This window comes from Ursus maritimus, unplaced genomic scaffold (genome assembly GCF_017311325.1).
Source record: "Ursus maritimus isolate PB19 unplaced genomic scaffold, ASM1731132v1 scaffold_34, whole genome shotgun sequence".
Taxonomy (NCBI): Eukaryota; Metazoa; Chordata; class Mammalia; order Carnivora; family Ursidae; genus Ursus; species Ursus maritimus.
The window spans coordinates 27,264,579-27,336,552 of NW_024426008.1; the positions used below are offsets into that span (position 1 = coordinate 27,264,579).

The window sequence follows — 71,974 nt, forward strand, 5'->3', positions numbered from 1 at the left end:
CCTGGTCTCCGGCAGTCCCCGGCCACACGCCCAAACCACTTTTACTGAGAGACGCTCATTCAAAGACACACTGGTAGACCCCGGTTCTTAAAAGCACCCACCCAGCAGCCGTAGGTCTAAGGGCCTCCGTAGGGCCGGTTATCAAAGGCGGATTTTAAAGGTGATCTCAAACTTACCACAGTCGCTGGGAGCGGGGGACCCGCGCTGCGCAGGACTCTGACGGAACACCGTCCCACATGACTCTGCTCTGCTGACCCGAAGGATCGCCTCCGTAGCTGATTCTCCTCAAAACGCGCTTCCGCAAAACCCCACAGAACCACGAACGCGAACGTACATGAGTCCGGCACTGCTCAAGCCCCTTGCGCGGCCGCCAGCCTCGGGGGCGCGTGTCCCGGCTCCGCCTCGGAGGGACTCGCGGCAGTGGGCGCGGTTGTGAAGGAATGTCAGAGGGGCTCTCCCAGGACGCCTGGAGGTCAGCAACGAGGACGCTCCGGCAGGCCCCTGGGAGGCTCTGCGGCCTGTCCCGGCAGCACCGCGCAGAAGCCCGCTCCCAACACGCAGGCCCAAGATGGCGGTGCCGGGCCAGGAAACCCTGACCAAATTAGGAAGAAGCCGCGAAGCCCAGCTTCCGGCCCCAGGTGCGGAATATCCCACCTCTGTTACCAACTGCTGATAAAACATGGAGACCCAGACCCGGCCGGACTCAGCTCTCGCTCACTCGCCCGAGCCCTCAGTTCTTCTCGCTCTCCTCTGCAGACTTTAACTTTCCCGCTGAGTCACTCGTCGGCTAGACCGGGTGCCCGTCCTTGGGGTCTGGCTGGGTCGAGGCCCCAGGGCCTGGGTCTCCCCAGTTCACCCACCAAAAGATGATGGCATGGAGATACCTCGCGAGAGTCCCAAGGGTTCTGGGCCCAGCTCCCCACTGGTCCCCACTTGTGACCTGTTTAATTCCCACTGAGTAGCGTAAAGCAAAGATTTCAGGTCACAAATTCTGGGGAGTGAAAATAAAGTGCATGAGCGTGTCCTACTCGGCTTCTATTTTTGTTTCCTTGTTATTTTCTGTGATCCAAACTCCCTTTCTGGCTCTACCTTCCTCCCCAGCCCATCCCCCCTTTCAGATGGAGCTCCTTCTGGGCCCCTGCTGGAACCTGTCAGCACTAGAAGGGCCCCAGGCAGAGGCGGTGGGCTCGGCACGGCCGGCGCACCTGCCACAGCCACCAGAGGGGTGTCCCCCAGGGGCCTTCTGCCTCTGTTCCCCACCTGCCCACCCGCACGCGCATGGGGCATCCTCTCCCGTTTCTGCCTCTCCCCCAGCCTTCGGCAGGACCATCCACTCATAAGGACCCCTCGTTACCCCCTCTGGAGTTCCCACCAGTCATCATCCTGAAATGGAAAAACCTTACTTTCCCATGATTTTAGCCCTGACGCGGTTCACCAGCCCTCGTCCTGAGCGCAGACACAGGCCACTCATGGAGGTCACGGCCGCCCACAGCCACCATGCCCCCTGGCCCAGCCCCCCTCCCGCTAGAAAGAAGCTCCATCAGAGTGTGTTACACACGCAGATTCCCAGGCAGCCTTGACTTACTTCAGAATTCCGGTCTTGCTCACGCATCCTGCAAAGGCTTCATGATGTGACGCGCACATCACAGAATAGCCTGTTTTCAGTGAACGTTCATTCAGTAGATTTATCCGTGGTCCACCAACACTACAATCCAAACGGAGATGCCTCCCGTGCCCACTGGCAGGTGGCCTGCCTTCCTAGCTCCGCCCCGCAGCCCGGAGTCCACTCTGCATCTCCTCCTCCCTTGTCAGGACGAGACACGTGAACAGAATGGTATGCTGTGCTGGCTTCTACCTGCTCCCCCCACGCTGTGTCCTGCCTGCCGTCCCTCCTGAGCAGGCCACGCTGTCCACCCCAGGCACACGTCCCACTGGCGCCCACAGACAAGACTCCCACGACCGGCTCACAAGTTTCCTGCAGATGAGGGCTTTCAGTTCTCACGAGTACCCCCAGGAACCCAGTGTCAGATGCAAAGTCTGTGTTAACTTTTCAGGCAACGGCAACACCACCCTCCCCGTCTTCACCAGCATGTCACTGCCCGTCCCACGCGGGACAGCCGCTCCAACAGAGCGAAGCACCAGCTCCACGTTCACCCGCCTTTCCCTAGTGACTCTGGATGTGGAGCAGCTCTCGTGCGTTTACCGGCCCTTGTACATCTCCTCCACAAGAGCATCCACTCAGCTTTCCTTCCATTTGGGTCGTCCTCTTGCTGGCGCTCCTTCTGGATTCTGGATGCCAATCCTTTATCAACATGCCCTGCAAACAGCCCCATCTGTAGCTTCCCTCGCTTTATTAGCAGGTGCTTATGACGCACACATATTAACTCCGATGAAGTCCTACTGAGTCAGCCCTGCCTTTTACGGACTGGGCTTCGGGGATCATACAGGAGTCTCTGCCACCCCAGGGCCTGAAGATTCTCGCCTGGGATTTCCTCTGAGGGTTACAATGTTGGCTCTTACTTTCTGGTTTATCCACGTTCCATTCTTAGTATTTCTATATAGTAAAGGCTCTAAATTCACATTTTTGCATGTGGACATCAAATTCTTCCAGCCTCGTGTGCAGAAAGGACAATCTTCTCCCCAGCGAGCTGCCTTGGTGTGCCTGAGGAAAACCAACGGGCCGCGCGTGCAGTTTTCTGGATTCTCCACGGTCTCTGAGACAGATCACCAGCACCACACTATCTTGGTACCGTCTCATTGCACATTTATAGTAAGCTCTGAAATCAGGAAGCAGAACTTAACCAAATTTTCATTTTTCAACATTCTTTTGGCTATTTGGAGTCCTTTTGTATGTCCATAAAAATTTTAGGAGCAGCATGCTAATTTCTGCCACAAACCGGCCAGGATTCTGGGAGAGATCGCCGTAGTAGTGAGGACTCTTCCAATCCATGAACGTGGAATTTCTCACAGTTGCAGTCTTCAGCGTACAATCTCACTTCTACTGAATTTATTCCCAAGTAGTTTCATCATCCTGATGCTGTTGTGGACGGAATTAATGCAGCTTCAGATAGTTAACTACTATGTTGTATGTAGAGAAGGGGTTGACTTCTGTATCCAGATCTATGGTGCCACCCTGCCGAATTCATTAGTTCTCAGGTTCAACACAGAATCATGTCATGTGCAAATAAAGATGGGTTTATTTCATCCTCTCCTGTCTGGATGCATAGTTTTTTCTCACTTGACCACAGCAGTACAATGCTGAGTAGAAGGGACGAGACCAGATGCCCTCGGTGTTCCTGATCCTACCAGACAGGCATTCTTCCACTGTTACATACAATGTCAGCTCTAGATTTCTTTAAAAAAAAAAAAAAAAGATTTAATTTTTAAGTAACCTATACACCCAACAGGGGACTCAAGCTCACAACCCTGAGATCAAGGGTCAGCTGCTCTCCCAACTGAGCCAGCCAGGTGCCCCGGCTGTCGATTTCTTATGGAGGCCCTTCACCAGGTTGAGAAAATTCCTTCCTATTCCATGTTTCTTGAGATTTTATTATGAATAGGTACCATATTTTGTCAAATGCTTTTTTTCCTTTTGAGCTGACTTGTGCCGTTTGTCCTTCCACCTTTTAATATGGTGGAATACGCACACTGGTTTTCTGATATTAAATCTCACCTGGCCATGTACCTTGACCTTTCTATACAGATACACTTTGTTTTACAGCGCTTCATAATTACTTTTTTTCTTCAATCAAAGGTTTCTGGCAACCCTGCACTGATTAAGTCTATTGGCATTTCCAACAGCATTTAATCATTTCGTATCTATGCATCACATTTTGGTAATTCTTGCAATATTTCCAATTTCTCCATTATCGTCATATCTGTTATGGTGATCTGTGATCAGTGATCAGGACTCCCTCAAAACTCAGATAATGGTCAGCATTTTTTAGCAATAAAGTATTTTTTAATTAAGGAACATACACTTATTTTTAGACACAATGCTACTGCACACCTAACAGACCACAGTACAGCATAAGCGTAACTTCTGTATGTACTGGGAAACCAGGAAATCCATCTGATCCCCATATTGTGATACTGCTTTATCAGGGAAAGAAACCCGCAGAATGTCAGAGGTGTTCCCGTGCCACTGGAGCTGTTGAAGGTTCTGTATCTCTGCTCAGCACTCGTGACGGATTCTGGTCCACAGTACTCTCGCTCCGTCTCTGTCTGGCTCGGGGCCTGCAGCCGGTAGATACTCCCCCCTCTTCTCTTTTCTGAGGCTGTCAAAGATGGGCAGTACCACCTCTGCAAACGTTTGGAGGTATTCATCAGCAAAGCCCTCTGGCCCTGGGCTGCATTTCATTTGTTTCTTTACTGGTTACAGGCCGAGTGCAATTTTCCACTTCTTGACAACTAACATCTTCCCACCTCCCCCGAGCAGTCCAACGTGCTGGCACGAACCTGTGCATATCTCCTTACAACCCTCGTAACTTCTGTTAAGGTTGGTGGTAACGTCCCCTTTCACTCCTGATAACAGCAATTCGTGTCTCTTTGTCCTTGTAGCTAAAAGTGCGCCAGCCTGTGCATCTTTTCAAAGAACCACCTACTTATTGGTTCTGTTGATTTTTCTCTGTTGTCTTTGCTTCCCGTTTCACTGATTTCCATACTAATCTTCATTCTTTCCTTCTGTTTGCTTTGGATTTGTTTTGCTCGTCTTCTTCTAGTGCTTTTAAGGTAGACTCTTCGACTACTGATTTGGAATCTCTTCAGTATTTCCAGCTGTAAATCTCCCGGTGAGCACGGTTTAGCTGCATCTCATCAACTGATATGCTGTGTTGTGACTCTCACTAGGAAGTAATATGCAATTTACAAACCTCCTTAATGACCACTTTACAGTTTCTGCCAAAGTCAAACTCCCTTCCAGGAAGGTACCAAGGAATTCAATACAAGACACGGGTTATTAGTTCACTAATCCGAGTTCTCTACTACGTGTACTGAGAAGTAACAGTAAGCACATTACAAGCTTTCTCTTTCTCTGCACGTAGTCCCGGGTGTCGGCTGTTGTGAACTGCCTGGAGAGTCAACAGGGATGCGCTTGGTACTAAGCCGGGGCACACACACCCGCGTCTTAACTGAGACGGTCTGGGGACTGAGTTCCAGCCTCTGCCGGACAAACGTGAATTCTGTGGAACACGCAGCTGAGGTGGCTACTCAGTGAATCTCCAAGGGTACATGACAAATGCCCTGTGATAAATATTACTTTGTTCCTATAATAAAGTAGTGGTTTCTTGTAATAAATAATACGTATCTTCCAAAGTTATAAAGCAACATCAACCCATTTTCCAACGTTAAGTTAATGCAAGAGAACGCAAGAGCATCTTACAGGTAAATATCATTCTGGTGCAAGGTCTGCCCAGCCTGCAGGTCTTCCTCGTCTGTTGCTCTAAAACTTAGTGGGCATCCTTTCTGGAAGAGAACGGAGGTATCTAGAAGGGAGTCTCGTTTCATTTCAGATGGAGACACCAACCTCGTCAGGATGCTGACGCTGGAGGGCCGAGCTCCACCCAGAAGGCACTCCTGGAGGAGCAGACCAGGGCCACCTGGCTGAGTCACAAGGACAGCCCACGGCCTGACTCGAGGACGGCCAAACACAGGAATGCCACATGCTGATCATTTGAGCAACCACGGAAAGCATTTACAGAACTCCAAACCCAACCTTAACCATTTCCAGAGTTCCAATGTCCTTTAAGGAAAGATTCTTGTATTGATGTAAAATGTAATCTGGAGGTTTAAAACAGAGGAAGAGTCAGGTCACGGTCATTAGAAACCTAACAGCATTTTCTCATCATCCCGGAGATGGAGCTCTGCGAATACTAACAGAAACCCCATGACTTTTATGTAGCCCTGAGCCCCAAGATGGCATCTCCAACGTGAGTGCGCATCACGCTACTCTGGGTGTGGGGAGGAGTTTTCTTAGACTGCAGTTTCCTGGGCCCCAGACTCAGTGCCGGAAGGAACCTGCATGTCCACCGCACACATGCTGGGGCTGGGTCTCACAGTGCCGTCGGGAGCACTAGCCCCAGGGGGGCCCGCATCTCACTCTTACTGACCGGTCTTAACGACCAGCCTCTCCTCATGGATAACAAAATCTGCGTGCAGTAAATGCCTATTTCTCGGCTCAAACCCGTCTGCCCCAGAACCACGTCAGACAGCAAGGAGAAAGCACACAAAAGCCACCTTTTAGAGACAGAGGTAACAACTGAGTTTTCCAGAAGGGCTTATTCGGGCTTCTGAGGATCATTTTCAGTAGCCTTTGCAAAAAGTGTGTTAAGTGCTGACAGCGCAAGGGAGACGAAGGTGTGAAGACCGGGGCCATCTGTGCAAGAAAACAGTCCCATCCGCTGGCACTGCCACCTCGTACGGCGCTGCTCAGCTATCGGCTCCAACGTGCAGCCCGGGCCAGCCAGCCGCGCTCCCTGCAAGCCCTGGTCACCAGTGTGTGTGATGAGGTGCAGAGGCAGGGAGACCCCCACTGGCTCCCCAGGCACCACTCAGAAGCCCCACGACACACGGTGGACATGCTCCCAAGTACCATGGTGAGCTCCACCGGCACACACGAGTGTGCTGCAGCCACAGCCCGAGGCAGTCAGTCCAGCACAGCCACGTGGGGCTGGGATTTGTGCTTCTGTGACGCCCTTTCCTCACGGACCCCACCTCCCACAGCAGGGGCATCATGGACAGAACAGCTACACATCTCTGTGCACAGGAAGCGATTCTGTCATCCTCCTCCCTCAGCCAAGTGGCCTGAGGGGAGGCCGGACGGCAGGGGCCAGGGCAGGTGATCTCCTGCCTTCTGTCTCTGCATCCCCGCTGACCACCAGGGACTACACTCGCACTGGCTTCCAGGCCAGGCTGCACCATGGACTTCACGGAGGCAGTGCCAGGTGACGGCACCAACCCCTGGGTGGCCTGGACACTCGTCACGATCTTATGGGACTGCTGGCCGGCAGCCAGAGCCCCGGGAGGACAGGACGTCTGGGACACTTCCCGACTCTTGGCTGAGCACTCCGTTTTGCAGGAATGCCAACACACTCAAGGCTGGTGGGCAGCCGAAAGGAACAGGGGGCATGGAAGATGGGCTCTCAGGTGACCCCGGGGCGCCCCTGCTCCGAGCATGGCCTCCAGCACTCACAGGCACCCAGCACTGCATGGACGACTGTCCTTCTTCCAGCAAAGTGCTTCCACGTATGTCCCTTTGGGACAATTTTCTTCTCTGGTCACTCGAACCCAGAACCGTTTCAGAAGGATGCTCTACACAGTACTTCCCCGTGATCTAGGGTGTAACCATCTGAAAAGATCCATGACACAAGATTCTTACAATCTTACCTTTAAAGATCACAAAGCACAAATAAACACAAAATTATATTACCGCGATCCTTAAAAATGATCTTTAAAGGCCTAATTTCACTTTATAGACATTCTAGTTTTCACAAAGTGCAAAAGAATTTCAGCAGTACGTTTGGTTTTAAGAGGAACTTCATTTTCTTGGAAAAATTAACAACTAGTCTCACACTAAAGCAGTAATGATAACAGCCTCTCAAATCAATTTTGAAAACTTTCCACTTTACCTTCAGTGCTGAGTGAGCCTGTACGCGATTTAGTAAAACCCCGCCTTCTTTCCACAGGAGAACGTTCAAGTGCCTTGGTTTTCAGAAGTCCTATTTTAAGTGTCTTTCTTCAAAATATTTAAACTTTTCCAAATCCACCCAACTGAGCAATATCCCCATCGGAGAGGGAAGGCTGGTCTTTTTTCTAAAGGTGGTGGAGGTAACAATATACGGAGGGAAATTCGGCAGCTGCCATCAAGACGGGTGTCCGGCTGAAACCACATCCAGCCCTTCACCCCGCGGCCAGCTTGGGACTGCAACTAGAACATGAAAAACACGAGACGCACAATTCTAGGATATTTGAAATAACGAAGACAGAAAAACCAGGAAAAAAATTTCAAGCTTTTCCTCTGGTTAACAAGAAATGCGGTGACTCTCCGGGATCCACGCGGAAGCTGCGGCATGTGCACACGGCCTTGCCCGGCGCCCTGGTGGCCTCCGCAGTCCTGACACTCGGCCGGCTGTGGGCAGCTGGGAACAACGCCAATGGAGGACATGTCGCAACCCGTGTTTTGCTGTGTCCCATGCCGCTCTCTGGTTTCTACGTGGCAGTCGGTGCACGGGAGTGCCTCCAGGGACGACACCGGTCAGGAACACATGCCCCCGGTGGCCCCGTGCTCATCGGCCACCACCCAGGCATAACCGGGGTGAGGCAGCTCGCTGAGAGGTCAGCATGGCCAGCCTGATGCGGGGATGCTCAGGGCAGGCGCCAGCCTGACTGCTGCATACACACCACAGACCGCCACTTACTGAGCCACTGTTGTAAACGCTACTTATCTTTCCTAAGTGCTTTAAAGACACAGGAAATCACGTTATCTGGAAAAACAAATGAGAAGTTTGGAGAGGTTAAAACAAACCCTGCAAGGAGAGACACTGGGGCACAGGGGCGTTTTCAGACAGAGAAGCGGAGACCAGACCCCAAACCCTGCCAGGCTGGTTGGTTTTCTCGCGTCCGGCAACCTTGCCCCACGGAGTCCACCTGCTGCACCACACGGCTCCCGCAGCCCCCAAACCACAGCCACTGTGGAACCACACCGACCAATGACCACAAAGTTGAGGAGGGGTTTTGGTGAAATGCCTCTCGGAGGTCAGCGCTCTGAGGGGGCGCCACACTGCCCGCAGGTGCGTACCTGCAATCTTCCACGGCACTGCTTGGAAATTCACCACTGAAGGATGGAGAACTTGGTTCAAGGACAAAGCAAATACACCCGTTTTGTTCCGTGACAGGTGCGAGGGAGCTTGTGAAATTATTCGTGTACGTCTGCAGTTACAGAACAGGCTAAAGAGTGTGCGTTCTAAAGAGCACCTCCCTGTGCAGCGGCCGTGGGTTCTGACACAAGACCTGCTTTTTGAATAACAGCGGATCTGGCCGCCAGTGGACGCAGAATCCCAGCGCCATGTCTCTCAAAAGTGGTAAGGAGGCAGCGTGGTGCTCAGGGCCCCATGACAACATGAAAACTCACGCAAGACTCATACACGCACCTTTATGGACAAGGGTGGGGTTCACGTTCTCAGTCACGATCCAACCTCGCCAACACCTCCACAGTCTTTATGGGGATGACGTGTGTGGACCCTACTGTTCCAGGATCAGTACCAACGAGAACCTCCCCACTGACGTCCCAGGATACAGGACGTGTGAGCCAAGTCAAGCACAAGGAGCGGGACATGGCAAGGCCCGCAGGACAACACAGGCCTTTGAGTAAGGCAGGCCCTGCAACGTGGTGGCGCGTGGCCTCCGTGTCAGGCTCAGGTCTGCTGGACCCAGGTGTGTCCTCAGGGAGCCAGGCAGGGCTCTCCCCATGCACAGATGAGAGCACGGTAAAGGGAGCTGATCTGCCCGCGAGCACCGGGAGAGGCGGCGGCCACACCTAGAACTCCGTGATTTCATGCTTTTCAGTGCATGAAATTTACCCACCCCTTTTATACTAAAATAGCACCTTAGTTATCACTTTAAAAATAGTCTGTCAAAAATAATGCCTGGCCAGTAAGACTTCTTTCCCAGTGTTAGGTTAACACTAAGAAAGCCCAACTAACTTTCGATACGGGCTGTGGGCTGCACGCACCGCGTCCCCCAAATTCCACCCCCAGGACCTCAGAATGGGACTGCATTCGGAGACAGGGCCTTTAAGGAGATTATTAAGGTTAAATGAGATTATCTGGGAGGGACCTGATCCAATGCGCATTGTCTGTGTCCTTACAGGCAGAGAAGATCAGGACACAACTACACGAAGAGCAATGACCGCGTGAGGACAAGGGGAGCACGGCCATCTGGACGCCCAGGAGAGAGGCCTCAGGGGACGCCAGCCCTGCCCTGCCTGCCAACCGACCTCCAGACTCCAGCCTCCAGCATGAGGAGAGCATCTGCTGTTTAAACGACCTGTCCCGTCCTGTGTTTGCTGCAGCCCCAGAGCAGCCTCCCATGTGTGGCATGGGGAGTGCTCTCACAAGTACCCCTCAGGGGCCCACCACATGCCTATCCATCAGAGCACAGCCCTTGTGAAAAATAGTTACTACGTAACACAAAGAGAAGGCTGGTGAGGACAACTGAGACTCGTCCGTGTTTTTGTGAATGTGTGTGAGTCCAGCAGAGAGACCTCTGGTAACAGGGTCGGACGTGACGGGCAGGAATCCCAGCTGGGGGACGATGCAGACTGCGGGCTCCCTCCCCTCAGATGCGGTTCTCAGCCCCCGACCACACTCTCCCGCAGGGCCGTTCCGGAGAGAACACAACCAAGGCGTGAACACGACTGCACCTTAGCATTACAGGACAAGCCGAAGCAAAATTCCGCTAAAATAAGGTCCCCAGTGCGTAACACACACACACACACACACACACACACACACACACACAGAGTCCCCAGAAAAGAACAACTTCCAGTATCACAGCCCCTCTCGTCTCCCCGCTGGGGGCGCCCACCGCCTGTCACACATTCGCACACACAGCCCCTGGGCAGAAGCTACTAGATTGCTTACACACTCAGCAGGACACAAATTCAAGGCAAAGCTCTAAAGCGACTTCTGCGGTCTGCACAGAATTTCAATCCAGAGTCGCTAGCTCTACGTTAGCGCCAAGGTTTGTGAAAGGCCTGCCTCTGTCCTGTTCACGTCACATCTGACGCAGCTGTTCCAACACCAAGACAGAGTTTTAAAGTTACGTGCACGTGCTGATCCCGTGAAGGGTTCTGGGTAGTTCACGTGGGGCTTCACGCCCTGTGCTCCCCGAACGCCCGAGTCCAGAGCGCGGAGGTGAGAGGCACAGGGATGCGCCCACACAGCAGGCGGCAGCCTACTCACCCAACGGGAACAGCCGAGCCTGGGCCCGCACTTGAGCGTCACCGTCGCGTGGGCTGGGAGGGATCAAAGCGCCACCTGGCCCAGTGTCCTCAGGAAAAAACTAAGCAGAAAGAATGCATTTTTAGGCAAAATGATGTACCAAAACAATAACCCTAAAACCGTCTGCCACGGAGTCACCTAAGCTGAAGGGTTTTGTGGCCAGTACGAGGGCAGACAGAGACTGAGACGTCCGCAGAAATAATCCGAAGACTCCCCCAATTCTCAGACTCGGCGGCCTGAGCGCTTACAAACACAGGACATGAGACAAACCAACAGCTAGACAACAGGTGTGAGACCATGTACTGCGGTGTAAGAAGTCCAGGTTTTACAAGAATATTAACCTAAGGGCATGTTTACAGTTATCTCAATAGTTCCTGCAGTCCTGTGACGGAAATGCGTATTTCTTCAGCATAACTGAAGATAAGACAACACGTTTTGCCATCGACTTGGGAAGGGAGGTCAGAGAAGTGCCCACAGAGACGGCTGGGCTGTGGTCGCTCCAGGCCCCTGTGCCGAGGCCCGCTGGCGTCCTGCACCACACATGCGTCCCCACACCTCCCTCATGGGCGCCATGGACAGAAGGTGTGCGCTCCCTGACCAAGAGTCCCATGCAGCGACAGCTGAGGGCTGCGCAGCGTCTGCCACACTTTCCTCACCACCAGCGCCATGGCTGTGCCGGGGACGGTCCAACGCGCAGCCCCACCCACAATTCTCCAAGCTGAGACCGCTTCCAACAGACCCACTCGCTGGCCTGTGGACGGCGGCTGGCGACCGCCAACCTTCCCACGAAACCTGCTGTCTTTTTAGCGAACACGCTTCCCAAGCTGCGCCTGCAGTGGCACTAGGGCTGGTGCAGGTCAGGAGGAGGACACGCGATCAGGCCTCGCGCCGGCTCCTGTAGCCCCCTCCCCACACCTGCCTGCGCCTCCCCGCAGCGCCAGCCTTAACCACGTGAGCCACAGGCCCAGCTCAACAGGGAAACATCGCAAAGCAAATCTAATTAAAGGCACATCGTGAATCTACTTTTTACCTCACTGGTTAAAATTACCCAGGAAGAGAAAGCACAGAACACATACCGGTCAGCTGTGTCACCCACACTTCCTCGTCCCACCACCAGGAAACGGAGATCTTCCCCTACACTCTCGCTGGTGGGCACTCGAGTATTAGCAGCATTACAGGCAGTATATAAAGCAAAACTAGATGTGAAAGTATAAAACACACATTATTTAATTCTATTTAAAATAATCAAGTTTAAAATTTTATGATAAATTTTCTCCTTCACGGGAATCCACAGACTTGAGTATTTGGACTATGGAATGGTTCTGGACACTGTTCACTGCCCCCGTCCCCTCGGGGACGACCAAGTATTACCAGCGCAGGAGCAGTTCGGCCTCTTCCGTTTCTGCACACATCGGACGGTTTACATGTGGAGAAGGGAAAAGGTTAAAAATCTTAAAATAAAACTTTAACAACTTTTCCAGAAGCAGGTTTAACACATCACATTTTGCTCATGAGCACAAAATTTACAGTCAGAAGTTGCACATAAAGGGTTTATTTTAAATGTTTTAAGGATAGGATAGAGTTACATCATAATTATAAAAATTACTTACAGAATTAACAGATTTATATTGTTTATACTTCTAAATGCAGAGAACAGGAAACTGTCTACACATCGTATAAAATAAAATTAAAATTAAAAATGAATTCAAGCCTGAAAGATGAGGTCATTTACCTAATTGTAAGATGCGAACACGGAGACCTCTGAACTATACACACCCGCTCACACCGCACTAATGGTGGAAACACAAAAAGCGCAGCATTTCCAAGGAACCACAGACATTTCGACCATAATTATTTTGTTATAATAATTGTTCCTGTTTTGTCTTTGGAGAACTTTCTTTCTTTCTTTCTTTTATAAGACAATCAGCTTACACATGTTTTCAGGCACTACAATTTGTGACAATCAGAACACTCTTCTAATGGGTCCACAGCGTTCAGAGATTCGAGCCCAATGCACTTCGGGGTTTGGCACGTAAAACAAGAATAGGAATGAACTCTGGCTTAGAGGTAACTGTGAGCGCATCGAGAATGCACAGTCCCTTCAAATGCTGCACGACAGACAGAGCTGGGAAATCACCTTCTGCTGGCACTGCATGGCGTGGCCAGTGCATTTTCATCCTACGACCACTACAACGGTACAGGAAGCAAATATACAGAAAACTGAAAACAAATAAAAACAAAGATAGAAAACAAAAAACCTAAATATCTTTCACATGCAAGTTCAGTTAGTTACATTGAACATTCTACTTAGAATAGAGCATGCAAAAAAGGATGGTCTGCGTTTAAGGTTCTCCTCGGAAGCTTCACGTGGCAGCCGGACGTCACACGCACACGACACGGGAACACGATAGCAGGTCGGTGAGGAAGGCCGGGACATTTTATACAGGTTCGGGGCTTGTGCAGTCACAAGTCCCATGATAATTTTGGAAACTCATGTTGGGCTCCTAGAACAAGGAACCAACATTCTGATACCAGGAAAAGGCAAGCAATGCATGCAGATCTGAAACATGAGCCTAGAACAAAGCCTGAAGGACCGGGCAAGGGAGTGGAATCAGTCACCGCGGAGGTGTGGGTTAAGCCACCAAAAGAAAAGAGAATGGGGGGGTGAAAAGGAAAACAACAAAATAAACCCCTTCCCCTTCCTTCCACCCTAAAGGCAACAAATGGAACAATGATTAAAATAACGGTGACCATCACGTGTCACATTCGTCTGGAGAGTGGCAGACCACCTGGTATAGAAGGTGCTAAAGGTACTCGCAGGAAAACCACAATGCAAGTCGTTAAGTGATGCTGGAAAGGCTTCCACTGACCCAACCCTCGGGATACTTCCAAAGAACACTGGTTTTCAGTCCAAAGCCACTGTGTCACGTTTGCACAGTGCGCATGCTGGACACCCCTACTCTCGGGGCACACGCGTCCACCTGAACTCAGGGAACCGGGCTCAGCCTGGAGAGTCGCATGCAGGGACTCTGACCAGGGCCACCGGGAAAAGAGGTGACAGACAGATGTGCAGCACAACCCCTGTTCAAGGAGGAGGAGAGGAGCGTGAGACCAGGCACTCACTGCGGGGAGAAGCGCAGAGGCAGACAAGCTCCCCCTGCTGCCCACGGTGAGGCGCTGCACTTCTACAGCACAGGGTCACCGTCCAACAGCACCACAACGCACAGCCTTCCCGAAGGCAGCGGGCACCACGTGGACCACGCGCACCGAGGCCACCAATGACAGAATCTCCAACACTGAGAACAGCCACGACAGAGGCCGCACGGACTGCCGGTAACTGACAACATGTGCCTTCTGCCCAAAACTCAGGCAAGCTTCCCAAGCTCCACAAGAGACTGGATTCCCGTATTGCCTCTCTCCTGGCTTCCAAACCATCAGGGCTCATCCAAAACAAAGTGACAGATGGCCGTGTCACTACCACCCCAACTTCTGCGGTTCCATTTCCGTCAAAACAACCTTGCAAGAGCAAGCCATGAAAGGGCTGCGTGGCCAAGGGCCAGTCACGCCCAGAAGCTAGCGCGATGACAGAGAGTCCATGTCAGCAGCACACCGGGAGCCAGGACCACACAGCACCACAGAGGGCGTCAGGGGATGGAGGCCGTTCTGTGTCTAGATATTCTCTGTGGGGGAAAGCTGGGGGGAAAGCCTTCTGACCACAACCACGTATCAGCAAGAACAGTAATAAAAATACAAGTGTCCCAGAGAACTTGTCAGAAGGCAGCAACACCGTTCTCAAACCTGTATGTCTCACATCAAAGCACTAGGCTCTGCCAGGAACTTACCACATACACACAAACCCATGATGCACTGTAGCCTCTCAAATCCACGACCTAGAATCCAGGCTGCTGAGCATACAAAGCAACGGACCAGCTGTGCCGTCCAAAACACACCGGCATCACACCGTGTGGACCAAGTACCTGGGCTTTGCTTTAAAACAAAAAAAGTATTTATGATAAAAAATGTAAACAAAAATTTACAAAGCTTAGAAATTAAAGGCAGCTTTTTACCCAAATTCCTAACTGTTTTGCTAAATTCTAATGTGGGTCCGGCAACTGTTCACAAATGATTCCTATTTGGACTCATGGTTTAAAGCCTCCAGACTGAAAAAGTGTCTGAACTTCTGAGTTCCAAACACGCTGGGCGTCCCTATGCGTCTCCTGTGCCCACATTTAATTTTAAATTAACAGCAGTAATATATGAAATCAGACTGACTTAGGACAAGCACACTCCTGTTAAACTGGAGAATATTACTGAACCCCCGCCCCAATCCACAAAGAAAGGACTGCCAAGGAAGTGTGTGTTTGTGTGTGTGTGTGTGTGCGCACGTGCGCACGCAGGGCGTGTGGACACACACGGATGTGGACAGGGAGAGACAGGTGCATACGTGTCTCGACAGAGAAGGCAGTACCGACAGTACCAAACTATGCTTGCAGTGTGGCAGCAGACGGGGAGAACTATGGTGCCGGGGAGCTGGGGACAATCCAGGACACTTTACACGACCGCGATGCTAGCTTAGCTTTACCAAACTTGCCTGTAACTCCCCTCCAGACACACAGACTTCTCGTAAGAGGAAGGAGTTCCTTACACAAAATGCTTTGTGTTCACATAAATCTGTACTATTCAGAACAAAACCAGTTCTGCTGGCAGAGATTGTGGGTTCGCAGGGACATGTAAGCTTTCATTAAACTGGAAAGCAATCAAGTCTTTATGTCTACAAATTATACATTTAATAGTTCCACAAATTTGGCCAAGTTCATGATGACATCTAGGATGTTTTCACCAAATCGTAGACATAAATATGGAAATCGTCATCAAACTTGATGAAATAGACAGACGGTTTGGCCTCCACTTGATGAATGACCATGCCAGTCCTTTTAGAGCCGTCCTCTTTGGCATATTCCACCTGTTTGCCCACCAGGCTGTCCACAACTTCTCCTGGCTCCCTTTCTGCTGGAGGAGAATCATCTGCATTAAAGAGGGAGGAAGAAACAATTTAAAGTCAATTTTTACATATGTACCAACTCACATGCCTATTTTAATAACAATTTTTTAAAAGCGTAACATCCGGATTCATCCCGATTATCTAGAGCAAGAGTCGGCCCACATTTTCTTCAAGGGCCAGAGGCTTGAGGGCATACGGTATCTGCGCCAACCGCTCAGCCGTGCCAGTCCACGAGAGCAGCCGTGAGGAGCCGCAAAATGAAAACGTGTGGCTGTCTGCCAATAAAACTTTATGTACAAAAACAGTGTGCCACCCACACCCCCAGGATGTAGGGGCGTCAGGATTTTGAAAATCCTAAGCAGAAATCCCCATGGCTTACGTTAAATTACAGCTGAGACCGTCTGAGGGGGTGAGGCAAGGAAAGGCCACAGAAAAGCCCAGATGCACAGAACTTCTCACAAGTCAACTGCAGTGACTTTGAAACAGGCCTTCAAAACAGGCAATACCTCCTGGGACACTGAGAACACGCCGTTCACTTCAACACATCCCTGGTCTTTTTCCTGTGACTCCTGAAAGCTTCCTTCTCCGTACATTCACTGCAACAACATGGTCTTCTTCACCCAGCTCCCAAATAAGACTTCCTGCGCTCTGAAAACAGGTGCCAAGAGAACCCCTGCCCAGAGGAATCACGATGGGACCTCCAGGATGGAGGAGGCACCCGTGCCTGTCAGAAGGCCCCCAGCAAAGCCTGCGGGCCGGAGAACCCTGCCCTGAGCCAGCGGGAGCCACGAGGTGTTCTCAGAGCACAGAAACCAGAGCAAACTGCCACCTCCAGCAGCAAAGACCCAAGGGGCAGGGGAGTGGGGCTGGGCGGCTATCGCCCTCTCTCAAGAAACCCCTGCAGGTCCTGCGTGGGGTGAGCTCTTTTACAAGGAGCAGCAAAGGGCTTCCAGATGCCCCCCCCCCGCCCCGGGGCACGTTTACAGAGCATTCCGAAGACGCGATGCCCGGGCATTTCACAACGACTGAGCCAAGATGCACGGGTCTCACACAGAGGCCCCTGCAGAGCTCCCAGCACCAGGGCATTGTCACTGGTGGCAGCTGCACTTCCACACTCGCAAAGCCACTTAGCAGGCAGGGGAGAAGGCTGAGAGGGTAAGGAGGGCCTGGGAGACACCCCAGACGGTCCAAACGCCCCTACGCTTTCTGGCAGCAAGGCAACAGTCCTTACTGCAGCTCTTTCTCTACAAAAAAGTTAAAAATCAACTTCACACAGACTTGGAGAAATGCTTTTAAGGAATGCTCTCCTGATAATTAAATTCCTGCCCATAGAAATACTTCCCTTTACAGATTTATGACAGAAGTACACAAAGCCTGTAAGACAAAGAGGGTGAAGAGTCAGGGCCGGATGAGCACCGTGAAAGCAGGTTCACTGACTGGCCTGTTGGCGAAAGAACCCAACGAGACGTGCTGTCGCACCGCTCGGTATCAAGCGTCAGCGCGTCACCCCGTCCAGGCCCAGGGAACCCTGTGCTGCAGGAAAGGCTATGGAATAGTTTAAAAAAGAACAGGCCTACCCGAAATGAAACCAAGAAAATAATTCCATTCATGATAGCATCAAAAAGAGCAACATAGTTAGGAATAAACTTAACAAAAGAAATACAAAACTAATACTCTAAAGACTCCAAGACACTGTTGATGGAAATATTTAACTCTCAATAAATGCGAAAGTATCCCGTGCTCCTGGGTCAGCAGGGTTCACAGGGTCAAGATGATCAGAGATTCAACAAATGGATTCTAAAATTCATGAAATTGCAAGGGACCCAGAAGAGTCAAAAGAATTCTAAGAACAAAATAGGACTCAGTACCTCCCAACGTCAAAACTTACTTCAGAGCCGTGTGACCGAGTGCGGCACGTGCCCCACCAGACAGGAGCACAGCCGTCATCGCAGCCAGCTCCCTTGTACCATGGGCGCCAAAACCACCCGGCAGGGAAAGAACGATCTGTCCACAACATGGCGCTCAGACAATGTGCACAAGAATGAAGCAGGGCCCTTCCACCACATCACAAAAATTAACTCCACGCGTATCAAAGATGTAAACGTAAGAGCAATGCCTACAAGACACGCAGAAGAAAACAAAGAGGTAAATCGTCAGGACTTGGTCACAACACCAACAGCATGAGCTACAAAAGAAAAAGCAAACAGGACTTCATCACAATTAAAAACTCCTGTGCTTCAAAGAGCACCACCAAGAAAGTGAAGAGAAACCCACAGAATACGAGAAAGTGTCTTCAAGTCCCACACAGGTCAGGAGACCCGCATCAGGACCCGGACTCCGATGACGCAGCAACAGAACACTGTCCTGACTGGGAAACAGGCGGGCAACACGCACAGACTTCTCTCCAAAGAAGACATGGCAACGGGGGCACCCGGATGGCTCAGTGGGTTAAGCATCTGCCTTCAGCTCAAGTCATGATCTCAGGGTCCTGGGATCAAGTCCTGCATCCAGCTCCCTGCTCAGCAGGGAGCCTGCATCTCCCTCTGCTTCTGTGTACTCTCTCTCAAATAGATAAAATCTTAAAAAAAAAAAAAAAAAAAAGGAAGAAAAGAAAGAGAAAAGAAGACACAGAAATGGCCAATAACACACGAAAGGATGCCTGACGTCTTTAGTGATCAGGGAAATGCAAACCAAGCCCAGGATGAGGTCACATTTCACCACCATAAGGACGGCTGGGGTGAAAATGCCGGTTATTTTCTGACACGTTTGTGTCAGAACCCTCACACACAGCTGACGTGCGTGGAGAAGGGTGCAGCAGTGACCACAGCACCCTTCATCAGCATGGACACCCACGCGCCCATCGGTGGACAGATGAGCACACGTGCTCAGGAGCCGCTGTATCTGGTATGAAGACAGGTGAGGCACTAACACACATGCCAACACCAGGGGACGTGAAAACACCGAGCTGAGTGAGGAAGCCGGCCCTACATACTCCACCACGCGCGGGTCCACGACCCAGAACGGCACATCTACACGGCAAGCACATCACCCTCGGCAACAGGTGCAAACTTCACAACCTACGCTTGGTGCAGGACTCGAAGAATGATCACTTGACCCGAGTAGTCAAAATAAACAAGATACAGCCTCAGAACAGCTCGTCACACACATCGTCTGAACTCCAGGTTCCTCTGGAGTTAACAGAAACAGAGGCCGTCAAGGCGCACTTACTAGAATCGGGCATAATGCGAAGGTCGCCTTCTTTGTAATCATCTAAGAGCTGGTACATGTACAAGACGGGGTCCTTCTCGTAGGTGATGTAGAACCACGTGTTCATGATGGGGGCGCGTGCCAGGACCATCCCCCTCCACTCGTCCTTGGAGCCGTCCTCCGTCTCAAACATGTGCTCTACTGCCTTGCCGATCATCGTGTCGGCCAGGTGTGCATCGCTGATTCGAGAGGTCGCTGGGGACAAGAAGCAAACAACGGTTCACACGGGGTTTTACTAGATACGTACCGTGAAGACTGAGCTCATGCAAGGGGGCGGCCTGAAGGGCTGTCTGCGCAGCACACCAGTGGCCCGAGGGTCAGCCGGCGGACCTCAGGGGCCGGTGCCGCAGCCCTGTGGGGCCCAGACCATGGGATCCCACGGGCACTGTTCTGTCCCACGTCAGCTCCTGACAGCACCTGCTGCTCTGTGTGTTTTCCTGAACTCCTCTGCCCTTGGTATTGTGTGTGAACTGCAGCTTCAATGGTTTGTTCGGGGTACAAAGTGTGTTTCTGTGTGAACAGTTACTTACTGTATGTTGAGATAAGAACAGCTTTGTTGCGGAATTGCAGAACAGGAGCGTTCCCACGTACTCTCACTCACCTTCCCTCCACTAACACCCACGTAACCTCAGGCCAGGGATGAAAGGCTACTCTCACGTCCAGTGTTTTGCACAGCGGCCAGACCGCGCCCTGGCACGAAACGCCCCCGCGCTCCCACTTGGTCACGTGAAAAACAAACTGCTTCCTGTCAGGCTCCCCTCCTGGTCTGTCCCCTGCCCCCACGGACCTCTCTCTTCCCCCCACCAGGCTCCCCTGTCTGCGGGACTACCACCCACCTGTCGCTACTGTATTCCCTAATGACATCTGCCACCACATGCAGTGATCCTGCTCCCGGCCCAGACACTGACGAAAGCAGGGCCCTTCCCGTCTGTTTCCCAATACTGAGATCACAGGGCGTCTACACCTGCCCAACAAACTCATCCTCAGCCCTGCTCTGTGTTCCTGAAGAGGCAGGCGGAAAATCACCACCTTCCTTTTATTAATACTGGGAAAATTACAGAGGATCCTAGTGATTTTAAAGTTTCTCTGGTCCTCACACTGTAGATAACTGTCTTTAAAAATAATTAGCACTTCTATCTTACTCATTCACAAGTGCTTCTATTTCTGTTAAAATAAAATTCAAAGGAACACAGACTACAGTTTCTTGCTAAAGACACTGCTACCCAGTAGGTAGAGGACACACTAAACACATATGGTGCCTCTCTTTACTTACACATGCAGTAATTCCCCAAAATTACATAAATTCCCCACTGCATACTAAAGCAAAGGCTAGCTTCAGGAGTTCTCAAACTTTTTGATCTCCAGACTCCTGTACGGTATTCTTAAACATTTCTGAGGATCTGAAAGGGGCCTTCTTTAGATGAAGGACTATCAGAACCTGCTATGTGAGAAATCACAAATGACAAACTACGTGATGCAGAAATGTGGTAGGAAGTACAGCGCGGTGTGTTACATTTCGCTAAGCCTCTCGATGTCCAGCTGTACAGGAGGACAGCCGGACTCTGTCTGCTTCCGCATCCAACCTGTCACGTGCTCTTCCGGTTGGCGTACAAGATCCAGCCTCACCAACACCTGCGGCCACGAGGGGAGTCTGCTGCTGCGTGTTCGGGGAAACTGCAGACACTCCCGTGTGACGCTACAGGAAAGACCCTCAATGCTTAACTGCGGTGCAGAACCTGAAATCCTTACCAGCACACCTGTCACACTGTCACGTTAAAACTCACTCTCTCCAAAACACATAAAGAACTCCTACAACTCGGCAGCAAAAAAAATTAAATAACCCGACTAAAAAATGGGCAAAGGACTCGAATAGGTATTTCTGCAAAGATGACAGACAAGTGGCTGAAAAGCACGTGCACAGATGCCTGACTTCTCACTAATCGTCCGGGAAACGCAAATCAAAACCAACAGCGAAGGACAAGGGCTGGTGAGGACAGGAGCCCGGTGCACTGCGGCTGGGAACGCAAAATGCTATCAACACTGTGGAAAACAGCACGTACTCTCCTCAGAAAATCAAACACAGAATTACTGTGTGACCCAGCGAATCCACTTCTGGGACTACCCTCCAGGGAAAGGAAAGCAGAAGTGCCTGACCACCACGTTCACAGCAGCACCGCCCGTGACAGCCCAACAGTGGGGACGGCCCAGGCGTCCATCCACGGAGGGAGGGGCGCACAGAAGGGGTCACACACGTGCAACGCAGGGTCACGCGGCCTTGAAAGGGAAGGAGATGCTGCCAGCAGCTAGACTCGGCAAACTCCGAGCACATATGCTGAGGAAGAAGCCGGTCACAGAAAGACAAATACTCTACAATCCCGCCTAAGAGGTATTGAACGTGACCAACTTCACGGAAACAGAGAGAAGACGTGTGGGAGGCAGGGGCTGGGGAGGGGAGCTGCTGTTTAATGGGGACAGAACTATAGACTGGCAAGATGAAGAGATCTGGAGATCTGCTCCACAGCGGCGTGAACGCACTTAACACCAGGCTGAACTACAGACACTTAAAATTGGTCAAGGTAGTAAATTTCAAGTCCCACGTTTTTTTTTCACCAAAATAGAACAATCTATCAGTCTCCGAATGGATCCTTTACCAACACACGATCTGGTCCCACACAGAAGATACTGCGTTTGCTGAGCTGTGCAGATCATGAACAGTGCTGTCTTCCTACGGGAATGTGAGGGCCACAGAACTTTCCAGACTGCGCTACTGCAGGGAATATACAATTAACTATTGATTAAAGTCGGCACAGGATGTACCGCTGGTCTGCAGAGAAGCCTTCGGATTTCCGGTTTGAAATACTCTGCTGTTTACAAAAGCAAGTCCTGTCTCCTGCTGGGAACTACAAAGAAAAACATTAGGCAACCCTGAAGTCCATCACCAGAGCTACTTACAGATCTGGGGGTATTTTGGTTTGGTCAAACCATGTTTTTACCAAGATAAAAGGACTTTTTCTGTCCTACAATGGCAGAAGAACTCAAGAGAACGGGCACAGGCCACGCAGCAAAATGCAGTGAATCTCACGTGGGCTGACAGTCTCGCCCCAGAGGAGATGGAGACTAAACTTCTGGGTCAGAAGAGTACATGATAATTACTTCCTACAAACAATGGAGATGAAGGTTTGGGCACTTTTTAAGACCTGCAGGTAAGACTGTTCAATATGGGTTTCTCACGTTGGACAAGGGCAGACATCAAGATCAAGAGGAAACCGAGGATGTGCCTCGCGAGGAAGAGAGAGGGTCCAGGGGCCCAGAGAAGAGGTAAGATGTGACGGATGCCGGAGAGGCAACGCTGACCAAAGAGGCACCTCTCATAAATGGATAAAAAAGACGGAAAGCAAGATTGCTGTGAGAACCGGCTGTACTTACACAGGATGAACACAGACATAGCCCTGCTTTCCAAAGGGACACCAACAAAGGACTTCCCGCTCTGGCAAAGGGTTACGGTGCTGCGGAACTGGGTCCCACGAGCACAGTGGCAAAAACGAAGGGGACGGAGGGACGGAGAAGCCCCCTCTCCTGACAACCGGACCCCACGCTCCCACCCTCCGAGTGAGTCCACCTCTGCCGGGACTGGTCTGTTAACACCGAGGCTTCCGAAGACCGTCCCAAAAGCAGCGCTGGCGCCCGTGCACGAGCAGCACTAAGAAAACACTCCCGAGGGAACACGCTGAAGAGAGTAAGGTTAATGTGGAGGCGTCCTACTCATCTTAACAGTAACAGTAACATTTTACTTTAAAGATAAAATCAGTCATTCTTATTATTAACTGACACCTTGTGCCTTAAGGAACTAGGTTATGAACATGAAGCATGTATGACACTTAAAGAAAGGGCCGCTCGCTTCCCCAGTCACTAAAAACAACCCTAAAGAATGTGTGATGAAGCCCACCGGCTCTGGCGGCCTGAATTACAGGTGAAAGTGCAATGATCACTTTTGTCATAACACACTCTGTGAGATATACTTCACATAAGGATTCTAAAATAAAGGCATAAGCTACTATAATTGGATGAAATAAGTACACAGCGTATTTGAGCTAATAAGAAAATATTCTTACCCATCAGAGTCCACATGAACAGTGAGCAAAATGTGGGAAATAACCATGTTAGAAATGATCAGATTGTCACTTCCTTCAGCAGTAACTTCATACATCTTTAAATCCCTCACAGTTCCTTGAACTGTGGTTCTAGTGACTTAATTGTCTATCAGGAGTGCTGGCACTCCAGTAAAAATGAAAATACCAATAATGCAAAACAGTAATCAAAAAGCATCCATTTCAATAATCATTTTTAAAGCATACAACGCACAAATAGTAAAGAGAACTTACCAACTCTATCAGGGAGGACTTCGAGCGCAGAAACTCTTTCATCTTTATTAAGTTCTAGTCCATAAACACAGTCAAATCCATCGTATTTTATAAGATACAAAGAAGGATTTACAGGCACCTGGTCCAGCACGGTTCCTTTCCACTGGGTGACAGGGCCGTTCCCCTCCTTCCACCCATGCTGAATCCTGCAGCCTACGATGCTCCGCCGGGGCTGGGACACAGGTTTGCTCGGCCCCACACTGCTCCGATGTTTTCTGCATTCACACATATACACACGTAAGGGATCATCTCAGAAGAACGCACCCCTCAGTCCAACCGCCAGCTAGCACGCTCTCCTACGGGTTACCCCAGGCCTGAGCTAGCTCGTGCTGCCACACGCCCAGTCCAGGTGCCCCTCAGGGTCACCACGTGTGCACACGGCCTGCTGGCCACAAGGCCCCCGTGTACCCACTGTGGATGGGCAGGAGAGCACCACTGCCTGTGGCAACCTCAGCCCTCACACGGAGCACAGCATCACGTTCTCAGCATCTGAGTTCCCTCTAATGAGTCAACTCACAATGATCCCAGTTAATCACAGAAAAAGAAGGGCTGGGCGCGTGAAATATGTACATATGCACATGAACCCGTTCCTCGTCCAACGGAAATGTGCAAACGTTCAATCTCACCCACTCCGGGACCCATCCCACGAGCCCCCACCACCTTAATCAGTGAGACATTTAGCCTCCCCCCCGCCCCCCGCAGCCAGAGTCCAGGCCGGCTGGCATCCCCACATCATCCCCACGTTGTACCGTCAGCAATCTCTAGAAAACACAGAATCTTACACACTTGCATTTGTGACAAATACTTAATGTAATGTAAAAATTACTGCGGCAACACCAAACTACATTCTTCCCAGATTATTAACTGAGAAATCTACACACGATGTTTACAAGCAATACGTGTGGGTCTCGGGATCAGGGAAGGAATCCTGGTTCCACCTAGGAGTCTGCACACAAGGGACTGGGCTGGGCACGAGCACAAGCTGAGGGCCAGGTCTTGCCCACGCTGCCGCGGGAACCTCCAGCGGGCGGGCAGAAAGCTCTCAGCTGCCGCGCTGCGAGCACAAGTGCTGAGCGACTGGCGTGCACACAGACTTTGAAAAGAAAAACAATTTATTGCAGGCTATGACGTTTAAAGCTATAGAGGTCTGTATTTCAAGCAGTTGAGTCTGGTAAACCCAGGGGTTCTGTGAGACAGAGACACAAGTTCCAGGAACCACGGCCACTTGACCAGGCCGGATCAGCTGGTGCAGGCCTTCACCTTAGCAAGAGGGGCACGGCCCAGGAGGAAAACGTCTCACGTCGGGCTGGAGAAGGGGTCCCGAGGTTTCATGCAGGGCTGTGAGGACAGGAGAAATCACGGGTCTGCACCCCCGCCGCCCCGCCAGGCTCAGCAGGACCCAGCAAACCCTCCTCCCCGCAAGACAGGGCACGCAATCCTCTCCAGCAGGATGGCGCCACAAGAGACAAAGGAGGTGGGCCTCGGAAGGGACTACGGGGCCACCCCACAGAGGCCTCACAGATACGGAGGGGCTCAGAGCTCATCAGGGAGGACAGCCGTCAGGGCAGCCCCAGCCCTCCTCACACACAGGGGCCTCACACCCAAAGACAATCTGCCCACTGTCAGGCACACAACATAGGCCAGGGCAGCGAAGGAGAGACAGAAGAGCCCAAAAATGAGGACCAAACCGGGGGAACCCAGCCAACAGACACCGTGGGGCACAGCTGGGAGAGAGGATAAGGGGACAGCAGGGGCAAAACAGTCACAGAGAGATGGGAACAGACATGAATTCCAGCTTCCACACAAAAGAAGGACACCAACACGACTCAAGAAAAATTCCCCAAACCAGAAGACGGACATGTGCACAGGCCGCTCTGGGAAGGTGGACCCCCAACCACGGACACTAACATTCTAGTGAAACAATGGACTCCAGGGAACACAGCATCTCGTGAGCATCCTGCCGAAAGGACCACACCACGCGTAAGGAAAACTGGGACCGTAACAGTGATGCCGGGGCCACCAGACAACAGAGTGACGGGGTTGAGGGAAATGTGAGCCGAGGGTCCTCGCCAGTGTCTCCTGAGGAAGTCACGGGAGTTCCCCAGGGGCCGACCGCAGGCCGGGAGCACCTCCAACTGCACACAAACGCGGGGAAAGGTGGAGAGGTGCGTGCAGCTGGGGTCTGCGGGGGTGGGAGTCGGCACCACCCTGCGGGGAGGAAAGACAAAGCAAGGCAGAGCCGCCCGCTGGACAGAAGAGCATTGAGACCGGCGGCCCTTAACTCGATGGGAAGAAGGGAGAGCCGACAGCTGGACTCAGAGTTGCTCGGACTGCAGCGTGCGGCTCAGTGCAGAGGAAAAGGCCAGTACTGCGCACCACCGAGTCCCTGTCCCGCAGCTACGAACAACGCTCAACCCCGACGACTGCGAACCTCTTCACAGTCCCTGGGAGCGTGCCGTGTGGGCAAACGGCTGGAATCTTGCTAGTATGGCGTTCCTCCTCCATCAATCCGTCACCTACTTCTTGTGACATTCAGGCTGAAGTCCTAGCGATGTGCGCTGTGTACGGGGTCAGGCTTTCTACACAGTGAGGGCAGAGGTTGGCTCCCAAACCCCAGTGAGGAAGGAACGCAGTCCCGTGCAGCATCTCACTGACTCACACACACTCCACCATCACTACCAAAATTACAGGCCAACACAGCATCTGCGCCAGCGTCCACGTGGCTGGGCCATAGGACCCGGCTGTGTGGTCAATCCTTACTGCAGGTGTTTTCTGTGAAGGCACTCTCCTAGAAAGACATGGAATCAGCAGATGGCCCCCACGCAATGTGAGTGGGCCTCGTCCAATCAGCTGAAGGTCTTGAGGAAGGTCTCACAGAAGATGCACTTTTCCCTCAGACTGGAGCTACACCACCAGATCTTCCCCGGGCTCCAATCTCTGTCCATGCGTGCACATGCACACCTACACACACACGCACACAATCACCACTGGTCCTGTCTCCTTGGAGAACACAGACCACAGCCAGAGACGGTTCTAAGATCCAGAGGCAGGACATCTTCTGTTACCGTGATTCTCAACAAAACCAACCTCAACTTGGCCAGTGACGGCACAAAGGGGCAGCTGGAGACTCAGAACAGCAGCGTTCCAGCTCGGCCACGCGTCCCTTGTACACTCGCAAGTGGCGCTCTGCTGTGGCCCGCAGCTGCTCCTGAAGGGGAGCGTGGCACCGTGCATCACCGTGTTTCCGCACAGGAGGCCCTCGTCCCGGCCGTGCTCAGCAGCAGCACAGGCCCCCTCCTTCTCCAGGGCGCTGCAGGGGACTCAGAGCTGCCGGATGGTCCTCTCCAAAGTGGCTCCTGCACCCTTTACCCAAACACAGCCGTCCTTCCCTCTGCCTTCGTGAAGGGAGCTGCAAGCAACCAAGTCCTACTGCCATACACGGGACAGCTGGGTGGGCCCGGCATCTCGTTCTGTGTCTCTGTGCGGCGCTGTGTCTTCACGTCCTCCCCTGTGTCCCCCTTCGTTTGTGCGGCCGGGACGACAGAGGCTTCTGTGCCCTGCACGGGGCTCCTGCTGGAAGTCGGAGCTTAGCTCTGCTCTCAGAGGCCACCTCTAACCGCCCGAGTACCGCGCTCAGACTCAGTGCCACTCTAGTAAAATCCAGTTAATCGAGACCGGTACGTCCTTCGTAGCTCCAGCAAGACCAAAAACAAGCAAAAAACTCCTAGTAAAAGGAGGAAAATTTCTTAAAAACACCTTGGCACATAGTAACCCCACCTGACACTGCTCCAATTTGGGCTGCTGTTCTAAATTGCTACTTTTCATTTTGTTCTTATCTGAATAACTGTTTAAAAATATTACCTTATTTAGAAACAAACAAGGAAGGAAGGATTTTTGTTGCTTCTTGTAACGCTCCCATACCGTGGACATTTTATCTTGCTACATACACCCTGTGGGGAATCAGACTGGGTTCACAGATGCAGGAAGCCTCCAAACGCTGCCCTGGTGCCCAAGTCCCCAAACCGCCTCGGTCTACCCGTCAGGTTCAAGACCCTTCTCCCCTCAGTGCCTGTGTCAGAAAACAGTATTTTCACTGTCTCCCATCTTCCAAGTTACAGATATCAGATACCAACAGATCCTTCTTCAATTTGACCGGTTTTTCTGGGTTGCTTTTAGAATTTTCTTTGTTCCTGCAATCGAAAATGTCACCAGAACTTGTGACTTGTTTTCAATCACCCCTTAACTAGCACTTGGTCAATCTAGAGAGGGCTGTGCAGAATTATCTCCCATACTTGTTCTTGATCCTTCCCCCTCCACCCCTTCTGTAGCAGAGGGACACAGGGTTTCCAGGTCTGTCCTCCATGATCTACCTTCCCCAACGCTGCTCACCTTCCAGAAAGCCTCAGACCAAGTGCTCCTGAATCAGATAAAATCAGGTAAAACAGATAAGCTTGAATTTCAGCCTACCTATTGAGTATCTTACATAGTATCTCGAATTTCTAGAAACTGATGGTTTGATCTTCTCTTGAACGGTATCTCTTCAATTAACAAGCCTTCTAACATCGGGGGTAACGTTTGCTTCCTTCCCTGACTCCTCCATGAAGTCCGCTGCTCGGCCTTGTCCGTATTGGGCTGTTCCATGTGCATCTCCCCCCCACCGGTGATCTCTCCCATCGTGTGTGACGATCTCTCGTGCCGTCAGCGCTGCTCAGGGGCTGGCTGGTTCCCAGGGCTCCAGTGTTACACGCAAGCCGGGGCCATGGCATCTATGGTGGGGAGCACCTCCTCAGGCCCAGGCAAGCCCTGACATCTGGGCAGGATCTGACACGCAGCTGTGACGCAGGGGGCTGAAGAGTGGCCAGGAGGTGAGTGAGTGGAGACCTCGGGAGGACAGCCAGGGCAGGCAAGCAGCTGGGCGAGCTGGTTTCTCCCCTTTGGCTACAGCCAGCCCTGCTGGTCTCTGACCGGTGTGAATTCCAGGGTCTGCTCCGGCCGTCACTCTTCGGACAGCCTCCTTTTCTCCTCAAAGTGGTAGAGAGTTCCTCAGCTCAGCTTCACTTCTACATAAATCTGTTCCAACACGCTTTAGGTCTCCCAGAAATTTCTAGTGTTCTGGCCTGCCAGTAGGATGAGGCAGGATGAACTTTCTAGCTCGATAATAACAAAAATTGCAAATTTTGAGGACTTATTTTAATGCAAATTATGGTGAGGTCCAGTCCTCTCTCTGCTTGTGGTACAGATACAGCCCGCCCAGCACACAACTCAGCAATCCCTTGTCCCGGTGATTCCACACCCAGTAACTTATCTGGAGGTGGTGGACAGAGACCCGGCTGCCGCGCGCTGAGCCGTATACATGACGGAGACTGGAGATAAAGTACGTTTGACCACAGGCCCCCTGATGCAGCAGCTCGTACTATACAGCTATTTAATCCACAAGAAATGGAGAATATAGGACATGAAAAACTTGTGCACATAGTTACCCGCAGATAGGGAGAAAAAAGGCTTCTCCCACGTTAGGTACAGAACGAACAGCTGTGAGTAATCCTGGAATAGCATTAGCAATACTTAGGTTGTCCTCCTCTGGGTCTACCCGTGCTTCCAAATTTTCCTACAATGACTTAAAAGCAGTTTGTCTTTATGGGCAGATAAAGCACAATTTTTAATTTAATTACTGACAAATTAATGCAATGAGTATTTTACTTCTGCAGAAAACTATATGTAAAAACAGATTTACACATTTTCATTGTTACCAATTCCGAACTTCACTTCTAGTGCCTGCGTTTAGTCAGGGGTAATTCTACTTGTGGGGCATCACATCCCAGGCTCTAAAGGAAGAACGAAAGAAGATCCATCCGCAGTCTGGCTGAAGAGGCAGAGGTGACACAGGTCATTCTCCCCACGGCAGCACTGGAGGCAAACACGAGTACTTAGAATAACACACCTGTGCTTCAAGTCGAAGTCAAGCTCCCCAACTACCGGGACGTGACACTGCCCAAGGCTCTTGCAGCCACAGCTTACAGAAGAGTGTTCTGAAATGTCTTCATACATGTTAAAATATCAAATATTATTTCATATTAACAGTGCACAAATATATGTTGTTTTAAGTTGATTTAAGTTCTTCCAACCAGCATCGACCAGGCGACGAGGTTCGAAACTTCCCTGGGCAACAAGTGATACGCTCGTGTATCATACTAGTGTCTGTGATTGGGCGAAACGCTGATGACCGCTGAAGCTGGCTGACAGGGCTCTGTTTTTGTGTATACTTTAAACTGCTCATAACTAGAAAGGTTAAAAATTATATCCTAAACAAGTTCTTAAATTTTTTGGGGTGCCTGGGTGGCGCAGTCGTTAAGCATCTGCCTTCGGCTCAGGGCGTGATCCCAGCGTTCTGGGATCGAGTCCCACATCGGGCTCCTCTGCTGGGAGCCTGCCTCTTCCTCTCCCACTCCCCCTGCTTGTGTTCTCTCTCTCTCGCTGGCTGTCTCTGTCTAATAAATGAATAAAATCTTTTAAAAAAATTTTTTTAATTGCTAATTGCTAATTTAGATAAAAAGCAACAAGAACTGTAATAAAAATTAACGCTTATTTTCACGAGCTGAAACAGTACATATAAAAGCAAACTAAGAGGAAGTGTCCAATTCCCGGAGAAGGTGCTGAATCGGACACACCCTTCTCGGGTCTTCTCCGGGTGGTTCAGTCAAAGAGCAGCACACAGATGGGACGTTATCAACGGAAATAGCTAATTTAAAGTGAGGGATCCCTGAACATGGTGATGTTGACTCAGGTCCTCCCTGGAAAAACGTGTTTTTTAACTGCTCTCAATCTCCTGTATGTTCCTGGGAACAAGTCTGCAATGCTCTTGCAATCACTCGCCAGGCCGACACACAGCGCAGCTGCAGAAAGACGCCCAGACACTTCGCTCTGGGAAGGTAGCTGGAATTGCAGCCGAGCGTGAGGACAAGGCCGCCCTGAGTCACCATCCAAAAGATTCGATGGTAAAGTAGAGAGACCATAGGTAAACACCTATGATCACTGTGCTTGCTCCTTATCTCCAGAAGCCATCTCTGAAACAACTGGTTTCAGGGACCCTTGTGAGCTGTTATCTGTCCTCAGGGCGAGTGGACGGGGGCCAGCCCCTCAGCAGCTGCTCTCACTGCTACAGCACTTACCTGCTTAGCTTTCCAGTGAGCCTCAGAGGAGCCACAGGCAGCCACGTGGCCACCAGGAGCACGTGTGGAAGGCCCACACTGGCCCCAGAGACCTGAGTCCACAATCTCAGACCTTCTAAGCTAATAGGCTCCCAGGCGCTCTGCCCCAGGCACCACACCTGGGGAGCACGATTCAGAACCAACACTAATTTCTACGCATCCATGTTCCCAACAAGGTAAGCTGCGACTGTAGGGGACATATCTACCTTGCTCAACACTTTCAACACTTCCAATAAGTTCTGAATCAACCATGCTACTTGTTCTGTCATCCAGAAAGAAAATCCTGTGTGGGGAGACCTTCCAGTGTTTACCCAGATTCCCTCCATGCCTGAGACCCACATGAACTGCCCCCCCCCCCCCAGGACTGGTAGACCTGATTCTGGCGGTCAACCATTAACGGAACCACACTTCTTCAATCCAACTGCAACTACCCGAGCTCTGCTGTGAACCAGTAAGTGCCTATCACAATCCCAGTACGTAGTTGTACGAATTACAGACACGCTTTCCTTCTACTCAGTAGTGCCCTAGGAAAGCAGTTCCCTTACTCTGTGTTCCAGCAGATTTCAGCAGAAAATACTGATTAAATCAAAGTGACTGTCTTTGTACAAGATGCCCACCAGCAAAGAGAAAGAAAAAAACCACCTTTCTGGTACGTGTGCTTAATAAGCAGATACTGCCATTACTGACTTAACAGGACAAGATAAAAACAAATCGCTATGGGTTCTCTGGTTACTCTGTTACACACTGAGAGCTGTCCACAGAAGCCTGCCAATGCCAATGGCCTTCCAAAACGCTATTCACTTCACTGGTGTGAAGAGCAGCTCCTTACAAACTCATTAAGAAGTCGTCTAGGTTTTGATCAGTTTAAGGTAGTCAGCACCTTGCTCCACTGGCTCATCTAGTCCGTGTGTTTACCACAGACAACACCCACTCTGCAGACGGGAGACGAGAACACGTTCCCCGCGGACACGCGGTGTGGTCACTGTGTGCTCTAGAATCCTGCCGTCCTATCTGTGAGCCCTCACTCAGTCACTGCTCCGTGTAGGAGCCCGGACTGGCTCGTCAGCCTCTGTGCATAAAAGGACTCAGGGTTCCTCCTTGACAGGGATGCCAGGAAAACTGCCCAAGGACACCCAGGGACCCGAGGAAGAGGAGGAGGGGGCGTCTCTGTCCTTGTCGCTGTCAGTGACTTACGTCTTAACATATGCAAAATCGCTCCCTGGAAATATCTCTACTTAGTGCGTAATAGCTCCAGTCCATTCTCTAAATGTGCGTTAGTGGGAAATAACGAAAACCCTGGAAATGGAAATGCATCCACTATTCAAATTAGGGAAGAAAAAGAACCAGATTTCTGTTTGAAAACTGAAACAACCACTATAGCTAAACTCACCGTAGAGGCCCCCCAACTCTACCTTCCCTTCAAAAAGCACAGCTGACCCTTGAACAAAGCAGGGACTGGGGCACTGACCCCCCCACAACTGAAAATCTGCGCGTACCTTCTGACTCCCTCAAAACTTACCAGCTTGACCAGAAGCCTGACTGATACCGTAAACCAGTTAACCCCTACTTTGTATGTTACACGTATTCCACATGGCGTTCTCACCATGCAGCACGCTGGAGCCCAGAGTGCTATAAGACATCATATGGAAGACAAAACACATGCACCGTGCAGTCCCGTGTTTACAGAAAGAAATGCAGGTGCGTGTGGACCTGTGCAGTTCCGGCCCAGGCTGTTCACTGCAACGCATTTCCCAAACCACCTCCTGAGAAGCCAGGAAACACCGGTCACCAGCTTGTTCCCAAAATGCAGTGCGGGCCCGGCCGGCAGGAGGCACGTCAGCTTGTCCCATTTACCGTAAAATCAGAAACAAGCCACGGTGCAGAACTTCTGGGTGCCATGGTGCTCCACCACGGCAGGTCCCCGAGTCCTGCCAGTATGCGCAGGGATGGTGGCGCCGCCGGCACGCGTCTCCTGGGTGTCCCTGTGACTCCTACCAGCAGGCAGAGGCGTCCACACGTGGGGTTCCTGCTCAGCCTCCCTGGAATGAGGCGTGGGTCAGCCCTGCAGGCCTGCCTCGATCGCCGGAGGGCCACAGTGGAGGCGCCAGGTCGGCTTCTCTATGTGGTTTCCATAAAAGTGTCACTTATGGAGAGGGACCGTCCTGGTCCACGGCAGGACTGTTAGGCCTGGGAAGCCCGGTGCCAGGTAGATGAAGGAAATGAGCCAAGGGGCCCAGCTGAGCCATCCAGCTTTCTGCGTCATGTCAGATCCCGGGCAGCGGCCCCTCCAGAGGCCGCTAGCAACAGCCAGTCGCGGTGAACTGTGCAGACCTGTGCATCGTCGATCTTTGTTTCAAACCATCTTCACATGTGCACAGAGATGAGAAGACAGAGGGGAAGGGGAGCGACGGCCTTTCCTTTCTTTCCGGCTCCCTCTGGCTACAGAGTAACCCAGTCTCGGCCCTCTACTCTTTGAACAGAAACGAGCAAAGCACCGGTCAAGCTCCCTGCACAGCAGAGCACAGGGGGTCATGCCTTCAGCTGACACACACATGAACAGCAAAGTTGCAAAGGCAGGTGTTTATTCCTTGTGCTCTGAGGGAAGAAACAACCAGCACCTCGGATCCAGGAGTTAACGTATGACAGTGCTTCAGACGAGGCTCATGAAACCCTTGCACAAACCCAACAATGCCCGAAGTCCTGATTAAAGGACCTTCCAGTCCTAGCATTTTTGTACCCGGCAACGTGTAAAAATGGATAAAACTGAATGCACATTACATTCTTAAAGCCAATTATTTTTAACTGATTGGCAAAATCTATTTTGCATGAACTGTTCTGATCTTGTGAAGTTAACATGTGCCCTGCTTCTCTTCCCCACTGTAGTTACGTTTCTATCATTACCTAATATTTAAGGCTTGTATTTGTTTGGTTACCTTAAACTTGAGCCAAGACATGGTTTCCCATTTATGGTAATGCTATGGTATGATAATGAGGGCAGACAGCACACCAATTACCAGGTAGCTGGCTGTGGCAGAAGCATGAAGGGAATGGGCAAATCCACGGAATCTGGGAAATGCTTGATCACACCTCAGGGACACACATACTCACCTCAACATCACACCTTCCTATTCCAGGTCACTTCTTGAACTACGCATTACAGATATTTACGTTACATGTCCACGTGTGCACCAACCACCGACCGTTATGAACGGGCATCTCGTGCTCTTCAACTGCACAGGGTGGTGGCTGGGGCGCTTACAAGTATGAACGGTTTGGAAAGAACGGCTATAACGAGACGCTCGGAAGGTGCTAGCTGGGGTCAACGGGTCTCTTCCAGAGTTAACCGTCTACAATTAAGACTCAGAACTCTCAGAACTGGTTCGTTAGTGCAATTTCCATGGTACAGTAGCAGCGACCAGAACCTGGGGGGTACTTGTGAAATCTATTAAGTGTAATTCAGTACAAGCACAGTATTTTCATTTAAGATAGTAACTCAATTTTCTTTTTAAATGTAACTATGTCATACATGAAGATTTAAGGAAGAAAAAGTGGCTTCTTTATTCTGGTTATCTGTAGAGTTTAGGATTTATAACATACTGGTCACTTAAAATACATGGCTTTTTAATTATCTTTCAACATGCATATGAGCTCCCTGATTACAAACTTTTCATTTATTTGAAAATGTTATAAAGCAGCAAGTGAGCACCTGTCAGCATGCTAGCAAGGCCCTCAGGCATGAGCAAAGGCCTCTACCACAAGGAGCTCCTAACCAGCAGCAGATCTGAGGCTGAGAAAACCACCTGCATGCCAGGAACGTGCAGCCCTTGTGAAGAGAGAAGGAGGAGAGGTTCACCACGCACGTGCCGCCCTCGTCACAACGGACACTTCCTACCATCAGTCCAGCCCCTTCGAGCTGGAGGGGAAATCATGGCCCAGAGACTTTACGAGGTGGAAGGACAGGCCTAGGCAGCCGTAGGCCAGGACAAGGACAAGGGACACGGCTGTATGCCTGTACTCAACACACAGCGAGGCATGACCTCCTCAACCGGGGGAGAGGGCATCACGCGAGTCACAGACCCTACGTCACCTACGGCCACAACCTGCTATCTAAAATCAAGCTTCAGGGGTGCTTACTTGTGGGACGTCCTTTTCTTCATCATGCTTGCAGACACACCAGCATGGCCTAAAAGAGAAGTGAATATAAATCAATAAAAACTGGATAGAAAATACTTCAGAACATGGAAAAAATTAACTTCTGAAAAACTGCTACATAAAGCATGAAATGAAAATAAACCATAAACAGCCAACATGTATAAAGCCATTTGTTTGTCTAATTTTCAAAAAGGAGATAACTGGAGTTCTGGGAAGATAAAATGACAGGGACGACAGCTCATCGCCCAAGATCAGCCATAACAAAAACACCTAAAATCACATGGACAAAAACCACAGAAGTAAGTGCCAATTCTAGCCGTAAAGTACAACGTTACAGTAGCCGTGTTTCTGCTCCCAGCAAGCAAAACGCCGGCAGACGTGAGACCCCTGGATCCAGGCACCGGGACGACCGGTGGGGCAGGACTGGGGGGGCCCCACACGGACCCAGACTGTGTTCTGAGGGCAACATGCAGACGACAGTAGGAGAAGGGAAACCAGAAGAACCCGGTGGGTGCGCCAGCCACCTCTCTGAACCTGTGTGGTAAAAACCTCAAAGAGGTGGCCCCTCAGCAGGAAGGCTGAAGGAGCCCCAGGAATCAAAGCTGCTACAGCCCAGCCCATCTGTGGACAGGAGCAAAGTCAGAGGGCAGTGACGGGGTCCCGACGCACCACAGCTCATTCCCAACACAGAGCGGCAGACTGGACCCCACACCTCCGTGGGTTATAAACGACAATGTAAGTAACAGGCAAAAATGTGAAAAGCACTATAATAAATATGCTCAAATATTTAAAGGAAGATACAGACGACACTTAAAAAACTGTGAAGAAAGAAAGGACTGAATGAAACTAGTGGAAAACACAGATCTGAAGTGAAGATCAGCGGACATGGTGAACCGCGGACCAGACCACACAGATGCGAAGACCAGTGACGCTCTCCACAATGATGGGGAACAGCAGGACGGCCTCGGTGGCCAGATGGCACAGTCAACTGCGCTCACGACAGAGAGGACAGCGCGGGAAAGAAGAAACAACTCTGGAGGAAGCAACGGCAGGGAGGCCTCTAGGTGCGGTAAGTGCGCAACCACAGGGCCAGCGAGCTCACCAACGCCAAAGACGACGACCACACCAGGGCACATCCTCACCACGTTTCTGAAACCAGCAACCAATAAAATACTTTTACAACAGCCAGACAATGAAAGACTCATTAAATGCCGGGAAACAAAGGTAATACCGACTCCAGATTCATTGTCAGAAACAGCCAGGACAGAAGACAGCGGGGTGAACCCGGAGACTCAGCACTACACCCAGCCCAAAGGACAGAGAACCACATCAAACGTAAACATGCCACACACACCAATTCAGAGACAAGACGGAAAGGACGGGACAGTGGCTCACTCCACACAGGTTAACTTCAGGACAAAGTTATCAGGGATCAAGAAAACATTTCAAAATGGTAAGAGCCAATGAACCAAGAAGCCCCCATATTTAACCCCAGGCCGACTGTGTGTGGACCTCGTCCCAGAGCACTGAAGGACACGGACTGAAACCGGATCGTGTGGCCGGAAGACTCACCACAATCCCATGCATAGACCTGGACTCCTCTCTCGGTAACGGACATAACACGCAGGTAGACAATCGGTGGAGACACGGAAGACCTAATCTCCACAAACAGCCAGCACGCACTTTTCCCCAAGTTCACATGAGACACACCAGACACACCATCTGCTCCTCATAACACAAACCTTCTATGCACTTAACCTGAAATCATAAGAATTTTGTGCTCTGACCACATCAGAATTAAACCAGAAATAAATATCTGTAAATACCCGTGTTTTTGAAAATTAAACAACAATCTTCTGAAAGTCCACAGTTCAAAGACAAAATCACAATGAAATCTGATCTTGAAGAAAAAATGGAAACTCGATCCGTGGAATGCAGCAAACACAGTACTTACTACAGTGATCAAAACTCACTCTGAGCAGCAAAAGTAGACGGAGAACAAAGCACGTCGCGCACAAGCTCGGTGTGGTGGTTCCCCTGGCTGGAGGCTGGCGGGTGGGCCACCAAGTTCTCTCCCCTTGGCCTTTAAAGTGTGTGATTTAAACACACATTTCCTTACTAGTATTACGTTCCCGACTATGAAGAGAACACGGAGAGAGACGGCCAACTGGTCTGCACAGGACAATCTGTCACTGTTCCCAGGTGACAGTGCAGGGCCATCCTCCTTCTGTGCAGCCCGGGCACCCACACACAGACTCGCAGGGGGCTCAGGGACGACAGAGGACACAGCCTGGAGGGAGAGCTCCCTGAAGCACCCGGGAACGTGGTGGCGAGGCTTGGGGTAGACGGGATGAGGAGAGACGTGAAGACGTGAAGGACTCACTCAGGCTCTGCTGGGCCTGCCCCAGGCATCAGGGTGCCTCCCCTCCCACGCGGAGGACACCGGGATGGGCAGCTGACTGAGCATCTGGGCTGCCCCGTCCCTGCATGCCAGGCAAAGCTCAGGCCCACAAGTCACCACGTGTCCCCATGGAGCTCACTTCCCCAGCTGGAGGAGGACCCTGGTGGAAACCATCTTCTACTGATCACTCAAGAAACAACCCCTCCATGGTAGGAGTCCTGTCAGACGAGCGGCAAACTCTGAAATGATTCCAGAGCCACACAGATGACGTGAAAGAACGGGTGTCCTCAAGGGAACGGAGGGTATCGCCGTCACCACATGGGAACAAGAGGCTACAAAAGCAGAAAACAAAGAGCTCCTGAAAACCGAACGCCATGAACGGAGAGAACGTGCTGTTTCTGGTGCTGCGTCCTAACAAGCAAAGAGCCGAACTCGAGGAAAAATCAACAACTCTTCCTCAACTGGTCAGAGACGTGATGTCACAGGGCAAACCGGTGCCCCCCAAACTGCTGACCAACCTGCAGATACAGACAATCAGAGCTCAGCGGGCAGAAACATCTGCGGGAAGCAGGGCAGGAAAGCCTGAACAGAAGACGCCCAGCGGCTGGGGCCTCAGTGTGGAGAAGGCTGGGACGAAGCCTCCAGCCACTAATCATGCCGAAGGGACGCAGGGCACCAATGCTGGGGCAGGTTTCACCTCCAGGAGCGCTGCCAGGTTCTCAGGGAAGATGAGAGGAAAATCCCCTCCTGCCTCCAGTAGAGGGAGGGGAAAAGTACCCGTCTAGAAATACAACAAAGCATTCAGTTCTCAACAAGGCCTGCCCTCAAGAGCTTAACCTCTGGGGTTTGTCTGGGAGCCCAGCTAGCCTGAGGGAAGAGGAATTCAAAGTGCAGCTGCCTGCCCTCCCGTCCCACAGGGGGAGAAGGTCAGCTGGTGACACAGACTCAAGAGGGCAGGAGACCCATACAGCACTACAGAACGTGCCCCGCCCCCACGCCCCATTGTCACATCACTGACGGCTCACGGAGTTCCTTCTCACCAGCACATCATGTCTCAGCCCAAAAACTATACAGCGCATTAAAAAGCAAACAACATGGTTTGAAGAGACAGCAAGCATCCAAACTAGACTCGGGTATGACAGGGATGGTAGAATTATCAGACCAAGAATTTTAGTAACGATCAATATAAGCTAGGGGCTCCAAGGAAAAAGTAAACATGTGAGAAACAATGAGTAACGTAAACTGAAAGGTGGAAATTATCAGAAAAAATTAAACAGACATGGCAGAGATCAAACATCATAACAGGGGGCGCCTGGGTAGCGCAGTCGTTAAGCGTCTGCCTTCAGCTCAGGGCGTGATCCCGGCGTTCCGGGATCGAGCCCCACATTGGGCTCCTCCGCTGGGAGCCTGCTTCTTCCTCTCCCACTCCCCTGTTGTGTTCCCTCTCTCGCTGGCTGTCTCTCTGTCACATAAATAAATAAAATCTTTAAAAAAAAAAAAAGAACATCATAACAGAAATGAAGAATGTGTCTGGGGGGACTCATGATGGAGAAAGTAAAATCATGGAAAGTTGAATAAAACCACAAAAAGTAGGGAAAAGTGGAAGAGAAAAAAGGGAGAAAGCACAGGGCAAGGAACAGGAAACAGTAAGAAACGTGGCCGACATTAACTCAGCGGTCACCGGAGGCCGCTGAGGAAGACTCTCTCAGCTTCAGGACATGCCAGCAGAAACCTCCAAACCTGAAAAGCAAAGAGAAAAAAGACAAAGACAGGAAAAAACAAATCAGAATATCCAAGGACCATGGGACAACTACAAAGAAGTAACACATACAATGGGAATGCCAGAAGAAAAAGAGGAGACAAAGGAATAGACGTATGTGAAGCAATAATGACTGATGATTTCCCCAAACTGAAGTCAGACACTAAACCAGAGATCCAGGAAGTTCAGAGAATGCCAAGCAGGATAAATGCCCCAAAATCACATGTAAGGAGAAAGAAAAACTCCTGACAGAGACAGAGGAAAAACACCGTATGTACAGAGGAACAGAGCAAAAATTACATCCAACGTCTCCTCAGCGAGCACACACGCAGAGAGCGGACTGAGACACACGAAGTGTTGGGAGAAAATTAACCTAGAATTTTGTATTCTGCTACCCTTCATGAGTGAAGGAGAAGACTTGCTCAAACAAGCAAAAGGTAAGAGAGTTTGTTGCCAGGAGACCTACACTATAAGAAATGTGAAAAGAAATTCTTCAGAGAGAAGAAAAATAATATAGCTGAGAAACTCAAATCTACAGAGAGATCATTAGAGATGGAATCAGTGAAGATAAAACAAACACTTCCATTTTTATTACTCCTATTTAATAGAACTGGTACCATTTTTTCAGAATACCAGCAACAACATATTAGATGATTATAGCTTACTTCTAAGTGAACTGGATTAGTTATAAATGTATCCTGCAAACTCTACGGCAGTCTCTTAAAAAAGTAAAAGAACAAGGGCAATGAAAATAGTAACAAATAGAGCAGATATTAATCCAATAATCACCTTAATATCAATGGTCTAAGTACACCAATTAAAATACCAAGACTGCACAGTGGAATTAAAAACAAGACCATATTGGGGCGCCTGGGTGGCACAGCGGTTAAGCGTCTGCCTTCGGCTCAGGGCATGATCCCGGCGTTATGGGATCGAGCCCCACATCAGGCTCCTCCGCTATGAGCCTGCTTCTTCCTCTCCCACTCCCCCTACTTGTGTTCCCTCTCTCGCTGGCTGTCTCTATCTCTGTCGAATAAATAAATAAAATCTTAAAAAAAAAAAAAAAAAACAAGACCATATTGTACACTGTCCACAAGAAATCCACTTTAAAGGTATGTTTAGATTAAAAGTAGAGGAAAGGAAAAAGATACACCATGCTAACACTGATCAAAAGAAACGAGAGTAGCTATATTAATTTCAGAGAGATTCCAGAGCAAGAAAAGTCACCAGGGAAAAAGAAATATCTTACGATAAAGCAATCAATCCTCTAAGAAGACATCACAATCCTTAACATGTGTATCTAACAAGAGAACATCAAACTAAGGAAGTCAAACTGTTAAAACTACAAAGAGAAACTGATGAATCCACTATCATAGCTGGATACTTCAATAACGCTCTATCAGAAATGGGATAGATCCAGCAGGCAGAAAATCAGTGAGGACACAGTCAAACCCAACACCACCACTAATCAAATGGATAAAATTGACATCAATAGACCACTCTATCCAACAATAGCAAAATACACGTTCTTTTCAAGTTCCCATGAAGTAGTCACCAAGACAACATTCTGGATCATAAAACACACCTTAATACATTTAAAAGAACAGAATTCCTGCAACTGCTCTCAAACCACAATAAAATCAAACTAATTTCAGTAACAGAAAAATAGCTGAAAAATCCCCAAATACTGAGAGATAAACAACACAGTTCTAAATACATAATTCAAAGAAGAAATTGCAAGATGAATTAAAAAATGTTTTGAACTAAGTGAAAATGAAAATACAATTTACAAAATTTGCGGGATGCAGGGAAAGCAGTGCACAGAAAGAAATTTATAGCACTGAATGCATGTATCAGAAAAGAGGAAAGGCCTAAAATTAAAAAATCTAAGGTTCCATCTTAGGAAGCTAAAAGAGGAAACCATATTAAATGCAAAGCTAGCAAAAAATGTTATAAAGACTGGGGCTCCTGGGTGGCTCAGTCAGTTAAGCGTCTGCCTCTGGCTCAGGTCATGATCCCAGCGTCCTGGCGGGCTCTCTACTCCTCGGGGAGCCTACTTCTCCCTCTCCCTCTACCTTCTCCCTCTGCCTGCTGCTCCCCCTGCTTGAGCTCTCTCTGTCAAATAAATAAATAAAACTTAAAAAAATGTTATAAAAAATATAACAGAAATCAGTAATATTTTAATCAACAGACAAAAATCAATGAAATCAAAAGCTCATTCTTTGAAAAGATCAAAATTGATAAATCTCTAGCCAGGAGAACTAACAAGAGAGAAGACACAAATCGCTAACATGAGAAATCAAAGAGGAGACATCACTACAGACCCCATATATAAGACAGATATGACAAAAACTGATGAAAGAAATCAAAGAACAACTATCTAAATGGAGAGATATTCCACGTTCACAGACAGACTCAATATTGTCAAGATGTCAATTCTTCCCAGGGGTGCCCAAGTGGCTCAGTCGGTTAAGCATCTGCCTTCAGCTCAGGTCATGATTCCAGAGTCCTAGGATCAAACTCCGCATGGGGCTCCCTGCTCAGCAGAGAGCCTGCTTCTCCTTCTCCCTCTGCCCCATCTCCCCTTGTTCTCACTCTCTCTCACTCTCACTCATTCTCTATCAAATACACAAAATCTTTAATAAAAAAAGATATGTCAGTTCTTCTCAACTTGATCTATAGATTCAATGCAATCCCAATCCAAATCCAAGCAAGTTATTTTGTGGATATCAACGAACCAGTTCTAAAGTTTATAGGGAGAAACAAAGGATCCAGAACAGCCAACACAATACTGAAGGAGGAGAACAGCTGGAGAACTGACACTACTCGACTTTAAGACATACTATAAAGCTACACTAATCAAGACAGCATGGTACTGGCTAAAGAATGGACAAACAGATCAAATGGAGAACTCTAAAAAAGACCCACATATAGTCAGCTGATCTTTAACAAAGGAGCAAAGGCAATAAAATGGAGAAAAGATAGTCTTTTTAATAAATGGTGCTGGAATGACTAGACATCCACCTGCAAAAAAATGAATTTAGACACAGACCTTACATCCCTCACAAAAATTAACTCAAAATGGATCACAGACCTAAATGCACAGTGCAAAACTATAAAACTCCTGAAAGTTAGCATAGCGAAAAATCCAAATGAACTTGGTTATGCTGATGACTTTTTAAGATAATACAATGGCACAATCTATGAAAAGAAAATTGATAAGATGCATTTCATTAAAATTAAAAAATTCTGCTCTGTGAAAGACACTATCAAAAAAATGAGAATCTGGTGTGTGTGCTTGGCTGAGGAGCCAATGAGGCGAAGTTACCATCTGTGGGATTCTGACTGAACACCTCTAAGTCAGAATCCTGCCCAGGTGGAACAATACAGCAGTGCCAAGGAGCCTCGGTTGGCCTCAGATAGCCAGTCTCCCACTTACCCCACCAGCGGGCCACCACACTTAGAGACCAGGGTCCAGTGCAGAAAGCACCTCATCCTGCAAAACAGGGCGCATCTGGAAAGGAGGCCACCCCCCCGCCAGTCACACAACACATGTTCACGCTAAACCATTCACAGACGACCTGCTTCTAGGTCAGGGTTTCATACGTAGCAGAGCAGCTCCCTCGCTGTGATCTATTAAAAGTCAGCCCTCGACACAAGGGTTTGTAATTCAAAAATAAATAAAATAAAATAAATTTTTTAAAAAAGGGGACAATCAGAAGAAAATACCTGGAAAACATATCTGATGAAGGACTATTATCCAAAATACACAAAGAATTCTTAAAATTCAATAAGAAAACCACCTAATTAAACATGGAACAAAGAGCTTAACACCAAAGAACGGATAGAAACGGCAAAACTCATGTATGAAAAGATGCTCTATACATCATACGTGGAGGAAATGCAAACTAAAAACAATGAGATACCACTACGCTTCTAACAGAATTACCAAAATCCAGAACACTGACAACACCAAACACGGGAGATGATGTACAGCAACAGAAACTCTCATTTGTGGCTGGAGGGAATACACACTGGTGCAGCTGCACTGGAAGACAATTTGGTGGTTTCTTACAAACCACACTCTTACCATATGATCTAGCAACTATGGTCCTTGGTAATTACCCAAATAAGTTGGAACCAGTCCACACAAAAACCTGCCCATGGATGTGCATAGCAGCTTTATTTGTAATCCCCTAAACTTGGAAGCAACCAAGACGTCCTTTAGCGGGTGACTGGATAAATAAACAATGGTACATCTACAAATAGAATATTATTCAGTACTGAAAAGGAACAAGCTATCAAGTCATGGAAAGACATGGAAGAACCTTAAGTGCATACTGCTAAGTGAAAGAAGCCAGTCTGCAAAGGCTCCATAGAATTCCAACTCTATTAACATTCCAAGAAAGGCAGAACTATGGATAAAATAAAAGGTCAGTGGCTGCAAGCGGTCAGGGGGTGAGAGGAATGAATAGCTGAAGAACAGGAGAGTTTCAGGAAGTAAAACTACTCTGATACCAGAACGGTGGATTTGAGTGATTACACATTTGTCAAAACCCACAGAATGTACACCACCAAAAGTGAACCTTAAGATAAACAACGGATTCTGGGTAATCACAACGTGTCCAATGTAGGCGCACTGTAACAAATGTACTATCTGGTGAGGGCTATTGCTAGTATGGGAGGCTAAGGGGGAAGGCACCAGGGGTATATGAGAAGCATACATGCTGCTCAATCTTGCTGTGAACTTAAAACTGCTTTAAGAAAAGTAAAGTCCTCGGGCACCTGGGTGGCTCAGATAAGTATCTGCCTTCAGCTCGGGTCATGATCTTAGGTTCCTGGGATCGAGCCCCATGCCGGGCTCCCAGCTTAGCAGGGAGTCTGCTTCTCCCTCTTACTCTCCCTCTCCCTCTACTTGTGCTCTGTGTGTATGTGTGTGTGTCTCAAAAAAATCTTTAAGAAAAATAAAGTCCTTTTTTAAGGTCCTTTTTAAAAAAATGAAGAGGTACTAGACCTTTCTTTCATCATCAACACTGAGCTACACAACCGGAAAGCAAGACCTGCAAAGTGGAGGTAAAATGACTTTGAACCCAGACTTCCATACCCAGCTAAATTACCAATTAAGAGTATAGACATTTACATTCACATATGGGCTCAAAAATACCTCTCCCACAAATATCTGGAAGTTGCTGGAGGATATTCTTCAGAAAACAAGAGAGAAAAGATTCATAAACACAGCATCCAAGAAACCACAGACATTAGCTAGGACTGCAGAAGTCCAGCATGACTTCTGTGACGGAGGCTGAGACCCAAGAGGATGCAAACAAGAGGCCAAGAACTTCAGTTCTCTCCCAGAAGCTGACACCACACAGTGGCAAGTATAAGAAATAACTCCTATCACAAAGTAACTGACTTTAAAAGAGCTTCTAAAAGTAGAAGAAAATCAGGGGAGAAAAGAACAGAAAAAGGAAGGCCAAAGAGGCCTTACAGGACGCAGTATTCACTTCACACATACACTGAGGGCAAAATGGTACAAAGCCCATGAATACCTCACATAATTACATATGCATTTAAGATCTGATTCAGTCTTCCTTCTAGAAATCCATCCCAATAACAACACATGGGCAGGACAAATGAACAAGCCTATTCATTGCAGTCATCACGTCTAATACAGAAGAGTAGAAACAACCGTAATGTCCAAGTAACTGAACTCTGAACAAATGAGTATGAAAACCATTCATCCATAGAGTGGGAAGGAGGCGCTCTACATACTGCTAAGCAGAAGTCACCAACACACACTGTTCAGAGGAGTAGGCAGGTGTATATGTAGTCACTGTGCCTGGTGTCAGTCTGTCATTGAAAGTGGGTGGCATCGCTCATCTGAGGACCACAGATTTCCCAGTAGAAAACAGAACAAGATCCTTTACTAGGTACTACATCTATTTGTTGATTGAAATGTGAAAGAAATAGAGCCGTAATTTATAAAATAAACTGTTCGATGACTCACAAAAGTTATTTACACTGTACTAAACCAAGATGGCTAAGAAAAACTACATTCACTCAAACCGTTCTAACAGAAGCTCAGAGACGCATGTTCCAAAACACTCATTACTCCTTTTACTGCTCCTTACTTTACAGGGCTTTGCAGATACCACGCTTTTTACAAATTGAAGGTTTGTGGCGACCCGGCATCAAGCAAGTCTATCAGCGTCATTTTTCCAACAGCGTTTGCTCACTTCGTGTCTCTGTGTCACATTTTGGTAATTCTCACAATATTCCAAACCTTTTCGTTATTACAATTTCTGTGATCAGTGACTTGCTGAAAGCTCAGATGATGGTTAGTTTTTAGGAACAAACTGTTTTTTTAAATTAAGGTATGTACATTGTTTTTTAGACATAATGCTATTGGGGTGCCCAGCTGGCTCAGTCGGTAGATCATGTAACTCAATCTCAGGGCTGTGAGTTCAAGCCCCACATGGGGCATGGAGCTTACTTTAAAAAAAGGAGGGGGGGCACCTGGGTGGCTCAGTCGGTTGAGCATCTGACTCTTGGTTTCAGCTCAGGTGCTGATCTCACGGTGGTGGGATCAAGCCCTGAGCTGGGCTCCATGCTCGGGAGTGGGGTGGGGGGGTGGGGGGGGAGTCTGAGATTCTCCCTCTCTCTCTGCCTGCCCCCCTCTCCCCCACTCATGCACACACACACACTCTCTCTCTCTAAAATGGATAAATAGGGGCGGGGGTGGGGGGATGGGTTAGCCCAGTGATGGGTATTAAGGAGGGCACGTATTGCATGGAGCACTGGGTGTTATATGCAAACAATGAATCATGGAACACTACATCAGAAACTAAGGATGTATGATGACTAACATAATAAAATTTTTAAAAATGGAAAAAAATAGAAAATAAAAAAATTAATAGAATGGTTAAATAAATCTTTTAAAAAAATAGACATAAACTACTGCACACAGGAAGTAGACTGCAGTACAGTGTAAACATAACTCTTACACAACTGGGAAACTAAGAAATTCATCTGATTCATTTTACTGCAATATTCGCTTTATTGTGGTGGTCTAGAACCAAACCCGCAACAGCTCACAGACATGACTTTTACCAGCTGTTAATTTCAGGTGGGCTCAGATTTTCCAAAGATAAAGACCCTGTCTGTTCCGGTGCCTCGTTTAGACCAGGAATCCTCACCAATCTCGTCCACACCACACTCAGTACCTCCGACCCTACCAGCTCACTCATTCCTCCCCGTGAACAGCTCTGCCTCTTGTGAAATCGCCCTGGGAGGCTGTCAAGGGCACTCTGTCCCTGCTCCTGAGCAAATATGTAACCCAGTTTTGTGTGACCGGAAGTCATCTCTGGTGGCGAGGCCTCAGCAGATGTAAAGGTATAAGACTGAAACTTTAAGGGAGAAATCAGGAATTCTGAGAGTTGATTAATATTCTCCTCATACAGGTAGGAAATCTGAAGACCCACCTCTAGGGAAAACACCCACAAACGGTGACACTTGGAGACCCCAATAACGTAACTCAAGTCCACCAGGCACCACTTACACACACAGCTTCCGACCGACTCCTTCATGCCTCGCTAGAGGATCCACCTCGGATCTCAGGAAATTCAGAGAACCTCCAGACAAAACAGACTAAAAAGCAAACAGACACAAAGATACTCCTAACAGGCCAAACTAATTCAAACAAGTCTTTTTAAAAATACAATTTATAGCCTCAGAAGTACAAGTTACTTGCACTTATGAAATAATATAAAAACAAAAATGAGCTCACAGAAGAAACAAAATGCTCACTGAAATCTTTTTAAAAGGTTGGAAAAAAAAGTCAGTAAACTTCCTAAGAATGAGAAAATGGAAACGAGTAATTGAAGTAGTTTAGGAAAAAAACAGAAAGACCAGCTCAAGCAGCAGACGTCCCAGCAGCGTGCATTCCAGAGAGAAGAGGAAATGAGTGCCATCAAAGAAGGAGCACAGAACTCCCCACAGCAAACGGACCTGCCGCTGAAAGCCCGAGCACGGAGCGAAAAAGACCCATCCAGACACTCACTGCCATGTTTCCCAGCACATGGAAAGTCCAGCCCAGAAGTTTTCAGAGGACAGGGAGAAACCACTGGACACACCCAGGTGCAGAAACAGCATCCAACTTCCCCAAACAGCAACACTGGGGCCTCAAAGACAAGGAATGGAGCAATGCCTGGAGAATTGTGAATGAAAAGTTATTTCCAACCTAGAACCTTCTGCCCCACTGAAGACTGAGAAGAACAGAATTAAGACAATATTGATGCAAGGTTTCAAAAAGAATCTCATCTAGGTACACTTGTGGAAAACTGTATTAGAGACAATTTCAAACGGGCAGAAAAGTAGAGAATATGACCGACCATGCATTCCACTTGTCACTTTAAAGATTTTTTTTTATTTATTTATTTATTTATTTATTTATTTATTTATTTATTTGAGAGCATGAGCGGAGGGAGAGGGGCAGAGAGAAAGGGAAAAGCAGACTCCCCGCTGAGCAGACAGCCCAATGCGGAACTCGTTCCCAGGACCCCAGGATCACGACCTGAGCTGAAGACAGACACTTCACCGACTGAGACACCCAGGCACCCCTCCTCTGTCACTTTAACCATCAACTCACTCACTGTCTGCTCTGGAAGCTTCTTGACGCCGTACAAGCTTTTCCTAGGCAAGAGTACACACCAAAACAGGGAGGGCATGGCAAACAGAAACGAGGAGAATCCAGCTACAGAAAGAAAACAGGCATTCCAAGGATGGGAGCATGTCTGTGGGGCCAGAGGACGAGGCTCACAGAACAGGGCCGAAAGCACTACAAGAGTCCCCAAGGAAGCGTGGACAGATGGGCCATCTATGGCGTCGGCCACAAGGCATATTACACTGACAGTTCTATAAAGCTGTGGGAACTGTTTAAGAGACTTCAAGTTGCAAAGAAATTTAAGCAAATAGTAAAAAAAATTAAGAAATCCCTAAACTCCAGGAAAAATAAATATACAAAAGAAGAAGAAACAATAAAAAGTCCTTAGACTGCCTTTCCTGGTTCAGCACTGTCAGATTCAAGAGAAATTTTTCTACTCATATTTACAAATGGTGAAGGTAAACATCAGAAGGGGCAGAATGCCTTTTTTTTTTTTTTTTTAAAGATTTTATTTATTTATTTGACAGGGAGAGAGCACAAGCAGTGGAAGTGGCAGGCAGAGACAGAAGCAGGTTCCCCACTGGGCAGGGAGCCTGACATAGGACTCGATCCCAGGACTCTGGGATCATGACCTGAGCCAAAGGCAGCCACTTAACGACTGAGCCACCCAGGTGCCCCAGAATGCCTGCTTTTTAAGTCTTTGGCACTACTTGACAATTTCAACAATGAATTTTTATTAATTTGGTAAAAATAAAATCAAGGTTTTAAAAATATTTGGATTAAATACAGCAAAGAAGTTGCTAAATCTGAGTATTAGGCACATGGATACGTATTACTACTACTCCCTGTATCTATCTGTATAATTAAAGTATGTCATAAAAAGGGGAAAACTGCAACCTTGGATAAACCAGTAAAAATGGAGGCTAACTAAGGGAAAAAACACATGAAACATGTTGTACCATATAATAGGACTTGCCGCCCGTCATTAGGTGTATATAAATTACTATTTTAACAACCAATTTAATTCCAACATAGTTATAGAGATAAACCTGTTATTTTAAAATAGAAATTCCTAACATGTGCAACTAGAAATATAAAGAGCATGCAAAAGCATTCAATTTTCAAGTTTTTATTGATCACCCACGCTCTATGTCAAACATAGAACCCAGTACCAGGGACTGCCTAGTGATCTATTTACCACTGTGGCACTTTTAAGGCAGGGCTCCAAATTCCTCACCCTCTTCCCAGAGCATAGTACACTCTCCCTCCCTTGAACCTCGGCTGGCAAGGCAGCACTAGTCAGCCAGTGCGAGTCCCAGGGCTCCAGGCTCCGCCACGGGAGCCTCACAGCTGCGCCTGTTTCTCTGGGGACACTTGCTCTGGGGGAGCTGTCATGTTAGTCCAGCTCCATAGAGGCCCAGAGAGGAAGACAAAGGTCCCTCAGCTTTCTCTCCAGGCATAGCTGAGCCACTGCACCAACCAGGGTTAGAATGCCCACCCAGGGTTCTCGTTGCAGGACAAAAAAAAACCCATCTTTTGGGTGAATTTTCTTTATTTGTAAATGGGCACATGTGTAACTGACAGAGGGGTTTAAAAGCAAGAAAGTCTCCGTCTATGTTAAGAGGGAGAATGATTTAAGACAATTTTATAAACAATACTGATCAAGGGATCAGCAATCTTTCCAAAATAGGATCACGCAACAGCGGGAAACAAGAGACTACACGGTCTCGTGTTAAAGCATCAAACAACGGGCCGACGAGAACTTAGAGCACCCGCTTTGTCTTTAGCCTATGCCAGGTGCTCTTAGAAACGTCGAGGAAGAAGAGTATCTCAGATCAGAGTCCTGGCTGGGAGCAACAGCATCTCTCCCCTAAGAGCAACAGCATCTCTCGGTTTAGATCCTCTGGGCACTGACATCGGTGTACTCTGCTCACTCTTCTGACAACAAGGACTCAAAATCAATGAAGGAAACAGGAGTGCTGAAACTGGAACGGTGTGCATAAAAAGAACTCTGGAAAATGAATTACTATCTCAAATGACAAACGTGGGAGGTTTCACTGATCAACAAAAACCGTGACAGCAGGGGTGCCTGGGTGGCTCAGTCAGAAGCATCTGCTTTCAGCTCGGGTGATGATCCCAGGGTCCTGGGACAGAGCCCCACGTTGAGCTCCCTGCTCAGCGGGGAGTCTGCTTCTCTCTCTCTCTCTCTCCCTCTGCCCCTCTCCACCACTCGTTCTCTCTCAAATAAAATCTTTAAAAAAAAAAAAAAACTTGACAGCAATTTTTGCAATTAACAAAATAAAATTAAATCATAAATAGTATGATCAACGATAACAATGCTTTTTGGTAGAACAGCTATAATGTGCCAGGCACCTAGCTGAGCCCCAACCCACAAGCTCACTCACTCCTCCTATTAACCTCAGCAAGTATGTAGCACAGCACACCTGTTCAGGTGATAAAAACCAAGGCTCGAGAAGATGTGTGGCATGCCCGGGTCTGCGTGGCTGAGGGGGCCAAGAAGTGACAATACACTCGCAGATGGCTTACGCTTCAGCCTGTCATCTCTGGCCCAAAGTAATCTTACTGACAAACCCTGAACAGTGAAATCAGTATTATCTTTACAAAAGAGGAGCTAGAACAAAAAAGAGATAAGGGGGTACTTAAAAATCTGAATCCCTGTGGCTCTTCTATAAAGGACTTCCAAATACTTCCTTAATAAAAGTAAGAAATAGTTCTAAATCAAACAGCAAGCATTTCTGCAGAATATTAGTTTTACCAGCATAATTCTCAGATTCATTTATCAAAGAATCTTAAAATGTTATGACAGATTTTTTCAACATTCGAATGTATTTATGAATGGAGAGAAACTAAAGTCCTAAAGAAAATACCACTTACCTACTTCACAGTATAGCCTGTAAAGCTTCACCTTTGTTTCTGGGGTGGGTAAAAATCATTCGAAGTCTAACCCTCTATTCCAGTAGTATCAGCTGTGTCCCACAAAAGTGGGAATAATTCCTATCAAATATTCTGTTTCTATCCATTTCATTCCAATAAAGTTCTTTCAAATAAACATACAAAAAGCTTTTTTTCCTTAAAATCACTATAAATACCCTAAATCTCATACTGCTCTAGTCAAAACACTTTCACTTCCTTCAAAAAGAAATGAGAAATCCTTCATTTCTTATAATCGCATTACGTAGTTGTTTACAATTCACTTGCTAAGTTTAATGGATATCTGTAACTTGTAGAAGATGAAAGACGACAGAAAAAATATGAACATGGTCCCTGCCTTTCAAAAAAGGAAGCTGTTTTCCCCACGTTTGTGTACGGAGTAGTGGAAAAGCACACAGCTTCAAGAACAGCAAACCACGAGGAACTACGCGGAAGTACTCCTGGAGTTTAGCAACGTTTCACTTACTGAAGAACGCAGGGACCGCGCCGCCTACCTGCATCCGCTCTGGACCGCTGGCCAGGTGTCTTCCCGAATGGGGTCTTCATTCATCTGTATTTAAGTGAGCAGCACAGCTGCTGGACTAGGGTGAAAATTGAATACTCTCCGATTTGAAACTTTTCACAGAATCTCAATGTTCCTGTTAATCCATCATCCAAGTGCCTCTTTTACAAGTGCAGCAAAAACATGTGAAATCATAAGGACTCTGCAAAACAGTGAACAGTCCGTTACTAGAGCATCACAAGAGCAGAACGACCTGAGCCAGCCACCAACTAACATAAAATTTCAAACACGACGTCAAAGTGCTTTGCCCAGAAGCAATTAGCCTTACTTCCAAAGACCTGGGCACCAACGGCAGCACTGCTCCCCGGAGGCGGCGCAGAGCACCACACCGCGTCTGCCTCCTCCCCCCACCCCCGACCCATTCTGCTGCCACCATCAGTAAAGGGTGGATGCCGGGGTGTCCGTGAAGATGCACCCTGTCATGGCCCATCTCCTTGATGGGACACGAAGACCCAGCCCACGGGGGCGGCAGTCCCCAGGAGGAAGGCTACCAGCACGGCTGCAGCGGGGGCAGCATGGGAACCAAGTTCAGGTCAGAACCACAGCTGGGCGCCAGGCCAGCACGCAGGGCAAGAGAAAGGAGCACAGCCAACAAGACTGACGTGCCCTGTCCGCTCTCAAGCTTCCAGAAACCAGAAAAGATCAGCAAGTCCCACACCCATGCAAAAGTTAGGTCATCTTACGGAAGCACTTTATCCTTTCAGCCAAATTTGATTTGTTTCAGTCCACGTAGTAATACATATGTGGAGACACAGTCTCATAAAACATGAAAATGTCTGCTGCAAATCTCACTGAAGCCCAGGACTACTCTGGGCTGGGTGCATTCAGTCTTCACGAAACCACGGCCACCCGTGCACAGGGGTAAGAACTGAACGCGGTGCTGAATTAATTTTCTCGAGATAAGAAAGTAACAAAATAGAATGATTAAAAAGCCTAATTAGTTGAGAAGAATCCATTTAACCAATAAAAATTCTTAACTATATAAAACTTATTATTCAAGGAACACAGACTTAAAAATGACCAGATCTTAGAATTCATGCATTCAGCGAGTATCCAGAGTGCCCTCCCTCCCCATTTGGGGCTCAGGAAGGAGGGGACAGTGCACACCTCAGCCAGGAGCAGCACCTCTTCTGGACACAGCTCTTCCCCCAAGAGGTTCCAGTGCTCTGTGGCCTCGCCATGCAAGGCCTGAGGAGCTCACGCCGAGGCTGCCTGACAAGTGGCTGCCACCCATCGCCACTGAGCCTCGCTCCCCGAACCTGTTCAGCACCAGCCACGCCAGCTCCCTCAGCAACTCATCCACAAGACTCCCCAGCCCCGCGGGGCCCTGCCTTCCAGAAGGCAGAATGCCGCTGGGCACCCCCCCAGCTCCCCACCCTGCCACCCACACAGCCACACAGCCACAGCACAGAGTGGCGGGCATCCTGGCCTGACATCTTCGCCTCTGGCGGCCCAAGGACCCCATCCCACTCTCCTCTGCACCACGTACTCTGCAACAATGCCTCTGCAGCTTGCCCCTCAGGTCTCTGACACCCTCCTTTCAAGCCACCTGCCCCCCAACCCCGCCCCTGACCTCCAGGGTCACAGCCTGCACCTTCTCATCACCAAGGACTACCACACCTCCAGAATCCTCGTTCCAAGCACCTCAACTCAAACTACCTCCAATCGTCCCTCTTCCCTTACCCGGCCACTCCCACCCCACACTTCCCTGCTGCAACCATTACCTCCCTCTATGGCCTCACCACTGTGCCACTGTCCGTGGTCTTCCTCGGGGACTAACTGCCCTCCTAACTGCTCTGACTCCTTAAACATCAACCACAACAGCTGCTCCCCTGCTTTGCCCCATTCTCTCACCCTTCTTGCCTTGTCACCTTCGTGGCAAAACCCTGACCCAATTCCCCGCCTACAGTGCCCACAGCTTATGCCATTAGGCATAACCAACCAATTTATAACCTCCCACCTCAAATGAGTGTGCAACAGAGGTCCACGCCTCGGGAGTCAGGCTGCCATCTGCCAGGGGGCCAGCCCCACACAAGAGAGGACGGCTCACCCTCACACCACCTGACCCTGATGGCGCCCTCCACGCTCCCCTGCCTTCCCTACCGGCTCCTGCCTTCCCGTCAGAGCATTCTCGGCAGCGCTCAACAAACGATGCACCATCTCCCAACTGGAGACGCCCCACGACCCCTGCGGGCTCTGCACGAAACTACCTCGAAGACTGAGGAACAGCTGAATCTGCACAAATGTCAATGTACTGTAGCCTAGTGAGCTAAACTGGTTCTAGAACATGCGAACCCAGCTGCCTGAGGTCTTCAAGTGTGCGGCCTTCTCCGGTGATGCTTCCTACTGCACACGTGGCACGGCGGGCTGCCGGGAGGAACGTGTTAGGCCTGTTCCACTTTGAACAGTGCAGGCACCAGCTGAAGGAGGAGCTGCAGTGCGGGAAGGCTACAAGGAGCTTTCAGAACAATCTAAGAATGCAAAATGTTAGATCAAAGTCCTTCCCCATTTTTGAGAGGCAGTTAATATTCCAACTGCCTGAACTTACCCTGATGCCTGTGAGTCCAGAGAGAAAGGGGGGCCGAGCAAGAGGCAAACACGACCCAGCGGTAACGCACCCCTGGCTTTGCTCGTTCCCACAGAGGCCATATAATGCTTGGAAAAACTTTCCCAGAACAAATCTCACTCTTTTGACCAGAAAGAGAAAAACTTAACTTGTTCAAAAAAAACCTTTTTAAACATACCTTGACCTTAAGTCACTCTATTAAGTGGTTAATTTAGTCAACGAGACAAAGTGAAGATAAATTTTTTTTAAAAAAACTTTAAATGCTGACATTGTAAAATCTCGTTATTTCTAGGAGAGTGGGAATTGTAAGTTTTTTTCAAGTATTACAGAAAATGCTGTCACGGACCACAGAAAGGCAGTCCTAGGTTTGGAAAGGCCCGACGGACGCGGCTGTCACGAGGTGAAGGGTGCCAAGGGACCACAGAGCACGGCCACACAGGCCAGCGCCCCTCACGCGAGCCAGGCGCTCCTCACAGCCCCCAGGGGTGCCGTCGCTGACACAGCATTGTCAGAAACGCTTCCCCCAAGCCTCTGGACCTCATGGCCAGTTTACAGTGAACACAGGCGACACGGGAGCCTAAAAGGCAAAGAGGCCCCACTCCCCGACGTCCAGGCACGACTCCAGCCTAGGACTAAAGGGGCCCTGAGCGCGCAATCTGGAGGGGAAAGCTGCACGAGACGCTGAAGACAAGTGGAGAAACTCAAGGACACTGTGGCATTACCGCTGGCCCCTCACACACCTGTGACACCGGGGTTGCACACCCAAATACAGTCATTCTCAGGAAACACATAGATTTCTAGAGGCAGACTGCCAGAGGTCTGCAAGTGAATTTCGAATGGTTCAGGAAAAAAAATGAAATATACACACACAATAAAATGAAAACTATAAACTACTAATTGTTGAATCTAAGTGAGGGACATACTAATGTTACTCTTTGAACTCTTACTTCAATTTGAAGTTTTTCACAATAAAAAGCTGGAAAAGAAAAGATCCTGGATTTTCCCCTGCTAAATCCATCTTTAGTAAACATGGCCAACTATCCAGGCTTGCAATTTTGCTAAACAATCTTTAAAATGTGTCATTAATTTAGTTTTCAAACTCGAAATTCTCCTTCCATAGTAATCTTAAAGGGGACAAGATTCTCACAAACAGTGTCACAGAAAAACACTGTCCCAAAGCACACACTGTGCGTCACAGGATGCTGCAGGAGCGTCCGCTCAGACGCCTCACGGCCACCAGGAGGCACACACAGGGACCACACGGAGCACAAGGCACACCGCAGCTCGAGCACAAAGAGCAGAGTGCAAGGAGCACTGCCGAGATAACCTCCTATGTTAACAGTAAACACATGCACCGTTCCCATAAAGGAAGAGAGCACCACTATGTCCTATTTCCAGACAGCATAAGAAATGAGTGTTTTCACATTTTAGATATAAAAGGAGTAATAAAAACAAAACAGAAATTACACATCAAAGTATTTGCGGCCAGCTGTTATCATCAAACAGTGCTATTTATAAGAAGGAAATAAATCTCCAAAACTGTTTAAGCAAAGATGTTAAGTCCCAAAGAGGTCTCAACACCGGGACCACTACTGGAAAAGTACAGAGGAGCACTAACAGCCAAAATACGTCCCGTGTGAGCTGAAGTCTGGGCTGCCAACAAGTTGTGCTAAGACAGCAGATGGTTCAACATGGGTGGGAGGAACGTGCACGACCACAAACATGTGAAAAATGATCTACAGCTAAAATCTGAACAGGACCTAAATACTAAATAACATTAATTACAATATTATCGTTATAAGGAAAAATATCCCTGTTGTAAGAAGTGTCATGCCGTCTGCAATTTACTCCAAGCTTTCAAATGGCTTGACAAAAAAATGTTAGTGCAGCAAAATACTAGTGAATGGATCTCAATGGAAGGTATACAATATAACTCAGCTACAGCTGCAAGTTTTCTGTGTACAGAAAATTTCATTTAAAAAAGTCTCAGGGAGGGGCGCCTGGGTGGCTCAGTGGGTTGAGCATCCGACAGTTTCAGCTTGGGTCATGATCTCAGGATCATGGGCAAGTCCCTGTCCGGCTCTGTGCTGGGTGTGGAGCCTGCTTGGGATTCTCCCTCTCCCCCTGCTCCCCACTCACCTGTGATGTGCACATGCACAAATGAATTAAGGAAAATCTCATTTAAAAAAAAGGTTGGGGAAAAAACAGCAGGGGGGAGAAAAGGCAAGTTTGGAACTGGTAACGACACAGGTTTACTGTAGGTGCTCAAAGGTCTGTAACTTATTTTCTAAGATGTGATTTTTTTCAAATGGATTAAAAAAGACAAGAAAAGGGGCGCCTGGGTGGCTCAGTCGTTAAGCGTCTGCCTTCGGCTCAGGTCATGGTCCCAGGGTCCTGGGACTGAGTCCCACATCAGGCTCCTTACTCAGTACGGAGCCTGCTTCTCCCTCTGCCTGCTGCACCCCCTGCTTGTGCGCTCGTGTGCGTGCTGTCAAACAAATAAAATCTTTTTAAAAATTAATTTAAAAAATAAAAAATTAAAAGAAATTAAAAAAACAGCAAAATGTTTGTAATTCCTAAATCTAGATGGGGAACATACAATGTTCAACTGCCTATTTCAACTCTTCTATGTTTGGAATTTTTCACAATAAAAAATTAAGAGAGAAAAAGAATCAATGGTTTTACTTCATAAATCTAGGGGAAAACCCACTGGAGTACAACTGAGAACTTTCCTAGGTTTACTGGAAATTTACTTCCTAGAATTTACTAGAAGTCTAATGGAGGGGCGCCTGGGTGGCTCAGTCGTCTGGGCAGGTGGCTCTTGATTTCAGCTCAGGTCATGACCTCAAGGTCATGAGATCTAGCCTCACATTGGGCTCCACAGTCAGCACAAAGTCTGCTTTAAGATTCTCTCCCCCTTAATGCTAAGTGAAATAAGTCAAGCAGAGAAAGGCAATTATCATATGATTTCTCTCATCTATGGAACATAAGAACTAGGAAGATCAGTAGGGGAAGAAAGGGATAAAGAAAGGGGGGTAATCAGAAGGGGGAATGAAGCATGAGAGACTATGGACCCTGAGAAACGAACTGAGGGCTTCGGAGGGGAGGGGGGTGGGGGAATGGGATAGGCTGGTGGTGGGTATTAAGGAGGGCACGTATTGCATGGTGCACTGGGTGTTATACGCAACTAATGAATCATCGAACTTTACATCGGAAACCGGGGATGTACTGTATGGTGACTAACATAATAAAAAAACGTTAAAATAAAAAAAATAAAAAATAAAAATTGAAACCCAAAGAAAAAAAAAAAAAAGGATTCTCTCTCCCTCTGCCCCTTCTCCCCACTCGCTTGCGTGCGCGCTCTCTGAAATAAATAAATCTTTGGGGGAAAAAAAAAGTAAAGTCCAACAGATGGTACCTAAAGACAACATTACAGAGGCCTCTACTGCAGGCTGTCCCTTTGGCTCAAACCTCAAGATTAAAATGAAGGGCTTAATATGAATGAAGTATTGCTAATTATCCAGTGTTTGGCTATAATACCAAGTGGCTATCTGAAGGCCTCCAGAGCCTCAAACTCTCATATATCAATGTAAGCAGAATTACCGAACAGCTGAAATCCATACACATGTAAATACCACGTTCTAATACAGGAGCTCTCAAGCACGGACAAAATGCACAGGTGCCGTGAATCTGGATGGGGGAAACATCTGTAACCTTCATCTCAAGACAGCACCTCCCTCCTCCATGAACATACGCAACAAACCACAGTATTACTAAAACCTCTGACTTCCTCAGAGGAAGCAGTCTGTCCCTCCCGCTGCATGTGCTGTAGATCTCAAAGTCACTTTTAAGCTTATCAACACTTTTAAATCATGTTACGTGGCCTGCCACAGACAAGACCCAAACAGAGGGGACCAGCTGTTGGGTCAGCAGTCCTCCAACTGTGAAAACAGAACTGGTGATGCTGAGACAAAGAGCTGGGCCAGCCCTGGTCCAAATTCCAGGGAGAGTCCCCCTAAATCCTTGGAGCTTCTGGAGTGACAGGAGTCTGTGATTCATGGTGGCCCCTAGATGATGTGTGCTAACAAGACGTCTCAGAATGGGGTTGGTCACATCAGAAAGACCAATCATGGCACTGGAGGAATGAGGCTCAGAATCCCATGAAGGCAACCCAGCTGCTAGATGGTCAATTCAACCTGAGAGCCAACGATCCATCAACCATGCTTACATGATGAAACCCCAATAAAACTCTGGACATGGAGCTGAAGTGGGCTCCCTGGTCAGCAATGCTCCAACTCCACATACAGCTACACAGCCACATGCAAGGTAGGCAACGCTCCGGACTCCACGAAGAGCGCTACAAGCTGCCCACTCAGAACCTCAGAGACCTCGCCCTATGTGTTTGTTTCCCTTCACGTCTGGTCCTGATTTGGACTGCAAGCAGACGCACACCTTCAGCTCCAGACCACTGGACGTCAAATGAATTTTTTGTTTCCCAGTGCAGAAAAACGCTATGGTCACACTGTACTATAGTCCCTAAAGTATAAAACAGCATTAAGTCCAAAAAACAATACCTTAATTTGAAAAGTTTATAGCTAGAAACTAACCATTATCTGAGCTCTCAGCAAGTCATTATCACTGATCAGATCACTGTAACAAATGAAAAAATTTGCAATACTGCAAGAATCACCAAAACATGATGCAGAGACACAAAGCGAGCAAATACTGTTGGAAAAATGGCACTGCGTGCTTGACAAGCTGCCACAAACCCCTCATTTGTAAACACTACCTGCAGGCACCATGATGGGAAGCTCAGTGAGATGAGGGCCTGCACAGTGCTTTCCTGCATTCTGCAACATGTCCCAGTAAATCAGCAAATCCAAGAGGACCGTGGGAAGCCCCAAACTTGGGGCTGGGGTCTGCAGTGAGGGCAGCTGTGCGGAGCCTCGGCCTCGGATATCCGACCGCACCCAGGAAGCTGGCACTGTAGGCACACACAGGTCTACACAGCTCCCTATGTTCCTTCTCACTGATGATCTGTCGACCAGCAGGTGAAGGAAGAAAAGTCAAAGACCACCTCAGTTTATTCTGTGATGAGCATCAAAAGCCATCATTTAAATATCTTAAAATATAACATTTTAATGATATGTATATTAATACCAAGTTGCACTTAACGTTAGTAAAGAAGCCAATGTACTGTCAAATTTATTTTCATAGTTTTACAACCATTTAAACATAACTCATCTCTATCGTGATCCCTTATTTACCGTGTTCAGAAACACGACAAGAAGGTACCCACGGGCTTCAGCAGACTGCCAAGGGGACCACAGCACAACCACCTGCCTACACCTCGGGCAACAAGAAACTGAAACCTCTCAAGGCCACCTGTAGGCACCATGTAAAGAACGGACAACTCCTGGGAGGGAGGCACTCTTCACTGAGAACACTCCCCTGAAAGCCAGAAAATCAAAACGAAATCTAAAAGAATACCCCAACAAGAACTATCAGGAACCAGGGTTTCTTACAGAAACGGCTACTTCCAGGTCAGGTGCAGGACATACGGGACGAGCCAGGAAGACGGTCCCAGAGGACTGTCAAAAAGTCAGGGGGTTCTCTTAAATTCTGTATGTGACTGAAACTTCCATGACAAGATCTTGCACACACACACTTAGAAGGCAGTGAAGGACGTGATGGTAGCACTCACAGGGGCAGGATATAGGGAGGTAAAGCCCACGTCCCGAACAGCTCAGATCACTGAGAGCAAGGGGCGGCTGAGAGGCTGACAGCTCGGCAAGGACCAGAGGACCAGAACCCCAGGACTCTCGGGGACCATCAAAGGGAGGAGGGGGCTGTGACCCCAGGCTGCTGTGAGCTGGGGTATGGTAGGAAGCCAGGCTAAGAACCGCGGTCTGACTGTAGGTCATCTGTACTCCTAATACGGAGCTGAGGGGGAGCCCAGACTCCCTCAGATGCCTGGCAGAAGCAAGCATAAATCTTCCCTAGGAATACCAGCCCGGACTCCAGATTATTTCAAACAATTTTTAAAATGTAATCTGCATGGGCATACATGTGCACACATACAAACTGGCCTACAAGGAGACAAAAACTGGCAGAAACAACAAATAAGAAGGAAAAAAGCAGACCCACAAAGTTGCTAGGTATTTGGAGTTGCAAAATCATACTTCAAAGTATGCTGGGGAAAGAAAGACATGGAAATATAATTATTAAATAAAAATAAAGGAGCTGTCAGCATCATGCTCCAACGGGTAAGACCTAACAGAGAAACTGGTAGAAAACTTTTTGTTAAAATCAAGGACAGACAGCAAACAGCCTTGAAGTTTCCCTGAGCAGACAGAACCAGTTTAGTCATGCAGGCAAAACTGAACCTAGCTTATTTTGCAAGACTGACTGGACCTGGGTCATCCCTCGCTTGTGCCTCTGGAAATCACAAGCAAAACGTGAACTGCTTCCCAAGGTTGGTAGGAGGTAACCACTAACCAGTTCCCTATCACTTAAGAACATTCTAGCATTATGACCAATCCCTGGGAAGAATACACATGAGCTGTTTTATGACCATCTACCCCCCAGCCTCACTCCATGCTCTGGTTTGAGTGCTCCTGGTTTGCAAACTGTTGTCTCAGAGTGTGCATGATAAACTTTTACTAACTGCTACTGCAGTGATTCACTGGTCTTACTTTGGCTATTTTGAGCCTTTGACATTTCATGGGGTCAGGAATGGAATGCAAACAAGACTCCCAGTGACTCTGAGGCCAGACAGCAAACAGGTGCTGGTGCGCTCAGAGCCCACTGAGCTCCCTGCTTTCTCCCCGACCCTGCAATTTTAAGGTACGTCTCCCCGGGTTCTGAGCTCTCCAAGCTTCTTGTGCACACCTGCTTTCTGTCCCTGCTTTGCTTTCTGGTTTCTATTTCCCTTTGTTGAAACTTTTCGGTAAGTCACCCATCCTGTTCAGAGGGGGAAACACATGATTCCCGGTGATTTGGAACAGCTGCTAGAAACGAAGGGCCTCATAGTTAAGGCGTTTTAGGGAATCCAAAGGAGAACAGGCTCCACCTGGTCCTTGGACCAGGCTCTTGGGCCTCTCTCCAAAAACAGGTAAACTTTTGGGTAACCTGGAACTGTAATGGCCATTGCCGGGAACCTTTCTCCAGCTGAGTCCACCTTAGGGGGCACCCGGAAAAGAGGATCCCAAACCTCTGAGACCAACAATGGAATGAATGCTTTGTTTGACTGGTATGCAGAAGCTTCGAAAATACAAAAATGACTTCAAAAACAGTTCTAAAAGGATCCTTACAGCATGCAAAAAAAATCTTTAGTAAAATCTTTGGCCATCTGAGCAAACGACCTCAACCTGGTCCGTCTGCCAAAAACACAATTTGGATCCAACTGTGCTTCTGAGTTTTGTATGTGACACATGACTAAAATTTTTTGAAACAAAAGCTGTAAGATCTCTATCTGTAGGTTTATGACGCCTACGTCCATGTTGTTGAGGTGATATATTTTTACCACCGCACGGTATTGCCAGAATTAACTTTAAAGGCTCTATTCAATTAGCTTAAAGAAAATTAGGCATTTATATAAATTAAGTATACTCTCAGAAACATAGTACTAATCCAAACACTCTTCAAGTTCATTTGATCTGGGATAAACTCTGATAAATAAAAGCTAGTTTAAGTTTCTTGGTTTAACAAAAACAGGCATGTCTTCAGAGTTACCAATATTGAACGTAATGCAAACTGGAAACTTTCCCACCCAGGTTTACTGATCAAGTAAGCTCATAGTGTCTCTAGGTTACAGAATATATCAACAAGAAAACAATTAAGATGATGGTTAATTATTTAATGTCTAATACAAGCCTGTTAGAAACAGGCAATTTAAATAAATGTAAATAAGAACAAACTTTCTGTTAAACTAATGGATGTTCACTGAATATTTAAATCATTTCCACGTTAGATAAACATTAAATGTTAAACCTGTTTATCTAATTCTGACTTTTTAATTTTTATAGAAACAAAAAATATTTGGTTCTGTTAATAAATATGTTTCATGCCACACTGGAAAGAAATTTTTAAGATTTTATTTATTTATTTGATAGAGAGAGCGCACAAGCAAGGAGAGGTGCAGAGGGAGAAGCAGACTCCCCACTGCTAAGGGAGCCCCATGTGGGACTCGATCCCAGGACCCTGGGATCACAACCTCAGCCAAAGGCAGATGCTTAACCAACGGAGCCACCCAAGCACCCCGAAAAAATTTGAAGCAGGAATTCTGGAATGTATGTATCAGTTTACTAATCTACTAGGATGCTAACATTATGACAGACTGCTCACAACGCCCGCCTCCTGGTTTTCCCCAGAAAGCGAAGTTAAGAGCTGTTAAAAGTTGGAAAAGGGGCTGAGAGTGAAAAATGCACCAGAGAAACCATGAGAACACTTAGAGTAACGGCACAAATTAACTGTGCACACACCGTGTGTCCACAAGGCAGCAGGCACACCCTGCAAAGCAGGGGGGGGGGGCAGTGGGGCTCCCTAGAGCTTCCTCCTAGTGTGGAGTAATTTACTGTTAACTTCTGTTTCTCAAACTGTGGTTACAGACCCTTAGTGAGTTGTGATCAACATTTATTTAAATAGGAAATATAGGGGCACCTGGGTGGCTCAGTCAGTTGACCATCCAACTCTTGGCTTCAGCCCAGGTCATGATCTCAAGGTCCTGGGATCAAGCCCCAGGTCAGGTTCCATGCTCACTGTGGAGTCAGCTTGAAATTCTTTCTCCCTCTCTCTCTCTTCCCCCCCGACCCTCCCCACTGCTCTCTCTGTAAATAAAATCTTTCAAGAAATAAATAGGAAATATACACATTATTTGTAGCTGCCTATATACATAAATGGATAATATGTATATTCAATTTATATAACCTATAAATTCATTATAAATTTATCTATGGATAACTAAAAGAATTTCAAAAAGTGCCAAGAGTACATGCATGGCATACACTGAAAACAGGAAGTACATGTCAGTTTATTAGACTTTTATTTTACTTATATGGATATATATATATATTTGTATAGTATGTGCTGGGCCAAAATACACATTGTATTTTTTGCTGTGGAATGATCCCACATGTTTGAAAGCCACTGCTTTGATACCACAGTATACTGAGCAACAAAAAGGTCCATGCAGCCAACTGGAAAGACCAATATAAGAACCACCACTCTTTCTGTCCTGCACACACACAGTGACAGCCCCCCAAGACCAGGCTGCAAACACTCTCTGATAGGCTCCCATGTTCTTGCCTTGTGTTTTCAGTTTTGCAGCCAGGCAACAATCTGTATTTAAAAGAATTTCTCCTATTTCTTATAACTACAGTTCACCGTTGAACAACACTGGGGTTGGGACTGCCAGCACTGTCAAAAATCCATGTATAACTTTTGACTCCCCAAAACCTTAACCAGTAATCGCTATTGTTGACTGGAAGCCTTCCCAATCACGTAAATAGTCAGTTAACACATTTTGTATGATACAGGCATAATATGCTGTATTCTTACAATAAAGTAAACTAGAGAAAATGTCATTAAGAAAGTCAGAAGATGGGCGCCTCGGTGGCTCAGTTGGTTGAGCATCTGCCTTCAGCTCAGGTCTTGAGCTAAGTCCTGGGATCGAGTCCCACACTGGGCTCCCTGCTCTGTGGGGAGCCTGCTTCTCCCTCTCCCTCTGTCCCTCTCCCCTGCTTGTGTGTGCGCATGCTCTCTCTCTCTCAAATAAATAAGATCTTTAGGGGAAAAAAAAGTCGTTAAGAAAAGATACTTTTATAGTACTGTCCTATATTATTTACTGAAAAACCCCTGCCCGTGAGGGGACCCGTGCGGTTCAAAGTCCTTGTTCAGGGGCCAACTGAACTTGCAAGGCTGTGAGTTCTGGGGGCAGCTCCCCAGTATTTACAGCTCTGCTATCAGTTTAGAGGTTGCTGACCCACCTTTCAAATCTTGATTCTCCCTCTCAGCAATAATGAGGGATCTGCAGCCCCCACCTGTCCTGTCCCCACCTGTCCTATCACTCCCAGTCCAGCAGAGCAAGGTCAGGAGAAGCCTGCAGACACAATCTCATCCTGTCATCAACAAAAGGCACGTGGTTCACGTAAACTATGTACCAGGAATTTATACCCGTTCCATGTAATACACAAACACTTCTGTTATACTCTAAGAGTGAACTCTAACAACTGCCTTGCAAATTTCATTTCTAGGCAAGAGTCATAAGTTTTATAAGTTTTATAAATTGAGAACATCTGAACTAATAAAATTGCAACTGTCAGCAAAAGGTATTTATGTTTACTTATCTTTATGATTTTCATTCCTTAATCCCCATTACCCGCTTCTCCCATCCCCTGCCCACCTCCCCACTAGTGACCAGCATTGGGTTCTCTATGGTAGGTTTGTTCTTTGGTTTGTCTTTTTTCCCCTTTGCTCATTTAACTTCCACATATTAAGTGAAATCGCATGGTGTTTATCTTTCTCTGACTTATTTCACTTAGCATAATACTCTCTAGTTCCATCCACATCACTGCAAATGGCAAGATTTCATTCCTTTTATGGCTGAGTAATAATCCATAGTATACAAACAGCACCTTCTTTATTCCTTCACCTACTGATGAACGCCTGGGCTGCTTCCATAAATTGGCTACTGTTGATAATGCTGCTGTAAACATTGGGATGCATGTACCCCTCTGAATTAGGACTTTTGTACCCTTTGGGTAAATACTCAGTAGAGCAATTGCTGGATCGTAAGATAGTTCTATTTTTGAGGAAGCTCCCTACTGTTCTCTGGAGTGGCTGCACCAGCTTGCATTCCCACCAACAGTGAAAGGATTCCCCTTTCTCCACAACCTCATCAACACTTGTTTCCTGTGTTTTTTATTTTAGTCATTCTGACTGGTGTGAGGAGATAGCTCATTGTAGTTTTGATTTGCATGTCCCTGATGATGAGTGAGACTGAGCATCTTTTCATGGGTCTGTAGAACACGTGGATATCTTCTTCAGAGAAATGTCTGTTCATGTCTGTGTTCATATCCTGTGACTTTACTGAATTCATTTATACTTCCAGTACTTTTCAGTGGAGTCTTAGTGTTTCCTATATATAGTATTATATATATATACTATGATACATATCATATACCATTTGCAGTCACCTGCACATTGTGAGAGTTTTACTTATTCCACACCAATTTGAATGTCTGTTATTTCTTTTCATTCTGTAACTGCTGTGGTTAGTACATCCAGTACTATGATGAATACAAATGGTGAGAGGAAACATCCTTGTCTTGTTCCTGATCTTAGGGGAAAGGCTTTCAGTTTTTCCCCATTAAGTATGATTTTCAATGTGGGCTTTTCATATATGGCCTTTATTATGTTGAGGTATGTTCCCTTCTCAACCTGCTTTGTTGAGGGCTTTTATCATGAATAGAGGCTGTACTTTGTCAAATGCTTTTTCTGCATCTATAAAATGTTTTTATTCTCTTACCAATGTGAGGTATCACACTGTTTTGCAAATACTGAACCACCCTTGCATCCCAGGAATAAATCCCACTTGATTATGGTGAGTAATTTCTTCAATGTATTGTTGGATACAGTTTGCTACTATCTTGTTGAGGATTTCTGCATCCTTATTCATGAAAGACATTGGCCTGTAGTTTGCTTTTTTCTGGCGTCTTTAACCAGTTCTGCTATCAGGGTGATACTGGCCGCACAGAATGAATTTGGAGGTTTTCCTTCCATTTCTACTTTTTTGGAGTAGTATGAGAACAACAGATATTAATTCTTTACAAGTTTGGTAGAATCCACCTGTGAAACTGTCTGGTACTGGACGTTTATTCTTGGGGAGATTTTTTATTACCAATTCAATCTCCTTGCTGGTGATGAGTCTGTTCAAATTTTCTATTTCTTCCTGCTTCAGTTTTGGTAAGTTATAGGTTTCTAGGAATTTTTACTCATCTCTTCTAAGCTGTCCAATTTGTTGGTATATAATTTTTCATAATATTCTGTTACAACTGTTTGTATTTCTGTGGTGTTGATTGTATTTCTCCTCTCTCATTAGTGATTTTTACTTGGGTTCTTTCTTTTTTAATGAACTTTGTTAGAAGCTTATCAATTTTGTTGATCTTCCCAAAGAACCAGCTCCTAGTTTCAGTGATCTGTTCTACTGGGTTTAAGTTTCTATTCATCATTCATTTCTGTTCAAATCTTTATTATTTCCTTCCATTTGCTAGGTTTGGGTTTTGTTTGTTCTTTTTCTAGTTCCTTTAAGTGTAAGATTATGTTATTGGAGATTTTTCTCACTTCTTAAGGTAGCCTGTATTGCTATAGACTTCTTAGAATCACTTTTGCTACATCCCAAAGATTTTGGACCATTGTATTTTCATGTTCATTTCTTTCCTTGTAATTTTATTTATTTTTTTACTTCTTGGATGATCCACTGTTTAACAGAACATTGTTTAACCTCAATGTATTTGTGTTCTTTCCATATTTTTTCTTGTGGTTGATTTCTAGTTTCTTAGCATTGTGGTCAGAAAAGATGCATGGTATGACTTCGATTTGAATTTGAGACTTGTTTTGTGGCCGAATATGTGATCTATTCTGAACAATATTCCACGTTGCACTTGAAAAGAATGTGTATTCTGCTTTTTTAGGATGGACTGTTCTAAATGTGTCTATTAAATCCATCTAGTCCAGCATGACATTCAAAGTTACTGTTTCCTTGTTTTGTTTGGATGATCTGTCCACTGATGTAAGTAGGGCGCTAAAGTCCCCTACTATTATTGTATTACTATCAATTAGTTGCTTTACATGTTAACTTTTATTTATTTGGGTGCTTTCATGTTGGATGCATAAATATTTTTAGTTGTTATATCCTCTTGTTGAGTTGTCCCCTTTATTACTATATAGTATCCCTCTTTGTCTCTTTGTTTTAATGTTTATTTTGTCCGATATTAGTACTGCTACCCGGGCTTTCTTTTGACATCCATTTGCATGATAAGTATTTCTCCATCCCCTCACTTTCAATTTGCAGATGTCTTTAGATCTGAAGTGTCTTGTAGGCAGCATATAGATGGGTTTGTTTGTTCTTAACCTACTATCACCTTGTGTCTTTTGATTGGAGCATTTAATCCACTTACATTCAAAATAACTACTGATATGTATTGACTTTTTTACTTATTTTGTGGCTGTTTCTATAGATTTTCTCTGATCCTTTCTTCTCTTGCTCTTTCATGGACTGTTGGCTTTCTTTAGTGATATACTTGGTTTCTTATCTCTTTTAATATTTCCTTATCTATGACTGGTTTTAGACCTGTAGCTACCATTAGGTTTGTATATGACATCTGCATATAGCAGTCTATATTATATTAAATTGATGGTCATTTAAGTTTAAACCCATTCTTGACTCCTCTCCCCCCATTTTAGGTATATGGTATCATATTTTACATCCTTTTATTTTATGAATCCTTTGATTTTTACAGAAATATTCATTTTTACTGCTTTTGGTTTTTTCTTCTTTTCATACTCTCCCTTATGATCTCTCCTTTCCATTCATAGTCCCCTTTGATATGCCTTGTGGGGCTGGTTCAGTGCTCATGAACTCCTTTAGTTTTTGTCTGAGAAACTCTCTCTCTCCTACTCTGAATGATAGCCTTGCAGGATAGAATATTCTTGGCTGCAAATGTTTCTCTTTCAGCACGTTGAATATAACATGCCGCTTCCCTTCTAACCTGCAAACTTTCTGCTGAAAAATCTACTCATAGCCTTATGTGGTTTCCTTGTATATAGCTATCTCCTTCTGCTTTTAAATGTTCTTCTTTATTGCTATGTTTTGTCATTTTAATTACTATGTGTCTTGGTGTGGACCTCTTTGGGTTCAATTTTCCAGGGATTCGCTGTGCCTCCTGGATCTGGATGCTTCCTTCCCCAAATTCAGAAAGTTATTGGCTATTATTTCTTCAAATACATTTTCTGCCCCCTTACCTCTCTCTTCTCCTGTGATCCCAAAATGCAAACGTCATTACCTTGTTGCTGCTACTAAGTTCCCGAAGACTTGTCTCAAGGTGCATAATTTTCTCTTCTCTCCTTTGCTCAACTTGGTTACTTTCCTTTACTCTGTCTTCCAGGTCATTAATTTCTTCCTCCCCTTCACCTAGCCTGCTATTCATTCCATCAACTGTACTTTGAATTTCATTTATTGGGTTCTTGATCTGACAGGTTCTTTTTTTATCTCTGTGTCAAGGGTCTCACGATGTCCTCCATTCTTTTCTCAAGTCCAGTAAGTACCTTTATGATCATTACTGTAAATTCCCTATCAAGTATATTACTTCTACCCATTTCACTTTGGTCTCTTGCTGTGGTTTGATCCTGTTCTTTCATCTGGGAGATGTTTCTCGGTCTCATTTTGTCTTTCTAGGTCTGGTTCGGTGTGTTAGGAAAGTCAGTTACTTCTCTCTTTTTGATAATAGCCTTGTGAAGAAACCTTGTAGTGTCTGGCAGTGCAGTATCCCATTACCCAGGTCCTGGCACTTCAGGGAGTGTCTCCCACGTGTGTTGCGTGTGCTCTGCTATTAAGTCTTGGGCACTTTTTCCTTTAGTTCTGTTGTCTGCAGAGGCTCTCTTTGCCTATTGCTTGTAGTGTTTGGTCCCCAGCGGGGTGGGATGCATTTTAACAAGGAGTGAGGTGGTCTGCTTACAAAATGAGACCTGCACCCAAACACATCATGCAAAATGTGCAGATCAGGAGATGTGGTGTTGGCAGGGTTTGTCTTGGTTTTCTAGGTGAGGGGCCCAGAGCATTGGGACTGATGGGAGTATGACTGGGAAGGGCAGATCTGCCACACCACAGGGTGGGGGGGGGGGAGGTTCCCTATGATCACTGTCTCCCTGGGCCACACTTCAAAATGAGCAAATCACTCTCCCAGTTGCCACCAGTGTTTTTCAAACTGCTAGTTCTATGCCACATCTGCTCAGGCCGCTGCTGGTCATGCTATCTCTTTAATGATGGGGATTCAGCTTACTAACGCCCTCTCCCTCCAGGTTCTGAGCTAAGCCTGCTAATTTTTAAAATTCCAGGCTTTAAGTCTTGCTGATTACAAGAACTCACAAATTCAGGCCCTCCTGCTTTCAAAGGCAAACATTATGGGGATTCATCCTCCCCACTTCCGGGCTCCCTGGTATGAAAGTCTGTTTACTGCCCTTCTCCTTGCCACCAGCTCCCTCCACACCTCAAATGGCCATAGTCTGTTTTACTCCCAGACCACATCTTCACCCTTCCTACCTTCTTTGATGGGGCATTTTCGCTAACTTTAGTTGTGGAGTTTGACAGTCTTCAGATCATTTTCTCGGTTATTTAGGATGTTGTGTTATCTAGCTGTATCCATGGGACAAGGGAGCCTAAGGCCCTCCTACTCTGCCAACTTGCCAGCAAACCACCAAAAAAGTATTTTTTTACACAGATTTGTACTACTAGAAATAATGATGAAAGAAAATGTATACAAGAACTAGGATCTATGGTTTCTGTTAAGGAAAAAAGATATATAAGGAATGGAGGTGCATTTTTGTTGAAGGAAACAGTTTTATCCTTAAATAAAACAATTATCCCAGAAAAAGGGGGAAAAAAGAAAAAACAGAACAAAACTTAAATAGATATAGAAACTTGGAGAAGATTTGTGGAAAAAGGAATCTTAAAGATATTTTGTGTGTAGTCAAGGTAAGATTAGGATGGAACTATTTAAGTTTAAAAAAAAAAGAAGAAGAAGAAGGGGCTCCTGGGTGGCTCAGGCATTAAGCGTCTGCCTTCGGCTCAGGTCATGATCTTGGAGTCCCGGGATCGAGACCCGCATCGGGCTCCCTGCTCAGGGGGGAAGCCTGCTTCTCACTCTCCCACTCCCCCTGCTGGTGTTTCCTCTCCTGCTGTGTCTCTCTCTGTCCAATAAATAAATAAAATCTTAAAAAAAAAAAAAAAAAGAAGAAGAAGAAGAAAAAGAATTATTTTGTTTTCAAAAGTACCCTACTACAAGATTGGAATTTGGCTTTCTGTTAAATGGACAAGCTTCTTTTTAGACTACTGCTCTGTTCTTAATAAGAAATTACAAAGATTTTTCTCTGCCTTTAATGTAATAACTTACAAGAATAATTTCCTGTGTTCTACATTGTCTTTAACAGGTCTTTCACTTCTTAGAAAAATGTTTTCTCTATTAAAACAGCTAAACTTTGTGGGGGTTTCTTTACATATACTTACCACTGAAATCTTTTCACCGTCACTTTGGTTGAACAGATAATGAAATATGGCTTCACAAAAAACTATAATCCTATTTGATGAAATGTTTTAAAGCATTTGACATTTTTTTTAAGATTTTATTTATTTGACAGAGAAAGAGAGAATACAAGCAGAGGGAATGGCAGACAGAGGTAGAGGGAGAAGCAGGCTCCCACGCTGAGCAAGGAGCCCAAAGAGGGGCTCAGACCCAGAACGCTGGGATGGTGACCTGAGCTGAAGGCAGACACTTACCCAACTGAGCTACCCAGGTGCCCCAAGCTTTTGATGTTTTTAATAAACTTCCCCAAATCAAATTCTGAACAAAGGAAAAAGAAAACATTAATTTAACAATGTAATCTTTTGCTGGTGGAGGATCTTGCCTCAGTGTTGATGGCTGTTAATCCATCAGTGTTGGCAGCTGAAGGCTGGGTGACTATGGTCATTCTTGAAAATAAGACAACCCTGAGGTTTCCCGCATGGATTGACTCTTCTTTCAGGAAAAATTTCTCTGTAGCATGTGGTGCTGTTTGGTAGCATTTTACCCACAAAACTTCTTTCAAAACTGGAGTCCATCCCCTCAAACCCTGCCACTATTTTACAACTACACTGGTGTGATATTCTAAATCCTTTGTTTTTATTTCAACAATCTTCACGGCATCTTCACCAGTAGATTCCATCTCAAGAATCCACTCTCTTTGCTCAACCATAAGAAGCAACTCCTCATCTGTTCAAGTTTTATCATGAGATTCTAGAAGTTCAGTTCCATCTTCAGGCCACACTTCTGAGCCTGGTTCTCTTGCTGTTTCCCCCCACATCTGCAGTGACTTCCTCCACTTAAGTCTTGAACCCCTCAAAGCCATCCATGAGTGTTGGAATCAACTTCTTCCAAACTGCTGTTGATGTTGACATTTTGGCCTCTTCCCATGAATCACAACGTTTTTTACGGCATCTAGAGTAGTGAGCCCTTGCCAGAAGTTTTCAGTTGATTTTGCCCAGACCCATCAGAGAATCACTATCTATGGCAGCTATAACCTTACGAAAGGTATTTCTTCAATACTTAAAGTTAAAATTACTCCTTAATCTATGGGCTACAGGATGGATGTTGTATTACCAGCATGAAAACATAAATCTCATTGGATATCCCCATCAGAGCTCGTGGGTGACCAGGTGCACTGTCAACAAGCAGTTATTTATATTTTGAAAGGAGACTTTTTTCCTTGACAGGTCTTAGCAGTAGACTTAAAATACTCTATAAACCATGTTGTACACAGACATACTAACCCCAGGTTTCTTTGTTCCATTTCCAGAGCATGGACAGAATACACTCCGCATACTTAAGATCCCTAAGATTTTCAAAATGGTAGATGACCACTGGCTTCAACCTAAAGTCACCAGCTGCATTAGTCCCTAACAAGATAGTGACTTCTCTCCAGCTATGAAAGTCCTAGATAACATCCTTCACTTTAAAGCTAGTTCACCGATACTAAACATGTTGTTTAACGGAGATCTCTTCAGTAAATCTCTCAGCTAGACCTTCTGGATCACTTGCTACAGCATCTACATCAGTACCTCCTGCTTCACCGTGCATTTTTATGTCACAGAGACAGTTTCTTTCCTGAGGCCTCACGAAACCACCTCTGCTAGCTTCAAACTTCTGCAGCTTCCTCGCCCCGTTCAGCCTTCTTGGAATTGAAGAGTCAGGGCCTTGCTCTGGGTGAAACTCTG

The 71,974-nt window shown here is 47.3% G+C and overlaps 1 protein-coding gene across 2 annotated transcripts; it reads right to left on the bottom strand.

Annotated features, from left to right (window-relative positions):
- Positions 1-12,537: 12,537 nt before the first annotated feature.
- Positions 12,538-52,635, bottom strand: SPIN1 (spindlin 1). 2 transcript variants are annotated; one of them, XM_008690889.2, is made up of 6 exons: positions 52,491-52,635; positions 51,316-51,525; positions 35,030-35,078; positions 23,767-23,902; positions 19,228-19,461; positions 12,538-16,022 (listed from the first exon to the last, which is right to left on the bottom strand). In XM_008690889.2, exons 2-6 carry the CDS (start codon positions 51,369-51,371, stop codon positions 15,823-15,825), a joined length of 675 nt encoding a protein of 224 aa, XP_008689111.1. In that variant the 5' UTR covers positions 51,372-51,525; positions 52,491-52,635; the 3' UTR covers positions 12,538-15,822. The 2 variants fall into 2 exon arrangements, with proteins under 2 accessions (XP_008689111.1, XP_008689110.1); XM_008690888.2 differs by having other exon boundaries at positions 23,649-23,902; positions 52,491-52,630.
- Between the last annotated feature and the right edge of the window lie 19,339 nt (positions 52,636-71,974).

Bases quoted from the DNA above. Each gene is read 5' to 3' on its own strand.
- SPIN1 (XM_008690888.2), bottom strand. From the start codon at position 51,367: ATGAAGACCCCATTCGGGAAGACACCTGGCCAGCGGTCCAGAGCGGAT. The intron at 35,079-51,315 runs GTAGGCGGCGCG...CTTCTCTTTTAG, and splicing joins GCGGTCCAGAGCGGATGCAG to GCCATGCTGGTGTGTCTGCA. The intron at 23,903-35,029 runs GTAAGCACCCCT...GTGTGAATGCAG, and splicing joins AAGAAAAGGACGTCCCACAA to AAAACATCGGAGCAGTGTGG.